Source organism: Buteo buteo, chromosome 8, assembly GCF_964188355.1.
Source record: "Buteo buteo chromosome 8, bButBut1.hap1.1, whole genome shotgun sequence".
NCBI classification, from domain to species: Eukaryota; Metazoa; Chordata; class Aves; order Accipitriformes; family Accipitridae; genus Buteo; species Buteo buteo.
Window position 1 is genome coordinate 3,036,425 of NC_134178.1, and position 63,220 is coordinate 3,099,644.

Consider the following 63,220-nt stretch of genomic DNA (forward strand, 5'->3'; position numbering starts at 1 on the left):
TGTGGGTGCACGAGGTAAATGGTATTCCGGCAATTACGAAGTGTTAAAAGCACTAGGAATCTCAAATTCCTGACAAGAAAAAATTGTGAGATGTATTTCAAGAAAAGCTTTATTTACATCGGTTGATACTGTACATATGTTTGCAAGTCATTCGAGAACTATTGTAAGAATTTAGTCATCGGTTACTGTTCTGTTTTATGTAATTTTTGCTGTATTACTACTTATTGCTTTTGCTGTATTTACTGTTCTGTTTTATATCGTTTTTGCTGTATTACTACTTATTGCTTTTGCTGTATTTACTGTTCTGGTTTTTTTTACTGTTCTGTTTTATATCGTTTTTGCTGCATTACTACTTTTCGCTTTTGCTGTATTTGCTGTTCTGTTTTATATTGTCTTTGCTGTATTACTACTTGTTGCTTTGTATTATTACTTAATTCTTTAATAAAACTACCCCTGGTGCTCCTGCCCTGTTACCCTGGCACTGGAAAGGTCGGGATAGTAAATTGGAACTCGTAACCATGACGCGTCACGCTAATCTAAATTTGGGCAAAATATTAATTGGAAACGTCAAAATTTTTACCGATTTGGACCACCTCACCGGATCTGACACAGGTGGACGGGCCACCTGTACTTAACTCTGAAAAGAAACGTACAGGATTCACGCGTGTTTGTGGAATACCCTGCCGCCTCCTCCTCCCCCGAGGAGCCCGCTCTCCCCCTCAGCCGGTCGCCTCACGCCGGGCCCCGCCCCTCCGCCGGCGGCGCCGCGCCTGCGCGTTAGAGCGCCCCGCCCGCTGGGAAAGGACGGCGGCGGCGGCGGCGGCGGGACGAGGCAGCTCCCGCCGCTCGCTCCTCCCTCCGCGGGCCGCTGTGCGCACGCGCCAGGCCATGGGCGGGAGGGAGGGAGGGAGGGAAGGCGGGCGGCGGCGGCGGGGCGGCTCCCTCCGCTCGCCCCTCCCGCCGGGCTGGGCCGGGCCGGGCCAGGCCGCGCCGCGCCGGGCTGCAGAGGGCGACGGGCGCCGGCTGGGCTCTGCGCTCCCCTGGCATGAGCGCGGGTGGCTGCGCCGCCGCCGCCCCAGCGCCCTAGTGCCGCTGCCGGGGAGGGAGAGAGGAGAGGAGCGGCGGCGGAGGAGGAGGAGAAGAAGAAGAAGAAGAAGAAGGGGGGGAGCCGGGCGGGCCGCGCCGCGCCATGCGGCTGTGCGGGGCGCTGCTGAAGAGCCCCATCCCCAAGCAGATCGAGTACTACTCCCGCTTCTCCCCCTCGCCCCTCTCCATCAAGCAGTTCCTCGACTTCGGTGAGCGGCGGGGCCGGGGGGTGGGGGTGGTGGAATGTCACGGCGGCTCTTGCTCGGCGCAGGAGCGGCGAGGGCCCACCCGGGGAGGGGGGTGAGCGGCGGCGGAGGCCGGCGCCTAGGCCGCGTCTCCTCACCCGGCACCTGGGCGGCGGGGCCTGGGGAACGCGGGGTGCGCAGTCACGGTGTGTGTGTGTGGGGGGGGGGGGGGGGTCCGGGAGGGCCGTGGGGGCCGTCGTGCGTGGGAGGCGGGCTCCTGTGGTGACAGCCGGCCGTAAACACCGCCGCTGCTCTGCCTCGGCGTCCTGAGGTGAGGTGCCAGGAGGCTGGAGAGGCAGGCTTGCCCCTCTGTCCTTGCGTTGTTCGCAGGCGTGGGGAAGGAGGGTTCTAAAAAAATCAGGGTTTCTGACCTGAAATTTTGCGAGATTAGCGACCGAAGCGGAGAGTAAGTCGCTGGCCTTGAATGCAAACGTTTTAGCGTGCCATGCAGAGACTGGTTTAAGTAAGCCTGAGGTGTAAACTCTGACAGGACTTGTGCAGGGCACCTGTTCGGGGAAGATTCATGCGCTTTAGCAAGCGTTGCTGATGGATAAATAGCATTTTTCTTTTCAGCAGTGCTGGACCGAAACCCAGGAATGACTCGTGTTGCTGTTAGAAAACTGACGTCTCGATCTAGATAACAATAAACTTCTCATATCTGTGTCAGAGGTTATTTGGCTCCTGCTCTCTGACACAAGGGTTGTTTAGATTTTATTGTCCTATGAATGTTCCTGGTAGAGTAAATACAAAGGCCGTGTGTAACACCGTAAAGCTTTATAGTGTTCCTTCATTGGACTTTTACGCTAAAGGTAAGGGGAGGCAAAAGTGAGCCAGTGGTGTTAAGCCAGAAAGTTATTAAAAGTGGAAACAATTGCACATTTTTGGCGATGGTGTTAGTGAAAGAATGCTGTGAGTATGAAGAGCCAGGGCTGGGCTTGCTACCACATGTCAGTGAGACAGGGTCTTCTGCCATTTTAAAAAAAATCACACCTTGTCCTGTGTCACACTAAAAGGAGAGCCTGGCTAGAACCCATGCTTTCCTTCTCTGGTCTCCGCTCATGTGCGTTTGTTTTTGCTTCCCCACCCCTTCCTTTGCTGCTGTGCCTCCCCTGCTCTGGCATTTGTGCTCCTTATGCCATGTCTTTCTGTACTGGCAAGAGCAATGGCCTAAAACTTAGAATATCTTTATTTTAGCCCTGGCACTAAACAAATCATTTCACCATTGTCTGTTTGAAAGCTGGGTTTGTAAATTGTTGCTGGGGAAGTATTAACATTCGTGAGGCTTTTCAGTTGTGGCTAGAGAAGTGTAAAGATTTCAGTTTTTGCTTTAATGACTTGGGTGTTCCAGCAAAACTTTGCTTTTTGGTAAGGATTTCTACCATTCTAAGTTGCCCCTGCATTACTACTTGCTTTTGGACATCTCTTGTGTGGCAGCCTTTTAATAATGCTACTTTTTTTTAACATTGTAGTATCTGTATTACTTTATGGTTTGAAAAGCGTCTCATGATACTCCAGGAAAAAGTAGTCTTACTTTATGATTTTAAGACTGGTTTATGTTAGTGGAAATGAACAGAGTAAGAACGGTATGTTACAGCCTGGCCAGCTCTGTTCTTTGGATGTATTCCAGTCTGTTGTCGCTGGATGTGTCTGTGGAATCTTGTGTGTGTGTAGGCTATGTATTTTAAGTGTATTCATGTCTTAAGACTGATAGGAAACTATATAGTCATTGACATTTAAAACCTTTGTAGAAAAAAATGCCTACAGTTTAGGCTTCTAAGGTCACCAGGAGTTTCTAAGATTAGTAGTCTTACGTCGCATCAGCCTTGCTAAAACTATCAGCTTGATGTTAAAAAGCCTTATGGGCCACTTAACATCTCCACTTACTTTCTCTTTAGTGCCTGTATTTACTTAAGAAACCTCGAGTTGGAAGATTACAGCAGTTTAATCAAATAGATTAAAAACAATGTACTTAACTTGTGTGATCCTAGGTGTTGACGGCTTTGGGTAGTTTCAAGTTCTGTTGGAGACTTCAGAGGCCTAGAGGAGAAATTGGCAACAAAACATAAGATGTTGGTGCAAGAGTTTTACCACTCGAGGCATGGAAGGCCTGGACAATATGCACTGTATCAGGGAGCTGTGTTACTTATGCCTGAATTGCCCAAAAAAGAATTTGCTGGTGGCACAGGACACGAGTATTCAAGAGAGCAAATATGCCAAGTGTAAGGAGCGTGATACTCGAGGTGCAGTTCAGTTGTGTTTACGCAGCCTGAATGTTTGATGGGAAGAAGACACTCTGTTCTGTGGTCAGCTCACAGAGGCTACCTAATGTCTCACTTTAAAAGGAATGGTGTTTGTGTTGAGCTATGTAAATGTAGTACTTGTGTTACAAGAACATGGCTAAATTTTCAACAAATGCTGAATAAGCCCAAAAGAAATGTGTGAATAACCCTCTCATGGCAGTCTGTGATTTTGTGGTCTGATGTATGTGTGTTTCTTGTATTAAAAAAAAAGGAATTTGCACTTACTGTAATTCAAATTTATTTGGAGAAGGATTTTTGACTTAATTTCTGACAATATTGAAACTACAATATGGTCTTTATGTCTTTTTTTTATTGGCTGCATTGGTTTAGGCTAAACTGCCTTCTAAATTTGTCTCTGCAAAATCCTGGTGAGCAGGGGGAGAGAAACTTAACATTTCTTGTGGGCTGAAGAGTCTCTTCAAACACAGTTGGTGGCAATGTATATTGACATATAGCTTAGACTTTTATAAGTGTAAGTGTGGGTTGTATGGAATACTGTTGTGTGCCTGGTAGGTCTGTGGAGTCTCTATTCCTTTCCAATGATAGAAATCAATGATGTTTATTTTAAAACCTTCTCAGGTAGCTTAAATCAGTTAATTAAACCATTCTAAAAGGCAGTTTGGTTGTTTAAGCTAACTCACTAGTACTAAAAACCTGTGAAACAGAACAGAAAGCAATACTTAAAGCAGTGATTCTCAGTTGGTTTTTATAGCTGAGTCCTGTGTGTGTCTACATACCATGTTCTGCCATATGTGATTTACTTGCTGTTGAGCTTGCAGCTATCTTTGTAGCTGCCGCAACTATGCAAGAGGTTACTGTGTCATGAGCTTGGGACCTCCATGTCACAAAGTATGAGTGCTCAGATTGTCTGTGCTGCTTTTTTCTTTATGTGCTTTCATTTTCTGTTTGCATACTCTTCTTGAATACTGTTCTTTCAGTTTCTTTCCTACAAAGTGCATTTCCCAAGGTTCTTGTGCAATCTTATTCCCTTGCAAAAGAATGACCTTCTGTAAGTGTGTTTTAATATAAACAAGTTTTGACCTTGTTTAATGCTAGCATGTCACTCCAGGTTTATCCAGGCATCCATAATTATTCTGGTCTGGAAAAAACCAAAACCAACCAACTGGATTCAGCTGTGTACTTCCAGACTAGTTACTCTGGAAGTTATTTTGGTAGATTTCCAAGTGTGGGCATTCCTAAATGACCTAGTTTGATGTAATTACTAAAATATCTTTTCTGAAATGAACTTGTAAGTAGAGATGTAGTTTAACATTCGGGTACATGAGTCTTTATGTTTTGGGGGCTAGACTGTTTGAGGAAAAAAAAAATGCCCATACTGGAGATCCATGTTGATATAGCATCTCAATTTGGATTTGCTTCAGAGTGTAAGGTGGGCCTTAGAGGATGACAGGTTAATCCAAAATACCAATAATCTGCATCAGCACCTACATACATGGGTAATCAGTTGGTCATGTATGTCTGGGGGAAGCAAATAACCCATCAGACAGGTAGGTCTATATGAGGAAAGTAGAGTTTCTGTGTCTAGGAGTGTCCTGGCATTTGAAAAAAACACACAAAGAGACTTGAGCTTGTTCTGCCTGCAGTACAACCTGGCTTGATAAGGGTCAGGTGTGAGCCAAAACCCTTACAGCTGTACTAATGCTGATCTGTGCCCGAGCTAGCAAGCTCCATGCAACTGCTTGGTTTGGGTCATGTTGGGGTACCTCAGCTGACAGTAAAGATATTAATGAAAGTTTCATGAAACAAATGGTTGTACTGAAAAGGTTACATATGAAATAATTAAGCACAAATGAAGACACAGGTGAAATATAAATTTTCTAATCCTTTGTTCATGCATGAAAGAGTCATTTGAAGTTATGCAAGTGCTATATTGTGAATGTATGCCAGTATACTATATTTGTGTAATACTCATTGCTACTGCTCAGCTGATGCAATGCCTGAGACTTTTTTGTGAGTCTGAGGTTTGTTTTGTGAAAAGCATGTGCTGTGTGCTTCTGGAGCTTGTTTACTACTAAAGGTATCTTGGCCAGTTGTACTTAGCTATATTCTAGCCCTTTCTGGTTTAAGTCTCATACCACATGTTTAGGATGAATTTTGTGCCTGTGGGGTTAAACTTTGCTTTTTTGTTAGCTCTTTGAACATATAGGTAAAACTTAACAAAATGGCACTTACCCTTCCTTATTTGTCATGTGTTGGTGTTCATGTACCACATAGTTACTAATGAGTTTGGACAAAAAAGTAATGTATATACTTAAGATAGAAGAAAGTGAATCATAGTGAATTCTTGTTGTGGAATGTAGCTTAGGAGATCCTGATTTTGTAGGTTATAATCAAAATATTTGTGGCAACTGCTACAGCTACTGGCATTGAAAAATATTGCAAAGGTTGTAATTTAGTAATTTTACTGTACTGTGAACAGCTGAGCATGCAGCAGATAATCACAGTGAGTGTATGCAGTTTGGGAACTGGTGTGTCCTGGGGCATATCTGGAGGAAAAGATGAGCAATGGATCCTCCCCATTTAAAATATAATTTTTGGTATGAAATTTAGTTTGTGGGGTACTTATCAAACTTACCTGTCTTGAGGAAGCTTGTAGGCCTCTTCCAAAACTGATATAAAGAGTAAACCAGGTATTGGCATTGCTGGTGATTGCTGTCAGTTGCACCTGCAGTATCAGATCAGGTTTCTGCAAGAGCGTTTCCTCTGCTTGTTGTCTTGTTGGCAGCAGGCATGCATCAGCTCTGGAACTGAAAATGTGCCATTGAAAAGGTAGCTAGCAGATACAATTTGAACAGCAAGATGTGGGGGTGGGAAAGTAGAGATCAAAAGCAGCCTTATGTCTCCAAACATAATTATTAATGTTCTGATGGAAGATGACTATTAGATTTTTTACACACAAAGGTACTAGAAGTTTTGTGGGTTTTGGTTTTTTTTTTACACAGTGTTAGTGGGGAGACTGTGCATCTAAGACACTGGCAAAGTTTAGGGCTAAAAGATACTATTAAATAATTACCTGGCATTTATTGCCTGCAGCTGTGTTTTTTCTACTGTCTGTGCATTGACCTTAAAACTTCACACTTGATTTAAATGCATCTTCAAAAAAAATTTCCTCTTATCATGAATGTTAACCATTGGTGTGCTAACCACTGAATCGGATCAGAAAGATGAGTGCTAGTCAGGCATTACTGTCTTTTATTTTCATCTGACTGGTTTCAGCTTCCAACCAGCAATTTTGTTACAGCTTTTGTTGGTAGGTTGGGATCCTTTGATGCCTGGAATTTTTTCACTATGAGGTATTTGTACATTGTGATGGAGTATTTTGTCTTGATTTTGTAAAGCTAAATACATTTGTTAAATGAGTTATTTCAAGCCTTATGAAAACACCATGGAATTATTTTTTTTGGCTTTTCCAGGATTTTCAATATTATTCTTCAAATATGTCTGTTAGAGCTTTAAATAGAATCCTGATAGGAGTTTTGCCTAACACTGGAATGGAATAATTTTATTGCTGTTTTGCTTTTACCTTGAAAGGCTGTCCTTTTGTCACAGTGAAAGCTGGGTGTGCAAGCTGGATTGTCTGTCTGCTTTTGTTCTTGAATTATTTTGGCGTTATTGTTTTTCTGTATTCAGTCCTTCATTCTCTAGATATGAGCATGGATGAAGTTTGCATATAATATAAAAAAGGGTTTTCTTTGAATGGGCTGTAGCACAGCAAGTAGCTGGAAACCTTTGTTTGATGCAACTGTTATAAATAACCTGTTACTATTTACAGCTCTGCCAGTCTCTGGCAGACAGTGATATTTCAATACTACATATAATATCGAAGGTTTTTGTAGGGCCTAATATTGATTGTTGTGAAGGCCTGGGAGAGTCATTGCAGTTAGATAACTTTGTTCAGCAGTCACTATTGAACTGTGATATGATAGAGGTATTTGTGCATGTGGGAGTACTATGTAATATTAGATCATGGTGCATTTCATTTACATAATTATCTGTATCAGTCACTTCTGGAGGCTGTTTCAGGGATTAAGTGTGCTTGTTTGATAGTCACCTTTTTTTTTCCCCAGAAAAAGTTTGTTTTCAAATTTTATACTGCTAGTTAAATCTTCGTTAGTGCAGTTCTGCAAAGTTCTCAAGAAAAATGTTAGCTTCTGAATTCAGTATTTTAGCATAGCTATAGTACAAATTCCAAACTGGATCACCAGGGCAGTGGATTTTTTTTTTGGCTCTCGCAAAGGTAAGCGTTGGAAATTCTGCCTTCAGTAGGTGATTTGACCGGCCACTTCTTGCCTTTAAGTATGGGCTAGTAGTCTGCAAGTGACCATCCTCCAACTGATGGAATTGATTGTGTTTTGTTTCCCTACAAAGCAGAAAATTTCTTGGTCTGTGTTCTGTTTGTCTTTGGACTGACTAAAGTTGCTGCTGCAGTCCTCTGCCAAAGGTGCTCAGAAAGGGAGGTGATGTTGCGCTGCGTACGTACATGTGTGCATACTTACGCACTTTTTTGCTGAAGCCGATATGGTGTTGAAGCAGATAGTTGAATGTCTTTTGGTGAAAGAAAGAGGACAAGAATGCCTAATCTGCATGAAGCAGTAAACAATCCTAGTTTTTTGTTTTTTTTTTTTTTTCTTTTTAACAAATAACAGAGATGATAGCGAATACAGCGTGACAAAAGTTGAGGGCTTGGCAAAACTACTTTCTGGAAGGACAAAAAGATATGATCTGTAGTTATTGAAGATCTAAGAATATTTGGGACACTTTTTTCTTCCAGAAATGGGTAGAAATTTTTGAAGTGCCTGCTTTAGACTAGATTTGGACTAATAAGGAGGTGCTTGAAGATCCAGACCTTAATTAAATTTTGATGAAAATGATCATGAATTGATAGCATTCCTTCCTGTTGGGAATGGGAGAAATGACAGCTAGTGATTTTAAAGTAGCATAACTTTTATAAGCTAAGGAAATCAGTAGAAAGGGTCTCTCCTAAGACATAAGGAATATAAGATGATCTGTCAATTTCAGAAAGAGAAATTCTGATGCAGGTAAAAGATATGAGAGCAGCAGAGCAGTGTTAGGAATTCCAGAAATACTGTTCATTAAAAAAGAATCATATGAAAACTGGAAGCAAGGACATGTGTATCGGGTTGCAGTACAAATAACAGCTGAGGTGAAAAGTCATGGGATAGAAAAACAGAGGGAAAAAGATGCTGAGATAATTTATAGTAATTGGGGAGATTGCTGAAGTGTAACGTTTACTTGACTGAAGTACTTAATGATGAAGACTGCTGAATTCATCTTTGCTTTGATCTTTAGAAAAAGATATATTGTATCTAGAAACTGAAAGGAAATCACAACTCTCCCCCCTGTCCCTGATACAAATTTTAGATAAGCTGAAATAAGTCTAGATCCTCTTGGCTTAGTGGGTGCCAGTAGAAGTAAGCCAATGCTGTGTTTTGTGGGTAGCTGAACACTTTCTTCTGCAAATGTGAGCGGCCTGGTGCAGCACAGCTGTTGCTTACAGACTTCATGGAAATAACCGATGGTGATGGCCCCAGGGTTGTGGAAATGGGAAAACACACTACTTGTCCTCTTCCTTTTCTTTGAAAGACAAGTACATTAGAATAAGTCAGGTGGACTGAAGTAGCTGAAAAAAAGATAGAGCTAATGCTGAAGTAATACATAGATAAGCACCAAGAGATAATAAGGTGGTAAAGAGACAATAAATTGTGTTGAGGCAGTCTGATTTCCCAGTTAATTTGATGTTTGCTAAGGCAGCAGCAGCAGATGCTATATCTGGGTTTTTATGAAGTTTCGGCACAGTACCACGTGAAATTCTTAATTAAAAAAAAAAAACCACAAAAAACCTATGGAATAACATTAAGATGAGATTGCTAACATAGATATGCAGCATTCTGGTGGGATGACCCCGTCCAGGAGCTGAGCACCCCCGCAGGTGCTTGCTGTTGGCTTGGGGGAGAGAATAGGAAGGGTAAAAGTGAGAAAACTTGTGGGTCGAGATAAAGACAGTTTAATAAGGAAGGAAAGCAGAAGAGAAACAAGTCATGCAAAGGGCAGTCACTTGCCACCTCCCGCGAGCAGACTGATGCCCAGCTGGTCTTGGTGTAATGGCTGTCTTGGGAGACAGAGCCACCCAGTTTTTCATTGCTGGGCATGACAGCATGTAATATGGAACATCCCGTTGTCCAGCTTAGGTCAGCTGTGCCGGCTCTGTCCCTTTCCAGCCTCTTACCCACCCCCAAACCCACTTGCTGGGGTAGGGACTGGATGCAGGAGAAAGAAAAAGCCTTCATCCTGTGCAAGTACTGTTCGGCAATAGCCAAAACACGGGTGTGCCATCAACACTTGGTCACAAATCCAAAGCACAGCACCTTGTGGGTTGCTGTGGGGAAAGCTGACCCCATCCCAGCCAGACTCAGTACACATTTATGAATAACACTTTGTATATACTCTTATGTTTCACTAGCAGTCATTGATCTTCACAGTACTGTTCTGTGGAGAGTGAGTAGTATTTCTCTAGTTCCCCATGGCCCAAACCAATATAATCTGTAATAGAATTAGGCATAGATTCAGGAATTGTTTTATCTAATTCCATAGTAACTATACTAAAGCAGCTCTTCTAGATGCCAGTTATCCTTACTGTATATTAGTAGTTTTTAAAAGCCACCTTTTCCCCAGAATTGCTAAAGATATTTTACAGGCTGCTACTTAGCCCTTTTAAAATATGTTTATGATTTTGTGTGAGTTCTTGGGGTGAGTTAAATGTAATTTTTCTTCTTGGGATAGTAGGTTGAAAGGATGGATTAGAGCACTGAACTGCGACTGTGAAATACACAATTCTTTTTCTGATGCTTTGTATGTAAGCAAGTAAGAGACTATTATTGACCCTTTTTTGCTCTGAAACTTTCTATGTAAATGTGATGTTCTCTTACGTGTTTCTTTGTCTTGTTATTTAAGTTATTTTCTTTGCCTGGGAAGAGGCTACTTTTGCTCTGTATGTATATACATAAAAAAACCTGGCACACTAGTTTGTAGTCACTGTAAAATAAGTAACACAGTATTATAAATACTTTAACCAACTTAATTCCTTAAAATAATACACTTGTGCAAATTTTTGTTGATTTTTTCAGAATTGGGTTTAAGACTGTGTAAACAGAGAAAGAGGCAAAGTTAAAGTTACAAAACTGCTTTTTGCTAAAATAAAAATTACATTTTAACTGCTACATCCTTCTTTATTGCTTTTCTTAAAGATTTTATAGGCTGGGTAAATACATTTGAACCCTGGTGACTAGCAGTGGCATAGAGGAGTCCTCATCTTTTTTGCAATGTGGTTTGTTAATCAGAAGCATTTTCTAGCAAGATGTTTAACAGTCTAATACATTTCACCTCACTGAGACTGAAGTGAAACTGGACCATATGGTATTTGCAGTATTTTTATGTAATTGGTATTAACTGTGTGAGTCTTTGTTCATAAATGTTAATTTTATTTATGCTGGAGATTTGGAATTTGGCATGTTGACAGGGACTAAAGGATAAAGCAGAGATTTGTATTCTTCTGGAACGGTTAGGGGGAATTATGGAAGTCTTCCACAGAGGTTAGGGAGGAAGTTGTCAAAGCTGTGAGAGCTTGGGGAGAGTGTTAAAAATTTAAAAAATCTAATTGTAACCTTCAGTGTGAAATAGATCTTCACCTTTTATGGGCAGAAAAGGTGATTATGAGCTCAAAGGAACAAAATTCAGTCTTTTCTGGTTAGTTTATTGTAACAGAATCTGATCAGAGACCATCAAATGGGGAATAAAGTTTCTTTGGCTTGGTGTTTCAAGCCTTATCTACATTTAAAAAAAAGTTTTAAATTTGTTTTAAAATTTTGAGTCTCACCAGAACAAAACACTAAATTTTTGTCCAGGATCTCCTTTTTGAAAGCTGTAGAGCCCTTTCACAGTGTAGGCCAGGGTTGATGTGCTGCACAGCATGTCACCTCTTTCCTGTTCTCGGACTCTTCCCTCCTTGGGTCTCAGGAGTATCAGTGGAAGAGGAGCTAGTGTAGTTTGAAGAGCCACTTTTGTTTTTTAGAGGCTCTTTCCCTTGGTTAGGGAGGGAGCCTTTGGGTTACATGGATCGCTCTAGGATCAGGAACCTGACCTGGGCCATGGTTTCTCCTAAGAACACTTTGGCTCTTTGCCTGCCATGTGCTGTGGGGAATGCCTGTGATATGGGCAAGATGAAGCTTAGCTGCTAAAATGATTCATCTGACTTTCAGCCTACTTGCGAGTTGCCCCAAGGAAAGACAACCTTGGGCCTATGTGTCTAAAAAACCAATACAGCCTGTGGGTAATGGAGCGCTGCTGCATCAGACTTCATAGATCCTTTTGATTACTGTGTTTTCTCTTGGCAAATGCTTTAAAATATTCAAAAAGTTACTTCATTAGAATTCAGTGGTAAGCAGTTTAACATTAGTTTTAGGTCAGGGAAGCTTATTTTAAAAATTCATGCTTTTATTTTAATCTGGGTTACTCTGTATAATACGTGGTACTGGTTTACAGCTTTTACAAGTGGTTGCCTGATAATCGATTCCGCTTGAGACATACCTCTTCCCTTGAGTCTTTTCTATGAAGGGAAGGCTGTGGCTTTAAGAGTTAAAATTAATGGTTGCAGTTTGACTAAGACTTTGATAGATACGCAGTGTGTTGTGCATCTGTTAATTGCTTCTGTTTATCTGTTCCAGTTCAGTAGTAAGTTAAGCTGCTTTGCCGGCACAGTTGGTTTCATTTGGAGGACCGTTTACTGAAACAGGCTTACTTGAGTTCACAAGTTATATATTGTAATTTATTATATTATTATTACTATGTTATTTATTATTACAACATTGTATAGCTAATTTAATAATAAATGTAGTGATTTTGTCCATGGTGAGCTGTCCAGTTGTGCTAATGACAGCTGTCTGACAGTTTGTCCTTAACCTGCATTTACATGAAAATGTGAACTGACTTTCTCTTGGCATTGGTGGTATTCATCTATACGGCTGTAGTAACTAATACACATAAGACATAAACAAGCTGACTCTTTCAGAGATTTTGGAAATAAGTGGAGGTAAGTATATTTTTTCTGTATACAAATTGAAGAGTAGTTATATTTGCTTAATTTCACACTTAAAATTAAAGTCTAGACCTTTGATTGTGAATGGGGTTTGGACTGGTCATTTAGACAACAGAACATAGGCTAATGCATTCTCATTAGTGAATGGTATCCTGAAATTTTCCTTTGGAATAGAAAGTAAGTGCTACAGTTGGCCTGGCAGTCAAAGAGTGCTTCAGTCTGTTGTTAGTTGAATTGCATAAATCAGAAATGGTTTATTAAGCTCAACTGTTTCTGTAGTTCAGCTCTGGTCATTTATCTGTATGCTGCCACATGACTGTTGGAAAGTTTAACTGGAAAGTCAACTAGCATGTGAGCTTGCTAGTTTGGATTGTACCTACTAATGAAATGGCACAGAGTGGAAATCAGTGGTCATACAGTGTTAACTAAGCTTTCATCTGTGAACATAAATAATTTAGACTGACAAGACTCAAGCACCTCTATCAGTGTGCTTTCCTTTAGACTGGAAAGGTGCAACTAGTAGTGGGAATTGGACTGAAGAACAGAAACAAGCTATGTGGGAAAGCTTACTTGCAGACTTAATTCCTCTGGCTTTAGCTGGTTTTCTGGCACTAGCTGTTTAACAAAACTTAATTGTTCAGACTTCATAAAAGTGATATGTTATTTTTAGATCTTACTGAACTATAATTTTCCTGTCCTTAATTCTTCAAGTTTCATTTTTGAAACTTCAGAGTTACTCCAGTTTCTTTAGTTACATAGAATCAATCTCTTAATGCTGCTTATATGTGCCAAGTGAAAGCATGTCCTTGAACCAGGCTACTTTAATGAAAAAATTATAGGTGTTGGTGGAAGTAGCCTTAGAGAGCAGTGATGGAGCTTGGGCTGAAGCTTAGGTCTGAGATGTCTAAAACCAGGCTGAATACCTAAGGTTAGTCTGGGCCAGATTCTTAAATTTGGCCATCTGCTGGCTACCTGTGTTGGAACAGCTGTACAGGCTGTGGTTGCTATCCTGTAACTCAACGTGGTAGGTCGGAAAAGGGAATCCAGTTTCAACCTGCAGCTTTCCCAAAGGCAGCCTGGGGTAGAGAGGGAGGGTGAGCAAGAGTCGGTGTCTCCAGCTATGTTGTGTGTGTTCTTTTTCCCTTTGCTTCGTCATCTTTGTTGGGTTTTACAAAGCCCTGTCTTTTACCAAACAAACAAACCCTGTATGTGTTTTGTGGGATTGGTATTTTTAGTGGTTGGTGAGATAAATACCTAGAGAGTATGCTGAAAATGTCTTTATTTCTATTGGGGAATAGGAATGCTTTTGGAGTTGGGGTTGTTTTGATTTTGTGGTGGGTTTTTTGTTTTGTTTTGTAGCCACATTTATTGGTGCTGTGCAAGCATGATTTCTTTGCCTTTTAATGTATAGTTCGTGCTCCAGAAATGGTGTATAATCAGTGGAATTCATCAAACCTTCTTTAGTTCTGTTTTCCTAGCTTCAGCAGCAAGTTATTAGTTTTAGCCTTTGCTCAGTCTGCTCTGATGGCTTGATGATCTTGTGTATTCATTCGAAGATTTCTCCATCCCTCTGCTTCACTTGTTTGTTTTGTTTGCCTGTACAGGAGCTAAAAAGTACTCTGGAAGCTCAAGAGAAGACAGTAGATACGATCACTCCTGCCTTCCTGTCTTCCTTCCATTATTTTGCCCTAGATAAAAGCAATAGTAGTAGTTTCACAGGGAGAGGAGGCAAATGGCTTCTGATCTTGTTTTTACGGACTCTGAATGGAGTCCCTCCTCTCAGACATACAACAGGTGGGACTTAGCTGCTTTTGAGTGTTAAAGTAGTGTGGTATCTACTGTCTCAGCTTGGTGTTAGATATGTAGTTAATGGAGAGAACTAGACCTCTGGGTGTGGTGAAAAGACTAACAAGAGCACTTAGTTTCTTCTTTTCCTGTCTCCTCTGACAGATAAGTGTTAATACTCAGAAACTGCTGATGCTTTTTTGATGTGACCCCGACAGTCCAGTACCTACTAGGGATGTAACAGCCATATTAGGTTTTCAAAGCAGGTGACTGTGATCATCAACTGTGAAGGACTACTACTGTAGTCTCTTCTCAAATGGGTATTTAATGAATGTGGGAATCTGGCAGCTGAACTGAGAGCATTTGATAATGTTCTGGAGGAACCGGAGTTCATGGTATCCTGCTGAGTTTCTGCCCTCTTCTGCAGCAAAATCAAGGTTTGTGTACAGCCTTCTGTATGGAACTAATCCTTTTGCAGAATTCAGACTTTTTAGTAAGCTGTAGAGGGTCCAAGGCTTCCGGGTGCTGTGGTTTCTTGGGCATTCTCTCCTTTCTAGTATTTCTAATCTCTCATACATGGCATTGGGAACTTCAAACTCTTGCTTGAGTTGATGTTTCTTTCATGGATATAGTGTAGCATGCGGGCAGATCCACAAATGAGGTGCTGATATTGGAAACCTATGCAGCTGCCAGTTTAAGGAAATAATTTTTTTAGCTGTTTTTCTTAAAAAATGAAAAACTTCCCTAACTTCTGACTTGCAGAAAATTTTCAGTATCTTGAAATCTCACTCCAAAACTTTTAATCTGCTTTAAAATATTTTAAAAAAAACAAACAAAATGCTTTAAAATCTTCTCAAATGCTTTGAGTATTTAAGTATAAAAAGCACAAGTTGAACTAACAACTTTGTGTTGTTACAAGTGCTTGAAATGTAAATTAAAGTATTTGACAGCTAAGCAGAAGTATATTGTATATCATTACTGAGTCTGTAGAAAGAAACTGCTATGCTACCTCAGCAGATCAGTCTTCACTTAAAGAAAATGAATATATATTTGTATTGAAACACTATTTAGGATGAAATGTTAACCTAGCCTTTATTCAAAGTCAGCAGGAATATAAAAGTTGAACAGAAATCCTTAGTTATAAAAGTTGTAATATTTTAATGAAAGCACATCCAATGTTCAGAGAAAGTTGAATCTAAAACTTTGAAAAAGTCTTCGGTGGTGGGTTAGCTTTTTTTAATTTGAACATACTCATTTTACTTAAAAAAAAAGTAGATGGAAAGCACTAGTAAAGAAGGCAAGACAAAAAAGAACCCTTAATCACTAATAGTTAAATAATGAGTAGCGGACTGTAAAAGTGAAGGCAAAGGCCTTGCTGTAGGTTTAATATCAGGGTGGGAATGCTGTATGGATAATTTTATTAGAAACTTTTCTGTCCCTAGCAGTGTAGGTTCTGTTTTGTCATTAGTTGAACAGTGAGGTCCCACTTCCCTGCCTTGGAGCTCAGAGTTTGTTGCTGGCCAGCAGGATGGCTGTTCTGAGGTGGACCCACAGCTTTTTCTTTATTCTTAAGTCTTGAATGCTTTTCCTATTTATATCCTGTCTCTGGTACAGTATTTAACCAGTAGTTGCACTGATGTCTGTAGGACTACTCAAGACAGTAAAATTACAAATAAAATATGTATGTGAAGCTTTTTCTTTATGCCAGTGATCCTCGCATCTTCTGACCAGACTCTTCTGCAGTATTCCTACAGTTGATTCAGTGACTTAAAGGTGAAAATTCACGACTCCTCAGAGTTAAAAATGGATGCTAATTTCATATAATTTAACAAGATGGCATAAAGCTGTATTTGCAATGCATTGCTTCAAGTACAAAAGCAGTGGGCCTTCTATTAGTAATTCATAACAAAAACTGTACTCCTAGTATATTATAATGCCACGCTAGTGTTATACTTCCATGTCATTACATTCTGCCTTGAAGTCTGCTGCTACTGTTGGGCTTCAGTGCACCATAATTAATCAACTCTCTGACACAACACCCCCTGTTTTTGAAAATTAAGCTAAATACAATCCTTGATGCCTAGTGCAGCGTAGTCTGCACTAGGGCATACTGCATTCTTTCTTCCATTTGAATTCATGCAAAGGTAAGTGGGTCATTGTTTTATACATATGTATTACTGAGTAACTGCTTGGGGGCTGCAGTGTAAATCAAGGAGAGATTATTCACAAGTTTCACTTTCACTTTAACCATGGGAGAGACTTCAAATTTTCTTGAACTGAAACTGATGGATTTAAACTGGCTTTAGCCTACGGTGCTTAAGACAAAAGCCTGATTCTGGGAATGTATATTGACCCAGCTGGAGTGATAATAAAATCAAGAAAGAATGCTGTATATTTTGAAAAAAAATGTAACAAATAAAGCAAAAATAAAGCCAACCTATTAAAAACCCTATACCTGACTATAGGCTAAACCTGCAAAAGTGGTGTTACAGCTTACTAGAATGCTGTTTCTGGAAAGATCTTTAGAACTTAGACTTACTTGTGTATGATAAATTATAGTCAGAAAATACCCAACTTAAAGACTCAGGTTTTATTTTTTGTAATTAGTAGGATGTTCCTCATTTTGATGAATGTAGTTGTGTGGGCATTGCTGCGACGAAGAGCAGCCACGGAGCAACTGTTAGGACACAGTATGCTTTTTCTTCAAAAGCTGGAGGATATCTAATCATTGCTCATTCTAGTGAATAGCCATCATCTCCTCCTGTGCATGCGCTGTTTCACAAACAGAAAACTGACCTTATTCTAAAAGCTGAAGCAACTCTGTGGAGGCTCAGATAAATTGCATGCAGCTAAGCAGCTGATACTCTGACTGCGTGCCTCAAACCAAAAAGATACACTGAAGTTACGGTGAAGCAAGCCTTCAAGTTAGCAGGCTTGGAACAGAACTTCCTTTCCTTTGCTGCACTGAGCATGCAAAGGGACCCCAAAGGGCTCTGTACCTAAAACATAGCTGTACATTAGAGCAAGGCAACTCCTTAAAAACAGACAGTTTAGAACTGCTGGGGTGAGACAGGTTAGAGATGTGCCCTTGCTCGTGGGACGAGAGGAGGTGGGTCTCTTCTGCCAGTCCTGCTTTCCAGTCTAGCAGCTTTTGTTGTCTGCCTTGCACAAACCCAGGGACTGTGTCCGTGAAGAGCCCCTGTGCCCCTTCCCAGACTCCCGCAGGCTGTGCGTCAACATTTCCTCATTGTCTGGACTGTTACTCATCCCTTTTGCTTATTATTGCCTAGAAAATAACTAAACTTGCTCTCACTCTTGGGAAGAAGCAGTCATCGCCTTGGTTCCTGAGGGTTTTTCCAGCCCAGAAGGTTTATGGTGAGCTAGTCAGAGTCTTTCCTGCTGTCCAGCCACAGTCTTCCTAAAGAACTACTATATACAATGACTTGTGAACAAACAAGTGTCTATCCTCTATTGTAGGTGAACTGGTATCTAACTTAATTGAAGGGTTGAACTCTGAAATCATTACTGTGCTTCACAGAAAACAATAATGTAATGTCTTGTTTCCTCTGTCTAATTTTGACAGGATGTGTGTATTTGTAATTGAAGATGTGAAAATGCAAGTAAGTAAAACAGGTCCAAATATTTGTTGGAAGAACAATAATAGAATTGCTGATACCAATAGAATTTAATGATCCACTGGTTGATGATACCTAAATGAGCAAGAAGAAAGGGAAACCCTAATCCTTCCTGCATATTTCCCCAAGCCTGTGTTACAGTTTGGGAACTAATCCATCAATGCATGTTACCTATGCAAAGAAGGTGAAAACTCTGCTGTTCAGCTGATTATAATGGGACTGTCTTAAAAAGTATCACCTTGATTGTGCTGGTTGCTTTGTACTTGAGTCTTTCAAACTGCAAATCTCAGTGATTGTGTGCCTAGCAGTGCTTTTAATGCTTTCTGGTTTGCTTGAACATAATTTATAGCGCTTGTATTATGTCTTCGCTCACAAGTTTTGCAGGCGGTTGTACTGGTTATTGTCACAAAAGACGTTTGCTGTCTTTCTAGAGAAAAGCAGAATACTGACTGTTCATTACAAGTAAAACATGGATTTTTTTTAAATTATTTTAATTTACCTGGACTCTTTAGAAATTAGTTATGGTGGGGAGTTCCCCCACCTGTGAAACGCTGCAAAATACCAAAAAGTATGTCAAGTCAGGTCTGATCTTCCATCTGAATTACTTGTGCAAGAGTCTTAACATCTTAAACTTTCAAATATTTGTAGTTAAAGTTTTACAGGTATCTCCAGTAACTAGTTAAGCTTAATGCTATTGGCCATATCAGTCTTCTGGTTTGTGTAGGGTGGCTCCAGAGAATTATCACTGTTCCAACTAGGTCCGCAGCAAAGCATTGTTATTTTGCTGGATCCCTTTTATTTGCTTGCTGACTGTTTTATGTTTTATCCATACTGTGCTGGATAAAACTCTATTTTAAAAGTGAAAGTCCAAGATAATCTCAGCTGCAGCTTTTCCAAATGGCAATGTGGTGATGAACGCTGCACTTTCCTTCCAGGTAGCTAGTGAGCATCTTGAAAGCTAGTCCTAGGAGGGATGATGACCTTTGGCTGGTCTTTCCAGGTGCTGCCGAAATGTTTAAGTACTTAGTAGGTTTGAAGACCTTGTGACATGAAACATCAGCCGGCTGTTGCCATTCTTTTTTGTCCCTTTGTTTTCACTCCTTACCCTCTGTTACGTGTGCAGCATGTACTTTTTAAAAGCTCACTTTAGTAGAAAAGTCATACTGATAAAAGCTAGTATTTTGAGGTCTTATTTCGAGCTAATATCAAGTCTTTGGTATTTGATGATTTTTTTGACAGGATAAGAGATTTTTATTTATAGGAGAGAGGATGAGATTATGTGAAATTAGGAAGAATGTCAGGAAAAAAGGAGTTAAGCTCTAGGAAGATAAAAGTATATAATATGTGTCTTGGGAGTGAGAAGGAAGTGAAGGTGGGTAGTGAAAGAAATTATTTTTAAACTGTTTTTATTTCCACGAGTGGATTTTTTTGTTTATTTTCTAGCACTGGGAAGTCTAAAATTTGATCTGCTGTAACAGACATCTGTTTTTTTCCTTCCTTCTAACAGGTCGTGACAATGCATGTGAGAAGACTTCCTATATGTTTCTGCGGAAAGAACTTCCTGTGCGACTAGCTAACACAATGAGAGAAGTCAATTTGTTGCCTGATAACTTACTTAACAGGCCTTCAGTTGGGCTAGTACAGAGTTGGTAAGTTTAAAAATATTGGATTGAAAAATAAGTGTAAAACACTATATTTGTTGCTTTACTTGCAACTCAGCTTGAATTGTCTTGAAGTGAAGTCTGTTTTCTCCCTTGAATTGTTTATAATGCATGTTTCTTGTCAAATGAAGTTTCATTTTCTTCTGTCTCATATTAAGTAAATACTCTAATATGGATCTTGGAGATAAGAATTTGTAAGTTAGTCTTCTAAGTTAGTAAAAGCATACTGTTGTCTCCCAGATAATTAGAATCAGTCAATAACTTCTAAGAGCAAGCTTTTAAAATATTCCTTACTGTATTGCACACATGAGTTCTTGAAATAGCTGTTCTTTTACCGTATTCTTCCTTTGTCAAAAAAATGGAAAGAAAATTTAAACCATCTGTTCTTTTTATTCCTATATCTTTAAAATCATAACCTGGTATTCAGTGGAAGTTACAGAACAGGTCAGAAATCTGGTGTTGTCCAGTAAGTAACATTCTCCATTGTAATAACTAGTGTAAATCCGAAGTGCTTCAAAGTCCTGTCATCTTTTCCACATTAATTATTTCTAGCCTACTTATGTGTTTAGTGAGATTTGGAGATTACTGCCTTGTATGTATTGAGCTCTAAAAAATTGTTGTTCGTGGGGTATTTATTGTCTCTCTATCTGCAAATACTTGACACAAAGGATTGATGTAAAAATATCTTTGCAGTATACAACAGACTTCCCTTTGTGAGTAACAGCTTGTCTAACTAAACAGCGACTAACGTTGTAGGCTTCTGTTAAGTTCAGTCATAGCCCTTGAGCCAAGAAAATTCCACGTTGACTGTACACTGACTGCTGGGTTTGGTCTCGTATTTGTCAAGCTTCAGACTTAGAAAATATAAATTAGGGTGTGTGATGCTGCGTACTTTGGTTTAAATATGTTTGTTTATGAAAGGTAACACTAGCTGTCTTGATGACCATTTCAAACATAGTGATTAAGTGCTTCAAATAAATGTAAATGCCGTGGAGCCACCCAGTAACAATCACTTTGTGGTTAAGTCGCAGCTTGTAAGGTTTAAAGGCTTATATCATCTGTCTGATGTTACTGGAAGCTGTTACGCCAAATATGAAAGTGGATAATATGCAAGCCTTTTAGGCTTTTCTGATCTAGAGGACTTGTGAAGCTGTCTTTAGTGAAAAGTGGACAGATAGGTGAATGAAGTGCCTCTACAGCATAATTCTTTTAGTCCAAATATATGTTCTGTGGCATATGCTTCTGCCCTGCAAATAGTGTTGAGCAACATCTGGATCACTTCTGGCAAAGGAACTGAATGGGTGTTTAGAGTGGATGCCCACTTCAGAATTTTTTCTTAGAGGTTTGAGGACTCATGGGATGACTTTTATGACTGCAATAGATACTACTGATTTGAGAGGGGGAAAAAAAAAATCACTCTCAAGCATCTTAGAATATATAGTGACTGTAAGACACTTGTCCGAGTCATGTATTTTATATGATAATGTGATTTGCACTATCACACCTATAGACTGATAGTTTTCTGTTAAATGTGCCAAAATATCAGACTGTACTGTGATGAAGTTCAAGTGGACATCCAACCCAGAGATGGAAGTGTGAAATCAAAACGTTTGTTGTAGTGTTCTTCTAACTTTGATCCTCAGTTAACTAACAGTTTTTGTGGCAAGGAGTATCTTCACTGCAACTATGCAAGAATATTTTTGTGATCTTAAGTCAAAAGTAACAAAAGTAACTGTAGCGTGTTGTTTTTCTGATTATAGATATGGACTTTGAAAAGTTTATTTCTTATATTTCTGTTTAGAGGTTTTTATTGCTTGTTTAAACATTTGCCTGTAGATCATAAGTCCTAGTGATATACTGGTGCTAAACCTTGGGCAAAATTTACTGTATCAGTAAAAGACCAAAACAGAACAGTTTTATTAACTTCAGTGGGAATGACCTTGAGTATTATGCAGCTATGCTGATAGCAGATTTTGAAGCATAGTTATAAATCTGAAGTTTAGGCATATCTAGAAAGAGATTCCTGAATTTTATGCAGTAGAATAAATAAATGTAAATTTAGCTATTCAGCTGTTTTGTAAACTTGTAAAATGAAGAAACCTCTTCTTGATGCACTTGTTTGATACCTCCATAAGGAATTTTTTTCAGATCAAATTTCATGATCCTTTATTTTTACTATGCCATAGGTTGAGGAAACTTGACAATTTATTAACATGCAAACAAAAAAACTGATGTACATTTGCCACAAGTGAGCAAAGAAGTAATTCAATGCATTATTCACCTTAATCTGTTTATTTGCTAATTGTCAGTAATTTATGTAGCCACCAGCATAATGATTTTACGCTACCACTGTGCACTAGAAGCCTATGTTTTTATGTGCTTTTGGTGAGACTCCAGATTAGCTGGAGCTTTAAAATTTGAGTTCCCAGTCTATTCCTTAATGTCAGCATGCCAAAATATACAAAAAGCTCCTAATCTTTAAAGTAGGTTTTATTAAACTTTTAAATTAGATTAAGGTGGCTCTGTAAACAGCTGGAACTTAAGTTTGGTGGAGTAAGAAAACAAATTAACCCTGCCTACTGTATAGCATGGATCCTTTCCCGTCAGCCCTCTGTCCAGCCAGGCAGTGACGTTCTGTATTGCACAAATTTCCTAGTCCCTTAAGGTCCCTGGGAAAGCAACCTCATCTTGTCACTTCTGAGAATATGTTCCCTGCTGCAGGCAAGTGCTGTTCTCTTCTCGGTTCTCTAATCCATCTTTATGGTCATGCTGTAGGCATTTTGCTTGCCGTACCACGCTCCTTGACTGCACTGTACTGCCTAACAGATTTTACAACTGATTGCTTGATTGCTCTCAGGAAAGGTGCATTTTTTTTTCTCCTTCTCCATGTTCCTTAGTCTGATGTGTGCAATGAGGATAGGCAAGACAGCTGTCCTTCCTTTGTGCTACTCAGCTGTGCTTTTCTGAATAGAGCTGGCGTTACCCACAGAGTCAACTATGAACAAAAAAAGTGTTGCATTTCAGTCTGTGCAGGTAAAACATTACCTCTGTTCCAGTTCGAGTTTGTAACTTAGTTTATGCGTATGTTTTGCATGGAGTAGCAAGGGAAAGAATAAATTGAATCAAAACAACAACACAGTTAATATGTTCTGGCTGTGAACACCAGTGATTCCAAATAACAGACAGATCAACAGCCAGTGTGCTAAGGATCAGCAACTTACTTTCAGTTTTTCAAAATTAATGGGCAACTTCCTAGTTCCAAAGAAGTGGGCCTTTTTTAGGCCAGCTTTAAGAGGGCATTCTAGCTAAAGTGCACTGCAGGTAGGATATTGAATGCATGGCAGAATTACATAATAAAGGATATCATCACTAATTTGATGTGATATGGGAAAATGGTTACAATAAAACCTTGTAATGGATGAGGTCAGAGGTTGTAAAGTATCTAAAGGGAGTGTGAGGTTTACACAATATGCTACTCAGTCATATCTAAAATTCACATTTTGATTAACCCTCACCAAATTTGTCATCTTCAGTACTTTTGTCTGGAAAAGGCTATAAATTTCCATTTATTTCCTTGGAAAGAGCCATTAGAGAAATCAGTACAGTTTGGGGATTAATAATTGTTTTTGTCTATTTTTTGCGTTCAGACTATGCTAACAAGATTGTGTTACCATGGAGATATGTTTTATCTTTTCAGTGCTTTAGTGTTAGTGAGATTCTAAGGGAAAATCTTAGTGAAATACACACAGGGAAAAAGCAAATCTTAGTGAAATACACATAGGGAAAAAGCAAAGGTATTTTTGCATGAATTAAAAAAAAAAAAAGAAAATCTGGAGTTGACATTATGGGCATTTACAGTGGTTTCATGTATGAAATATGCCATTCCAGAATTATTACATTTGACAGACTAACAAGAATTCAATCTACCTGGCAGTAATTAACAAAGGAACAAGGCTAAAGGGGGCTTGAAACCAAAGAGTCTGCCCAATGAATTGTACTCTATTGTGACAAAAAAGTAAACACAGGAAAGACAACAGATTTGAAGGGCATAGGCTTTGATTTCTGCTTTTGATGACTCACCAAAGATAGCAAAATATAATTGACATTTTCTTTTTTTCATCTGTGGGTTTTTTTTTTGTAGATTTGTGTCCTGTATAGTTGCATTCATTTACTAATAGAATAGCAAGTCATCCATTATTCTGGTACTTTTCTCCTTTATTCTAGCTGGCTGGTAATTGTGTGTGAAGTGTGTTTGAAACACCACAAGGTCTTGCTTTTCAGTGCTTAATAAATCCTGTAGTTACCACTATCATTTATCCATATCTGCACTCACAGTTCAAATGAAAAGAAAATTCAAGGAAATAGATGAATTTTATGAAAGGACAATGACCTTTTTTACACACAGTAGCTATTACAGGAGTGAACTGCATTGCTGACTGCTCACTGTTAGGCAGATTGTAATGGTGGTGGTGGTGAAGACAATGTTGCGAATTATTTATTACAGCTAACCAGAGTTAAAAATTTCCTTTTAAACAACCTTTTACTTAATTTCTTTAATTTTGAGCTGTTTGGGAGGGAGCGGGGCAGGGATGAATTTTGTGTAAAAGCTGGAAATTACAACTGGATAAAAGAAAAATGTACACCATTTGCATCTCTGAGTTTATTTAGAGACTTGGGATAATATACAGGGTATTACAACATCCCAGGTTGGGTGACGTATAGTGGTAGGCATTGGACAGTGGGTTAGATTTGTTTGTAAGATTACTTTTTTCTAGCTTTATTTAGTCAAGGGATTGGAAGAAGTAGTAAAAGTGAGGGAAGAAATTTGAGTAGTAGAACTCTAGTAGAACTGTTGATCCTTCAACACAGGGGTAGCAATGTTTGATTATTCCAGCGTACGAATCTCAATACAGCATAGCAGTAATGGTAGACAGCAAATCAAACTCACACAGCACAAAAATCAGGTATCGGCTTCCTTCAGTACCAGAAATACTCACTGCTGTTTTAGCCTCAGCACCAGCACAGGGTTGCTGATGTTTGTTTGAGATTTCTGGTAGGAGGTCTGTAGTAAAAAGCACCTGCTGTGTTGCTTCTCAAGTGTGGTGGTTGTCCTGGATCTTCAGAAACAGGAGTTGCATAATATCATATGATGACAAGTGGGGGTGAGCAGCTTTCTAATAACCTCTTCTGACTGACTTTGCCACAAGAGAAGCTGTCACTTCTTTCATGACACAGATTTACTGAAGCATCTTTCATATGGGAAGAAGCTGAGAATCTCCTTAGAGATACACAGCAAGCTGTCTGGACTGTTCAGCCTGAAGAAAAGGCTTGAGTGGGTGGGGGTACAATATGAGGAGATGTGGGAGTGTGTGAAGGTGCATACTCTTCTGGAGTACTGTGGTGGGACCAGCTTGGTGCAGTCTTGCTAGCATGGCTTTTGGGGAGTGTTCCCTGGAGCTTTATTTTGGAAGGAATTTTGGATTGCTCTGAGGAATGTGAGAGCAGACTAACATCTGTACAAAGTGGATGACCAGGAAATCGAGATCCAGGGATGAACTAAGTTACGTGAAATTACAGACCTGCTTGATTTATATAGCAGTTCTCCTGAATTGTGGACTGTAGGGTCATAACCAATACTTTTAAACTCAATATATTTGCTTGCTTTCTGTTTGTTGCAGAATCCCACTTTATTTTAGCCTTTGCAGATAACTGTGTACTATGCTTCCATTGTTTCAGATGAGGTTGTAGTCTTAAGATTAAAAAAAATTCAAAAGTAATCTAGGTTTAAGTATTTTAATTCCTCCTTTATAATTTTTGCTTATTTCAGGTACATGCAGAGTTTCCTTGAGCTTTTAGAATATGAAAATAAAAGTCCTGAGGATCCGCATGTTCTGGATGAGTGAGTAATTTGTTCTCTTGTGATGGTTCATTTTAAAATCATCTGTCTCAAAAAACCAAGTGTTTTTGTACTATAGGATAAGAGTGATCTTATTTGTAAGGTAGAATTTGTGCTGCAAAGGCCAAAATTGTAAGCTGGAGCAGAATATAGGTATCCAAGTGCTTTTGAACAATATATTCTGCATTTATACAGTCTGATAGTTTAAGAAATGGCCTGAAATGCTTCCTCCAAGGCTATATCGAGAAGACAACATGCCTGTGAGAATATACTTGTGTATCAAACACTTGTGATTAAAATGTCATTTTAGTATACATTGAGCTTAGTACTGTGTTGTATATAATGTGTATTAATTTATTTTATTAATTTACTAATTTATTAAATAATTAATACTTTGAATATTTTGAAAACTTTCACTGTGTCAGTCATTGTTTTTATCTAAAGCTTTTTTAATGGACTTCAATTATTGGTGTTCACCTACCTAATTGAATATTATTACTTATGTTTTGAAAAGAAAGGAAAGCTTAGCCAATGTTCTTTATCAACAAAATCATGTTAACATTGTCATTACAATGTTTCCTTGAAATCTGTATGCATGAAACAGGAAAAAAACCCCCACATGTAAGTGAGAACAACAGGTTCAACACATGTATCAGACTTAAAACCAAACCAAAACACCCCCCAACACTAAGGTCTGTGGTTATCCTGTACTGTATAGCAGTCAACTTTGTTTCAGGAGACTCCTCCTTGCAGGTTTTTTGTTCCATTGATTGGTTTTCTTAGGGTAGCTTGTCTTTTAAACTTGAATTTCTTTTTAAGCTCTGGAAATCTTGCCTGAGCAAGTACTGCTTTATAGGAAGTGTTTCATAAAACATCTTGCAGTCCAACAAATGCTCTGTTTGTGCAAGATGTGGCCTGTGCAAAAATGGTGTTTTGTCTTCAGTTAGTTTCAGATACATTAACTGCTATGTCAGGTTAAATAAGGGGTTTATTAGGTAATGCCTTTTAGATGTTATGCTCTTTTGGTTTTGAGCATGTTATCTGAGGTCTTTACACTTTATTTTTTAAGTATCGAGCAGTACGTGGCAGGATAAACTGAAGTGCATGACTACCAAATTCCCTGTGTGGCAGAACTTGTAGAAGAAGCCGTAAGGGTTACAGACTGACTGAGTGAATTGTAGTGCTATTGAAAGTAACTATTTTCTCAGTGCGAGTCCTAAGCTGGAATGCTGTATTCAGTTCTGGGTACTACCTATTAAGAAATTAAAACACACATGGACAGTATTGATGTGAAAGGAAAGAATTAGAGACTTGGATAGTTCTACCTCTGAATAATGTTGAAGGCGTTTGTTTAGACTGGCAAACAAGAGATTGAAGTGTGAGACACTGGAAGTCTGAGTGTGCCAAAAAAAAAAGTCACTGTAATAAAGGATGGTTGGTTCCTTTAAGTGAAGAAGTGGAGAATTTTAAAACGGCTGATTTTTTTATTGAAGTTGAGACTGTACACATGGCAAAAAGTACAAATTCTAATATTAGTGAGAACAGACTGAAAAAGACCATTTCAGAAGGCTGTACAGCATCCCATTTTAAAAGCTTTTAAGAATAGATTAGATAGCTTTCAGTGTTGTTCTAGGCATGCTTATTCTGTAGTGGATAAATTAGATGAGCTTTTTGACTACCTCTAGCTGTTACATTTTGTGATTCTGTATTTACAGCCCATTTGTTGCTGGGACAAGAATTTCTGTTTGTGACTAGTTTAGCAGTAAGTTTTCCTACTGCTTGACTTATAAGAACATTTTGAGTGGGATTAAGTTACCAAAACTTAGGTGTCTGTTGCCTTTTGAGATGGTGTGAGCTGTCCTAGACGTGTAAGCAAGCCTGGCAAGTGTTAACACAGGTCCTATTAAGCCTATAATGTCGGGGATGTGCAGGTGGAGACAAGGTGGTTGTATAGTTTCTGGTACTATCTTATATGTTCTGTATTTAGGTAACTGAATTTCAGCTTTTTATGAACTTCAGAGGTTCATGGTAGATCACTATATATATTTTTTAAAAGATTGATGAACAGTTCTCTTGGAGATCTGTTTTTAGAGTCTGTTCATAATTATCAAATGAATTATCTGATTCTGCCATATATCTAACACACATTCTTGATATTGTTTCATGACAATTGGAAATATTGTTTGAGATGCTCTATATTAGTAGGATATACCAGATATTTGATGATGAACCAAATATTTACTCATTCAGTATAACTGTTAAAAAAATCTTTGAAATCTTGTAATTATTGTGTTATATGTAATGAAGTACATATAATAAGGATGTTGGGAATTTTTTTGCTACCTGCTGAGGTGAAGTCCAGCTAAGGACTTTGACAGTATGAGTCATCTTTTATACTGAGTTTGGCCTGTGAAAAGAGATGAAAGATGTGTTATATGATTAAAGAGCAAATGTATTCTTCTTGACAGCATTGGATAGGCTACCTAAGATGAGAAAGTCAGATTTACTTTCCTGCACTTTGCATGTCCTCTGTTCTTGGCTTTCTGAAGGCTATGCCATTTAACTGGATATTGAGCTGTAATTAGCTATTATTTTAATATTCTTTGCAAACTATGTCTTTCAAAAATACTCTTTAACTATATCATATTTGTCTTCTAATAGCCCACAGATAAGTCTAACAAACTTCTCAATCCCTGTACCAGTATTCCATGTTGCTGCTGTCTAGTCCTATCCTACTTTTATGCATTGTGGTCACAGGAGAAATATTGGGAACTCTAGTAGTTAGTGAACTACTTTTCAGTGGGAAGAAATCCCATATCTGAGTTCATTTATGTTTACATGAGTTTTCTATTCTTCTGTAATTGCATGTATAATTTAATATATAATTTGAGCCATTATCTGGGACACTGTGGGTAGTGCCTTTAGGGATGCATGAATAGGAATAGTACTTTTCTTCAACCAGATTGGTTTGCTCAGAGAGGGACATGTGGAAGTTCCCTCTATAAGGTATGCCCAGTCCTTTGAAGGAGAGCCCCTCTTGTCCTAGAAGTATCTGTGGTGTATCTCTTTGAGTACCTTGCATGTAGTAGCATATGAAGAGGGGTTGGAGCATGCTTCATCTTGGTTCCTCTCAGCTGTCTTGTTCGTGCATTGAGTGTGCTGTAGAAGCATGCATATTAATATTACATATTATATACTTGGTCTTACAGGAGACCCAGTCTTGCATCCTTTGGTCATTGTAGTGCCCATCCTTATTAGTGCTCTGTGTGGTATCAGGTGACTTACATGTTTCATGATGGCCCCCATCTCTTCTTCCTTTAGCTTAATTAGTATCACAAAATGTGAGACTTGCCTGGATGGAGAAGTACTTCTACCCCAGTACCACCCCACCAGCTTTTGTTTGGAGCTGAATGTGGTGTCCACCTCAAGCACCCAAAACCCATGAAGACTTACAGAGCAGCTGATTTTTGGAAATTGAATGACTGCCTTGGTGGTCTTTTTGTCAGCTGAGGCAGACTTCAGTTTCTGTTATGGCTAATCAAGGTAACTAGTGCATGAGAGAAGGGGAGCTAAACTGATCTTTCAAAGAGGTTCAGTATCCACAGATGTGCTGTATCACTGTTGGCAGTAGTTCTTCAATTAATGCTTTTTAAAATGTTGGAATGATTTGATCAGTTGAACATAAAACTGTCCCCTGACTATTTGTGTTGTATCTCTGCTTGTCTGGGGAGCCTGCTCTGGTATTCTCAGAATTTGGGCTCTCTTTCTGAGTAAACCATTTTATGTATTAGTGTTACAGGATTATAGATGTTATCCATGTACTAGCACAGCTGTCTATGAAGCCATGCAGTGAAGTGAATTGGGAAATTGATCTAGTGAAAAAATAGCCCACTTTCAGCCCTGTGGTCCCTAAACTGTTACACTGCATGGCCTACAAAGACAGCAGTGCCTACACAATAGAGAGGGTGAGTGGTTGGGAGTAAGTGCAGAGACTAAACTAAAGCTGATGTTTTTCAGAATGGGCCAATTTATCTCTGCTCTTAGTGTATGAATTTGAGGACTGATGTATGTTCATGAGTGTTACCTTCTTATGAATGTTGGACAAAATCCTTTAAAGGGATTTTTTGTCTCAGCATTTCCATGATGAAGAGGTTCAGAGTTGCTTCAGTTCCTTTATTATGTTCTGTTGGTTAGTAGGCCTTATGAAGACTTAATACATCGCCACATTACTGTCTGTCAGTAGTATAGGCATACGCCAAAAGGTCAGGTTACTTTTGCATTTTTGATAACACAAATATCTTTCCTCAAGCTGCAGAGTGGTTGGGTGGAAGTCTTTCCATAGCTCTGTCAAACAGTATGATAGCAGGAGCGTTAAGATAAGGTGTCCACGCTTAGTAGAAGGTGTAAGCTGGCAGAAGTGTTGGAAGTTTCCCATGGTGTCAATATGCATCCGGATAAACACACAGAGGCAGAAGTTGTTTTTCAAAGATTGAAGGGTTTGTAAAATGTGCTGTTCATGTGTACTTTCAAAGAACACTTATTCCACCTGCTATACCTGTGAGTTTCTTTGCTGATTTTTCTTTGTGGTGCTCTTTTGGGAGGGTATGTGGGGGAGTGTCCTGGAACTGAGAGTAACTGCAGTAGTAAGTTGCCGTGTCTAGAGATAACACGCACACAAGAAGCTTGGTGAACAAGAACTTCTTTCTGCAGATTAAAATAGTGATTGTTAGCAATTTGAAATAAGTAAATATTGTATTTTATTAAGAAGATGCCACTTTGTTGTTTGCAAGTAATGTGAAATGCTACTTCAGTTAGTTTTGCACTTCAACAGCAGCTACACATTCTAGTAGAGAAATCTTTCAGAGTGTGAACTTGCACCTGTCTTTCTGGTGATTCTTAGCTACCAGCTAGCACCTCTTTAAAAAAGAGCAGCCAATCAAAAAACCCCCACTGCATGTCTGTTCCATTTAAAAGGATTTTTTAGCTTCAGTCTACTCGTCACTTTCTTGTCTTTAATCTTTCAGATAGTATTATCCATAAAAGAGACATAGTGAAAACACCCTTTGTCTCTATATTTACCTTCTTATGACTTCTTTTCTTGCACTGTGATGATAGATCAAAACAGAATAATATATACAGTCATTAGGGAGTTAAATAACTTGTGTTGTGACATTCATTAATTGCTTTGCATAAGCCTATAGGCTTAATTTAACAGCAATGGTAAGACCTTAAATAGTCTTTTGTTAATACACAGAAGCTTGCTTGACTAAAATAGTTTCATATTAATAATTTTTATCATCTGTCAAACCAACTGTGTTGTCCGAAAAGCGGATTCATTATTGGCTCATTGCACACCAGGTAATCATACACTCAGGAGAGACATTATTTATTTCATATTTGTGCAAAGATGGGTGCTAGGTGGTAGTTCCACAAAGCTGGCACACCCTGCAGTTAAGCAAGCAAGCAATTTATGCAGTTTTAGATTCACCTACTTAGTTTCCAAAGTCCTTCTGCCAAGTCGTTATTGGTAGTCGCTTATCTGCCACCTTTCTACTGGGCTAAGGTTTTCTCCACTTCAAATTAAAAGTGCAGTGTTGTTTTATTCCACAGCGCATGCTCAAGGGGAGGGGGGAGGATGTGTAAGTTGTTTAGGTCTTGAATTGAGTTGGTGGTCACCATCTCCCCTGCTGCCTTTACTTTTCTCCTAGTTCATGTTTCTTTGGCAATCAGCCGGTGCCTTCTGGAGCAGGATGCTTCCTTTTGATCAGGCTTTAGTTCCTTTTTCAAGGGTATAGTTGGCAAAGCCTGCATCATTCATACAAAGTAAAGGGGCCTACAGAGTGAAACTATTGAGTAATGGTCCTCCTTAAAGGACAATGCATCATGCTTAACCCTAAATTAAGCAGTATCACCACAGTTACGCCATAACTCAAACATATGACTACAACTGCATTATTTATTCATTGTGGTTTTGAAAATATGATACACTGAATTTTGAAAAAACAATCATTGGTAAATAAAATTTTCAGAGCTATTCTGGAGTATTTCCCACCTGCCCCCCAAATAATCCTATAAGCATATTAAAAATTCCTTGATACAGTCTCCCACAGTTAGAGTACCGTAAAAGCTTTGTGTCTTTCAGGGGTGTGTGGGGTGGTAAGATTAAGGAAATGTGTTTTGATTTCTGCCCTGCTGCTTTGAAATGTGTCTATACATTTTATGTGTTTGGTCCTTTAAAAGTATCTGCTTGACTCAGTTATCTTTGAAGATGGAGCGGGAGGTTTGTTGTATCACTGCAGTAATGAAGAATTCCTTTATTGTGTGTATTTGCACACGAAGCTTCAGCTATGGTTTGCTGGTCTGTAGCAGATAAACCTCCTAGCCCTTTGTTTGCCCTTTGGCATGCTCTGTGCATTTAAGCACTTTGGTAGTGGGATGTCAGTGAACAGTTTGCCCTTGTGGAGCACGTAGGCATCATGTATATATTGTGGATAGTGGAGGTATTTAAAAACAAATAGCAAGGCTGTCAGCAAACAGCAGTTAGTAGAGAGTGTTGTCAGTTATCTTTCAGATGTGATTGTAAGCGTTGCTTCTCAGCTCTGTTTTTAGCTAGTGTCTTGTTGCTCTGAAACAGAGAAGCAGCATGAGTACAGCCAGGCACTAGTCTTGTCTCAAACTAACATCAGATCTCAGTGGCTACAGCTCACACAGAATCAAGACTTAATAAACATAAAAAGAGTCTACAAACCTTTTAAGCATTAAAACATTTTAAGCTGTCCAGTCAGCAAGGTTGGTAAGTAAGAGAACAGTCATTCTGTACTGTGATAATATTTAGAGTGGGGAATTAGGCAGCTAAAACTTCCCCTTTTCTATGCAACAAAATAGTGTTGAAAGACTACTGAACTGTTAACACACAGGCAAAAAACTGGTGGTTAGACTGAGGGTGATGAAAAAAAAACTACTAAAAATGAATCCTACATTCCTTTGGAGCTGGCAGTGTAGAATGGGAGAAATAATTTTAGAAGTGTATCACTTGTTAAGAATGGTAATGATTGTCTTGGCTAAGTGGTTATGAAAAGGAAGGAAGTATCTGCTTTAAATATGGTGACTAATTGGTAGTCTTAATTGGTAGTCTTTTTTACTTTTAGTGGTCTTAATGTTCTTTCCCCTGCTCATTGCAGGGGGATTGGAGTAGATGACCTTTAAAAGTCCCTTCCAACCCAAACTATTCTAGAATTCCTTCCTCAGCTAGTATATATTCTACTTTTGATAAAAATCATTAATACATTTCTTTTCAGTGTTCATTATAAACCTACTGAGAATGTTTTGCTGTTGATGTTGTTTTAAAAAGGATCAGTAGAATTGCAGATATAGCTGAACAAGTCTCCCAGCTGTGCTTTCTTTTGAAAGCTGCGTTTCGCTGTGTGCTTTCTTTTAAACAAGATCATGTAATCATTGTGGTGTTAATATTCATTTAATATTAGAGAATGTAGCAGAGTTGAGTAGTACTAATTTTCCATGGCTAGGCTTTAGAAAGTTATTAATAATTAATATTTCAAGTATGTATTTCAAGTTTGCATGTCGGGGAAAAAAAACAACGATGAGCACTTTGAAGATCATAGGTGTTGAACTGCCTTGGCAGGAGAAGCAGAATTCCTCCAAGGTGTTTCAAAGTTAAGTGCTTGTTAACAGGTGCTTGTTAAAAGCAATGGAAATGATATCCTAAAACTTCTGAGCTAGCACAGAGAAGAGCCTGTCAGAGCACCGTTGTATGCGCTCTGCCATCCAGCGGTGTAAAAGGAAACTGAAGAGAAGTCACACTGATGATAATTACCTATTCTGATAATCAAACTTCCCAGAATAGATACCAGGTAAACGAAACGCATTCAAAGTTACACTGCACGGGTTGAGGTGTTGGGAAGAAGGTATGAAGTGTAAAAACTCTCAGGAAATTATGAAGGGCAGTCAGGTTGTTTTTCCTGAGTTTCCTTTCCAATCTCCCAGCTACTGTCGGTTGCAGAGAATGAGAGTTACCATGGTGCATATGACTGCAGTAAAATAAAATCTTTTGTTCTCTGTTACCAGTGAAGAGAGATTTAATTTAAAGGAAAGTTTCAGGGAGGAATAACTTAATTTGAGGCCCTAAATATTTCACAGATCTTGTGAGAAGTTGACCAAATATTTCTCTTTAATTGGTTTATTTAGGTACTGCTATATTTTCATCTTCTACCTCTGATAATTTTTTTGTTGACTAGGAGGGATGGTAAACAGATAAAATGGTTATGCTGTGGGGAGTTGAAAACAAGTGAGAGATTGAATTTAATTATAGTTTTAACAATCTGTTTCTAATTTTGTTTCCTCTAGCTTTTTAGATGTTTTAATTAAAGTCAGGAACAGACACAATGATGTGGTTCCAACCATGGCGCAAGGGGTGATTGAATACAAGGAAAAATATGGCTTTGATCCATTTGTTAGCAGTAACATCCAGTATTTCCTAGATAGATTCTACACCAACCGCATCTCTTTCCGTATGCTTATTAACCAACACAGTAAGTAATTGCTTTTTTTCATTGTGAAGAACTCATTAGTTATTGCTTGTAAACCTGAAGCCATAGCTTTGCTTTGTTTTTTTTTCATACTCATGACTAATTCTTAATATTCTGTCCTAATTACGGTAAAAGATATACTGCCAACTGGTTGATTTGGTACTTTGCAGTTATCAGAAATTAATCCAAAACACCAGTATGCTTTCTTTTAGAATTGTCAGGCTTTGTCAGTGTGGCTGTCGCTTTTTAATCTTGTTGGCAGAGGCAGCTTGCATAGTGATACATGAAGTATTTTTAGATAGTAGTAGAGTAGTTGTGTCTTTCTGCTCACAAATCTCTCAACATTGTTTGTTGTGCTGACATTTATTTCATAATGAAATGCAAGGATACCATAAATTTTGAGTAGGTTATGCACTATATGTATTCTTATTGTTTTTTTCAGCAAGTTATCTAGACTTTCTTGCCTTCTGAAGAGGTTGAGTATTTCTAACTTAAGTTTTAAATTATATACCTTATCTCCCTCTACTTCCTATTCCCTATTTATGAATAAATGTTAGAATTAGTCATCCTTTGTCATTAGGTTCTGTTTCATTTGTTTTTACTAACAAACTTACTTTTTTATATTCATATTACAGAGTGAAAGGAGTTACTTGCACAGCTCCTATTAACCCGTATGTGCAACTATGCAGAAAGTGATCTGTATAAAGTTAAGGACAGTCTTGTGATCTCTTGTAGTGTATCTTGTGCCTTTTAGCTCTAGAGCTTCATTCTCTGCCCAGTATTCTGCTTTTTATGAGCTCTTAGAATTTGTAGTACGCTACAGATAATGCAGATGCTAGAGTACTGTATTGTAAGGTATTTTACTACAAGTTGTGTGTCTTTCCAGTAACCTTTTATGTGACTAACAAATGCCTTGTGTGTGTACAAATAACTAATGTAGCAAAGCATACAAAATGAGATAAATGTGCAGCTTATTCTTTACTTGCACCTGGGCACGCAAATGACAGATGTAAAACCAAGTTAAGTTAAAAGGCTCTCACGAAATACTTATAGTGACAAGTAAAAATGTTGTCCTAATAGAGTTCTTGGGCTGAGTGCTAGCATAATTTGCAGTAGTTCTAAAATATTAAACTTATTTCATTGAACTGAAACGGCTTTTCCTATGGACACTCTTATTGAACTGGTTGAAATTTAAAACTGCTTATAGATGCTTAAAGTTTAGTTAACCTTGTGCAATTCCGCTATGTGAAGCAATGTTAATGATCCATCCATGATGGCAAATACTAATCTTGAAGCACTGATGAAAAAGACAGTTGGAAAGCAGAATGCAGAAACAGGGTTTTATGTAGGTTGCATTTCTGTTTCATATGTTATTGACAGACTGTTTCCTACAATGCAGTTCTGCAAGGAGCAGTCTGCCAGTGTATTCGCTCACCATGACTGGAATAGGAAAAGCTTTCAGATCTTGTCTTTTGCTCACCTCATACTGCATCTGTTTTATATTAGAGCTGACTAACTTGCTAAAATAGCAGAAAATCACTTCTGCAAAAAAGCGTGAAACCTTTCTACTTTGAGAGCTAAACTCTTGGTGAAGGATCTGGTGAGTGCCAGACCCTTGTGCAAAGGAGGGAGTGGGGAGCATACTGCTGAGAGTCAGGGAGAAAGTCGAGTGAGAGACCTCTGTGCCAGCTGTGAAACTGCAGCTTAGGTGAGTGTAAAAGGCGTGCTTAATGCTGTGTTACAGTTCTTCAGTCCTTTTTACTGTAACATTTTCACTGTTGTGAGTGCTTCTGTTCTGACATAATGCTATGAATGAAGCATTTTACATTTTAGTTTTATCTGATTTTCGATAGTCCACTTTGAAATGTAGGTTTTCACCTTAATCCTCCCACATCACTATTTCTGTTTTAACTAGCCTTAGCTATAAAAAATGAAAAAGGAGAAAAAGAAAAAAAAAAAGAGAAGGGAGGCAAGTAGTCTTCCTAAACAAGGATCCTGGCAATTTGCTAGAGTATCTTTTTACTAAATGATGCACTAGCCAGTAAGTTTCAAATACCATCAAATTTAAACTTTCTAGGCTGCTTCAAGTGTAATAGATAATTTACTGCCATTTCTTTTTCCTTTCAGCACTTCTTTTTGGTGGAGATATTAATCCTGCTCATCCCAAACATATTGGAAGTATTGATCCTAACTGTAATGTGGCAGAGGTGGTTAAAGGTAAGATGAAGTTAATATTTTTGTTGATTTAAAAAACCACACAACTTAGAATACGCATAAATATGTTATTGAGATACAAGAGACTGAAGGTGATTTTAATTCATTTAATAAAATAAAAAAAGAAGAAACGGAAGTTCAGCATTTGCTCACAATAAAGCCATGGGCTTATTGAGACTTTCTAATGTCTCCATTATTAAGCATGGAGAAACTGTTAACAGAACTAAGAAAACAATTGAATTTTTTAATAACTTTAATCTGTCCTTTTAAGATCAGATTAAGTATCTAAACGTTTTGTTAAACTTTAGATGTTTTCTTCCCTAAATACTAGAAGCAGGTTCTCATGTACTGCTTTTTTTATCTGATGCTGGTCCTAAAGAAAAATGAGAGTAAGCGAAATTTTCCGATTTGTTTAGTTAGGCCTTTCAGTAAAATGTGCTCAGTAGTACAGATGTTCCAGTGAAACTCCCCATTACTACGTGCATCTGACCGTATCACAGCCTGTTCTCTCTTATACAGAAAGTGTGTATGTGGTGGTTGTACCTGAATGATCTGGCACAGTCGCATTAGAAATCCTGTTTGCTTAATGTTTGGAATGTTCATATGCTTTCAGAATGTTAGTAAGTAGGCATGAGGCTATGCTGTCTGCTTAAGAACTTGTTTATTAAAGATTCATGCTCTGGGTGTATGTATTTACAAATACAGGTCTTGCTGTAGGAGTGAAATCCACCCTCTGTCCTTCACTGCCCTTCACTGCTGTTTGTGCAGCTGTAAGAGGGAAAGAATATGTTTCTCCCCTTCACTTTCTATCAGCCTTCTGTGAAGTAAGAGGGAAACCTTTCTCATGTCAGACTTTGACCTGCACGAGAGCTTGCTTTGTAATGTAGATGCTTTTTACTGTTATGAAGGCTTCTTGGCTTCTAGTTCTTTTTGGCTCTAAGGTGGCCTCTTTTCAGCAGCTTTCTTTTCTTTTGATTAATCTTATTCCCCTTTGACCTTAGCATTGTATATGTTAGTTGTGTTGTTTATTTAGATATTCCTTCCAATAGCAAGGTTTGAATCTATTTTGATCATCAAATTCATAGTTGCTGCCTTGGACAGAGGAGTACATAGTGTCAGAAGGTGCTCAGTCCAGTTTTCAAGCCAGTAGCTAAAGAAGAAATATCTGAAGAAATAATCACTAACAAGCGGAGGGCATTGTAAACAGTATCCAGTGTTGTCTTTCAAAGAAACAAAATGTCCTTAAAGACAGATGCTGTCTGAAGTCAAGGTGATTGAGGCCACTTCCTTGTAGAATTAGTAGAGGGATTAATTTACATTCTGTATCCTGTGCTAGCTCCAAAATATTCTGGTTCACAGGCAGCATTCTGAGCAATTTGTCAAAGCTGAGATGTTGATTTTGGCACTGTATGTGGCAGCTACAAGCTCTGTATGCCCTTCCAACATTGAAGAAGTGATTTAAACAACCACTTCTTACTTCAAGCTCCACCAAGTATTGTGTCTGTAACTGGCTGAGATGGGGGTCTGTATCTCACTGACTGTCCTATAATAAGATTTTTGAGTTGACAGCAAATCCAAGCTTGTTCCTGGAGCTGGGATTTTAGACTTACTGATAGATCCCAGCCACAACATGAAGCGTTCTTTGAACTTTGCAGTCTCTTTTACAGTCTTAAGACTCTGCCAAAGAGTTGGCTTTTAGAGGAGGGTAAAATGTAAGACTGCACTCACTCTCACATGGTTTTGCTAGGGCCTGGATATTTCACTGGATCGTGAAGTGATAGTGCCTTCCGTTCATCTGAAGGGTGGTAAGATATTTACTTCTTAAAAATGGATGAGAGTTCTACATTAAGTTTAGGGAGGCTAAATGGATTTATTCAGAGCTTCTTTGTTCTCTCAAGGTTTGTATAGTGGCTGCGTCTGCTCCACATCCGTGTATTGAGAGGGCTTTTGGTTTATTCCCACACAGTTATTGATTTGCTTTTTAGAGGCCTTGAAGTTTTTCTCCACAATAAGAATCCAACTCCTGCCCCCTGGATCCATATCTAATTTTCACTTTGATGTGGAAACACAGGAGTATGATAACGTATTCCTTTCTCCATGTAGATGGCCTTATGGTCATAGTAGCTATATTGCTATCTTCAGCTTTTGATGGCTGAGTCAAGATTGTGGCTGTGCTTCTTATGCCACTTTTTTCTAAAGCACAGGATTACTCCCAAGGCCATCAGAAGTTCTGAGATTATTTTAGAATATTGTGTAAGTGTAGGTATCCTGCATCTTTTTTTCCTGAATTATGTGTATCCCAGCTGAGGTTCTCTGTACAGCTTGGATATTAAATGGGATTTTGATCTTTTTACTAGGACACCTTTTATTGTGTTAATGACAGGACCCTTTTAGAAAGTCTTTGGAGCTGACCATCTTGACGTAAGATTCTTACTGGATAGCTGATTCTGTGAGATGTTCCTGGGACTTGATCAAGAACACTTCCAGTGTTGATTAGTTCCATTTTACTAGACCTCAAGTACCATTTGTGTCAGCCTTGTGTGATATGTCTAGCCTTGTGGATGTTGAACAACTGATAAAAACTTTTTTCAGATAACAGAGCACGTTATAGATTATTTCTGTAGACATCTCGAAGGAGGACAATTGCAGGTAACCAGCCCTTTCTGAGGACTAGTACTTTTACTTTTTGTGCTTGTCACGTAGCTCTGAGTCTTGGCAGTGACCGTTTTCTTTTGTAGTGTCACTTTGGACAGGAGGAAGAAGGTACGTGCAGAGTGAGGTCAAATGCAATTGTTATGATATCTTAGCAAATTGCTCTCTGTCTGCAGATCTGTCCATCTGTTTATGTGCTTGCTTTTAGCCCACACTTATTACAGGGAAGCCACTTTCGTTCAGGTACCTTAAGCAATGTAGTTAGAACATCTTTGAGTTTGTGGTTTCTCTTCAAGCTAACACTTGCTGCTTGTTTCTAAAATAATTTTGCAAGTGAGGTACCAGTGAATATTTAGAACCACTAAGAAATCTTTCAAACACAAGATGACTTAAACTTTCTTGCTGTATTTTGACAGTGCATAAAGCCTGATTTAGATTATGGGGAGGCTTTTTTTTGGTTCAGTGAGAAAGAATGAAGAATCTTAAAGATTCCAGCTTTGCCCCTGAAAGACCTTGAAAATCAAGTATTGTAAACAGTATTGTGTTTGGAAAAACTTAATTTATGGTTGCAATGTCATCCTTTTTTGAGATGGAAAGAACAAGCATTAAATTGTGATCAAGACTTGACAAATAAGTAGATATTATGGTCAGCCTAAGATTATACCCTTCTGGTTTTCAAGCCCTGAATAAAGATGAAAAATAGCTTTGTCTCTAGTAATCTGCTTTTGTTTGTAGAGCTTCAAATAGAATTTGCCTTTTCTTGACAAATAGGCTATGAGCACACAGAGAAAAGGGAATTAGAATGGATACCAGTTTCACACTTGTAAACTAGTTATGAAAATGAGTGTTCTGCTTGTAGTCTTTCACATACAGGGTGAACTTTGCTAGTCGTCTCTAGATGATTTTGATAAATCCGTGTTCTGTTCTGTTGTTTTGTAGATGCCTATGAAACAGCTAAGATGTTATGTGAACAGTACTATCTGGTGGCACCGGATCTGGAAGTTGAAGAATTCAATGGTAATTGTGAAATTAATTTAAGTGATATATGTAAGAAAGCATTTCTAATATCTGTGACTTCTAGTTTTGTTAATTATTTGTAAGTTATAATTTGAGCTCTGCAGTTCTGTATGCAGAGTTACTTTTCTGATGTAGACAGACATGGGCACCTGAATGAGAGTTTATCATCATGACCTCTTTGCTTCTTGATGCTGAATGCAGAGTGCTATCTGCTGAATTTGCTATCACTTTAGGAAAATAAAGTGGTCAAGAACCCTTATAACTGGGAAGGAGACACACCTGCCTTCTAACTAATCTTTTAATAGAGCTGAAATTTGTTTCATTTTGAAGTATGCTTATAAATTCCACTGTCAGTCTCTGCACCGGTGGTGAGGTCTTCTGTGTAAGATGGTGAAATTAGGAATTTTTCTTCATAGTCTTGCTTTAAGTCCTATGATAACTTCTCACACGAAAATCTGTTTCAAGTTAATTGAAAGATGAAAATTGGATGCTACAAAACTGATGAGAGAGTCCTTGTCAGTGTATTGACTGATTTTTTTTCCATCATTTCTACTGAAAAAAGGTAGATTATTTTAAGTTAAAAATATAGATTTTCTTGACTGATCCTCTCAAATTCTGGACAGCTGTCCAAACACAAGACTAAGATGTTTCTAAACTTCAGCAGAAGAATTGCAAAAGTCTCAGAATAGGTAACACTCAAAATGGAGAGTGTGATATAGGGGAACATATAAGTTGCTCAAAGTACTATTTAATATTGTAGAAATACTTCTCTACACAAAGTGATATTGTCAACACTGATGCATTACTACCAGCCCCCCCTCTGAAAACTAAGGGACCCAACCTTCCCCCCTCCAAGATGGAGTGATTTTGGAGCTAAGAGTACTGCAGCAGAGGAATCAATGCAAAATCAATTTGAAGGCCTAAGTAAAAAGATCCAACAGTAGAGAAAACCAGGACAACGGTGAACAAACAATTCAGTTATGATTTGGAATAAGAAAACTGGGATATTGTTTGAAGTATATTTTGAAAGTTTTTATGAATAATTTACATTTTATAGGTTTTAATTAAGGTAAAATGTAGTTGGTTTTAGAATATTTAAACAGTGAATTTCTTAAAGAATCTTGTTGTGCAGCAAATATTATGCTTAAATATTGTCCCACTTAAGTGGGAAAGTTCTCTTAGTTAACATACATTGTCAGTATGAAACCAACCACTGCTTAGTGAAGTTTCATATCTAAACAAAGTCTGCTGACATAGATGTCTGAAAATCATCATTAGAATGTTTTACTTCAGGTGATAGCAGTAACTGAAATTTATGTTTTTACTTCATGGAACTAATCTTGCACTTGGAAAATTAGAACATGCTTACATGCTTGTCTTTGCCTACAGTTTCATGTTATTCCTGTCAATAGAAATGCTACAAAATGCTGTTTTGAAAAAATATTTGTCTTTATTTTTATTTTTTCAGCTAAAGCTCCAAACAAGCCTATTCAAGTAGTCTATGTACCTTCTCATTTGTTTCATATGTTATTTGAATTATTCAAGGTGGGTTGCACTTGTTAATATTTGGAAGGGTTTTGTGAACTTACATTAGTGTTGAAATTGAGATTCTTTTCAGTTACAGCTCTTAAATGTTATTTCAATTTTCCTTTCTTAAGCTTATTCTTAAACAAGGGTTTGAAACTGTTAAAAGCTAGGCTTACAGCGCTCTCAAGCCCTTGTGTACTTAAAAAAAATTTCTGTGTTTTCCTACTTCTCTTTTTGTGTTTTTGCAGCTGGTGAACTTAAAACACTCATGATAGTCTATTTTTGCAATGATATATTCATTACCTTGCAATTTTCATAAGCTTGCTTCTTTATTGCATATTTGAGGACTGGTTAGGATCAGTGTCTTTTGTTTATTGTGAAAACAGCCCATAGGTTTTTGAGTAGTGTAAATGACATGCTTTGTTTTGTTTTTATTTGTTTTCTGAATAATTGAAACAAAAGTGAAAATGAAAGTGAGAGCTTTTGTATGTGTTTGAGTAAGATAGGTGGTCTCTAGGTGGTGCAATTGAACACTAGAAATTCAGGGGAAGAAAGCATTTGGTCAGAGAGAAACTTTTCCAAAATAATGGTATTTTGGGTTTGATTTGTGACACTTGTCAAGTATGTTCATTTAAATCTTCCCCCAATTTTGCCATTTGTAACATTAATTCTAGGGTAGAACAAGTGAGAATTTGTATGCTACTTGTAGGTATGTTTTGGTACAAGTCATGAAATGGTATGAAACTACTAAGTTGTATCTTAAGTAATGGGAACCTGTGACGGACTGGCAGTGGAAACTCTGTTAATAGATATGGTAAAGTCAGATTGATATATGGTAACTTAACAACTGTGACCCACACTGAGAAAATCAAAGCTTATTCTCTGTGGTGAACATCACTATTGCTGTTCTGCAAAGTGGAGGTTAAGGATATTGTCACCCCTTATATATAATTACATGATTTCACACAGGAAAAAAAAAATCTTACTCTATGTTCTCTGACTCTATAACAAATAGATAAAACTATGTATAATGGAGTTCTGATGAAAAAGTTTAACTGGACAGTTCATTGACTTGAAAGCACTTCTTGAATTTGTTTTAAATATGGCCTTTTCTGTCTTGTATAGAAATGTAGCACAGAGTATCCAGATTCAACAACATAAATGCAAGTTCTAAGTTGTCACAAAAAGCCTATATGGTAAAGTTAGAATCAAAGACACTGTTTTTTCCTTTATCTTCAGAATTCAATGAGAGCTACAGTGGAATTGCATGAAGGTAAGAGAGAAGGCTATCCATCGATCAAAACCTTAGTCACTTTGGGGAAAGAAGATCTGTCTATTAAGGTAAATGCCTGAAAATAATATGCAGCTTACAAACCTGCTAGGTTTAGAATAGTATGACTTGTAATTTGAAAAGGCAAATTACTGTATCACTTCTGACACTTGCTTCAGATTCATTAGAATAGAATATTTTCAGTTGGAAGGGACCTACAGTGATCATCTAGTCCAACTGCCTGACCACTTCAGGGCTGACCAGAAGTTAAAGCATGTTGTTAAGGGCACTGTCCAAATGCTTCTTAAACACTGACAGGCTTGGGGTGCTGACCACAGCTCCAGGAAGCCTGTTCCGGTGTTTGACCACCCGCTTGGTAAAGAAATGCTTCCTCATGTCCAGTCTGAACCTCCCCTGGTGCAGCTTTGAACCATTCCCTCGCATCCTATCACGGGATCCCAGGGAGAAGAGCTCAGCACCTCCCTCTCCACATCCCCTCCTCAGGAAGCTGCAGAGAGCCATGAGGTCAACCCTCAGCCTCCTTTTTTCCAAACTAAACAAACCCAAAGCCCTTGGCTGCTCCTTTAACATTTCTAAAGTTGTTTAGGTAATGCTGCTTGAGTTTTGCAGGGTTTTTTTTTCAGAACGTAATGTTTAAAACTCTTTTCATTCCTTAGATAAGTGATCAAGGTGGAGGTGTACCTTTAAGAAAAATAGACAGATTGTTTAACTACATGTACTCAACAGCACCCAGGCCTAGCTTGGAGCCCTCAAGAGCTGTGCCTTTGGTAAGCGATTGCAATATATATTTAAATGTCCCTTTGCACTACTCTGGTTGTGCGCTTCTCTCACTGCATCTACTGGATCAGGTTTTCCACTGAAGAATTGTTTATCATTAGCAACTCTATGCAGGTAAAACATGTCAGGAAAAAATGGATTCTGTTATCATCATTTAGTCTTTGGAATAGAAAATTGCTTTTTTTTGTCTTGACATTATATTCTTAGAAACAACCATTTCTGCATAAGCACAATATTTTCATGGGTTAATGGACAGGATTTTTAGTGCTGTATTACTGAGAAGGTGGATAACCTAATGAATTCCTCTTTGGTGTGTAAATTACTGTTTATCTAAGTTTCCTATAATAAAAGTAAAGGTGAGCCAAGCTGTCAGAATTACAGAACTTGAGAAGCACCTCCTGGTAATGCACAAGCTTATACTGAACTTTGAAAATTATTTTTATATAAGTTATGGACTGTAAAAAAAACATTAAAAAAAAATAAATTCCCAAACCTCCATGTCATAGGAACACTTTGGGTATGTTCCTGTTCAGTTGGAAATATCTCATGTGATACTCCCTTGTGAGATATATTGGGGTCAGATTTCAAACAAACAAAATTGCCCCATAGTTTCTTCTAAGCAGGGAATTACTTCAGTGTTGAATTCTTTTAGCAAGCATGATTTTTAAAATTATTATTAAAATGAAATTATTTTTAATTTATTTCATTAAGTTACATATTGGCTTATTGTGATAAAAATTATATGGCTACTGTTCCATTTGACTCGCTTTCAATAAGTGGATTAATACTGATGCTGTATTCTTGCCTCTTCCATCTTTGTTCTCTATTGCTTCTGATGCAACCCTTTATCTTCAACCATGTCAAGAAAAAGTTGATTCTTTGAGAAATTTCCTTTCCTTATTTAGGAACGCTCATCTAGCATGTTCTTAAGGGATTATTTTTTTTCTGCTGATACTTCTGTGCTTGAAGCGCCTTCAGGCAGCTAATAAAATGTGGTGCAGAGTATGTGACTATTTTTGGTATAAAATAATTAACAGTGAACTGGGGGTAAGACCAGTTCAGAGTGGTTCAGAGCTAATAAAAAAATTGATGCCACTGTGGTAGGTGTGAAACCCAGTTCCATATCTGCATTGATTTGATATTAATCCTTCACAGCTCCTACCTCTACAACACATCTTAGTAATATGTTTCGAACTTTTGCTTTTCCATAGAAAATCTTCTTGAACGGGATGAGTGATAGGGAACAGGCCTTAATTCAAATATAAACTTTTTTCTTTGTCAAGAATGGTAGAATCTTTCTTGATTCATAATCTGCCTTTGTTCTGTCTCACTTTTGATCAGCAATTTACTATATCAGCCTACAAGGATTTCCTGAAACTTGTTCCCACTATAAACTTATACCTTGATTACCAGTTGTATTCACTATTAAAATGTCTCTTCCTTTGTGGCTCTCTGATTGTAAAATGTGTTCATCTTAGGATTGACACTATTTTTTCCCCATGCATCCTTAGCAATGTATTCCTGTGTATATTTCCTCATCTTCAAGACTGCTTACTTTGATACTTTGATTCTGTGGCATTTATACTTGGTGTTCGTCTACTGTATTCCATTTTCAGGACTCGTTTTTCTCTTTGGTCTGTACGTCAGCTAGGGATTGGCTACCACCACAGTTTTGTAAGGAGTATGATCCACCCTGTGAAAACAAAACAGCAACAGTTATAATACTGGAGAGCTGAATTTGATCAGAATCCACAGAGCTAGCTTCATTAGGTTGCCAAGTTCTTTCTATGTAAGTGGAATTTCAGGGCTGGTAAAAAGTAAGTTTGAAAAGAATAAGTTACAGGCTGGAGCTTGGGAGACTCTGCAGGAGTCTATACCCTCATGAGCAAGAAAACTATGCTCTGGATTAGAACTGCTTAAAAAGTTTTTACCAATGGATAATAAAGAGCTACCTACCTGACCACCCTGTGATCCATCCTCTAAATTAGACAAAAATTATGCATGCTTTAGACACTTATATGTGTGTGCAGAAAGAAACAAGTCAAGAACTGGGAGTCTGTGGCATATCTTTCTAGTAAGAGGAAAAAGGACTTAGCAGTGCAGCTTGACATGTTCTGTATTATGGCCCAGATTCTGTTACAAAAACAATTATGCTATACTTTGTCAGTCTAGAAACAAAAATCCTTCAGCAGTAAGGTTCCTCATAAATCCTCTTCAAAGTCCATACAGAAGGAGATTTTCTTTATTGCGTACTGCTGAAGACCAAACTACTTAAGAATTGCTCCAGAAGGTAGGCAGGTCTGTCTGTGCTTGTCATTCTTGACCTAGATAATATTCTAAACTAAATTGCAGTGCAGTGTAAATAGACATATTCTTCTGTTCTAACACTCCCTCCCCTTGTTATATGATCCCCTGTCTCGTTTATGAAATATTCATTGCCTTTGGGAGGGGAAGAGAGGGATCTTTTTGTTGATTGGTGAAATTCTTTCTCAGTGTCATTGCAAATGTTGTTTAAAAACTGCTGAGAAACCTTGTTACCATGGCAGCATTCAGATTCTAGCAGGTCTTGTGTGCATCTGTACTGCTATACACATAGCGGAAATGTTAGAAACACATGGTGATGTTTAATGATAATTAGGTTTTCTCAGAGAATGTAATAATTCTCTCTGGCAGCATTTGTTTATCATGGGAGAAATGTGGCTTAAATCAGGTTTAATTAAACCTGTAGATACTGGTAACACAAATTTAATAATTTCCTATCTGTATAATGCATACTGTAATATTTAATGAGAAATTGGCTCTAAAAAGCTTTTCCTCCTCACAGCAGATGTGCCACCATTGACTATATTTTGTCCTCTAGGTCAAGCACAGACCTATGTAGAGATCACTTCTTGTTAATTGTCTTTTGCAAAATAAACCTTTTGTAAGGTCTTGCATTAACAAGGTACTCATGTGGGATCTGTTGTCTTCATATTTCTTATAAGTTATCTGTTTTGGAAAATACCCTGGAGACAATGTAGAGAAGAGACTGACAGGAAATTTTTGGAAGAAGAGAGTACAAAATAATTATGTGGGCTAGCACAGAGCATAAAAATATTTTCCTGGAAGGAGCAGGAGGCAAACACAAGATGGGCATGGGTTTTAAGGAGGTTTAATTCTGGAGAGAGGGAAGTATAATGTGTTTCCAGGATTGCTTGATACTGGCCTTTACTTGAGCTGTTCCTGGGGGTATGTACTATCTACGATTTGCCTTTCAGTTGCTGTGCTTTTTAATTTCTGTAATGTATTTGTTGTCTGGTCCCCAGAAAATATGCAAGTCAGCTTTTGGAATTTTTTTTAGTTCTTTCTAAGACAGTCAAATAACTTCCTGTTTTTTAGAGGTTAAGAAAGAAATGCATCTAGTTTCAAGACCAGCTGTTTGAAAGTGATGCATGTGTCTCTAATGGGAGTCTTTGAGAACTATGTTTTTAAAGCATACTGTTGTTGGAAAAAGTGCAGCTAAGCAACTGTTTTAACTGTGGAAATGGACACTAGTAACTATGACAAGCAGTGCAAGTAGCAAACGGCATCTTTTGGCATTTCTGTTTCTCATTTTGCTCAGAAGAACTGAGTGAGCACCTCTACCCAATTTAAGATCACTAAATTTAGGCTTCTGCAAAAAAAAGGCGAAGAGGTCAAAAGATACTGTACAGATAGTAGATGACAACAAGACAATTTGTGATGGATACTATAGTGTAGCATTCGCTACATATCAAGGTGCCACGCTTAGATCACTGGTCGGCCCGGACCAGGGAAAGAGACAGATAACACACACAGTGTGAGCGCCAACTTCCCGCTTTTATTGCGCAGTTAATTCCTTTTATACTAACAAGGGGAGGTGGGGTTACAGGTACATCACAAAGCTGCGACTAACCCTCTAACTTTCCGTGACAACGCGAGATCTTCCGAACGCCAACCCCTACACTATAGTACAAAGTTCTTCAATGTTCACCCCTTCCTCAAGGGATTTCCTATAGAGTGATACCCCACATTTAGCTGTGTGTAATGCTTGCAAGTCCTTCTTCTTAGCCTTTTCTTTTTTGTATCATTCTGGGGCTTTGTTTTTAAGATTCAGGGCATGATTCTGTTATCTGTCAGATCGTGTTTGTAGAAATATAGTGGAATGGATTTATTGGTTTTCTGAAAACTTTAGGTGTCTAATTCTTTTAAGCCACCCTTATGGAAAAGTTGTATTACCCCATTGCCTTGTATATCCTTCTTTGCAAATGCTTGTATGTCTGGAATCCTTCCTTTATTGCTCTGGGTAGCCCTGGAAAATTCAGGGCGAGTGTGGGTGACTAATCAACCACTGTGATTCTCAGCACATACCCAGTCATCTGAAAGAGTTGATGTGTAGACCAAAATCTTACTCCTTGGCTGGAGTGAGAGAGGCTCAGGTTTTTTACAGCTGCTTCTGACAAGAGTGGGTTGGAAAAGGTGCCAGGTGTTGACCTTGTTGCAGCTGTGGTTATGAATATTAGCGTTGTAAATTTAAAATCTAAAATTTGTACCTGTCAGTTCTATTATGCTTTGAAAATTGTGTGGTCTGTATGGGGTCTCAGTCCTCATTAGATCATTCGGTGCTGTGGAATCCTGATCTTTTGTTAGGTGGGTAAACAGCAGCGAGTATTATTTGCCTTGTATTGCTTTGTATGTAGTCTTCTGATTTCCGTTGCCGTTTGGCATCAGAAATCACTTAATAGTGCGACCTAGATGAAGTAAACAGTTGTCTCTGGCTTCCTTGTGTAGTCTCCTAAGTGTGGAGACATTTGGGAATAATAATCCCAGGCTTGGGGTAGAAAAATATGCTGCCAAAAATTTGATTTTTACCAAAGAATGGAATATCATAGGAATGGTAATCATAGTGAGGAAGCAGTAGAGAGTATCGGTTTGCTTTGATGATTGGAGGCAGCACGTACTGTATGTTACACCTACCTGCCTCTTGAGAAAATGTGAAATGGACAAGGTAGTCCTAACAAAGGCCTCTGATATTTTTTCCTTTTCTGTACTTAAACTAAAAAATTATGCCAAGGAAAAAAGGAGATTACTCAAAAGGCTGAATACCAACTTATAGTGTAGGCTGAGTAATAAAAGAAAGCTTGAAAAGTAATTTGATACAAATCTAATATTTTAGTATCTTCTGTTTTATAAACAATTGCAGTGATCTGTTGCATTTTCTTAACTTTCCATCATGTTTTTCCTTTTGTTTTCTTGTCTTTGTAGGCTGGGTTTGGCTATGGCTTGCCAATTTCTCGTCTGTACGCTAGGTACTTTCAAGGTGACCTTAAACTCTACTCAATGGAAGGCGTTGGTTCAGATGCTGTAATTTATTTGAAGGTATGAATTTGACCCTTTTACAAGCTAGTAAAGCAGTGCAATTTGTTTATAGCAGGCTGAATAAGTGAACTTTCTCTCTTTTCACTCTTCAACTTGTTTTCAAATTTGTAATTGCTATCTTCATTATATTTTATCTAAATCAGTTACACAGAATCCTAAAAACCGAGGTAATAAATATTATCCCAGTACTAATACTGGTTAGTTTGGTTTGATTCCTGCCCCCCACCCCCAGTCCCCCTTGTTGGATCTTTGTATTTTGTTAATTTGTCATAAGTGCTGAACTTCCAAAAAAACTGTGTGATGAGAGATGATTTTGATTAATACTCTGATTCTAAAAGTTTTGACCACAGTAAAACTGAGAAGACTATTGAGTAACTCCTGACTAGTACCTGTTTTTTTCTATGCAGCTCTTGACCTTTGTGTAATAGACTGTATTGATCCTGTTGTCACTTTTGGGGGAGATCCCAGGCTACTCAGGGGCTTAAGGTTGAAACTAACTGCTTGAATTTCATCAGGAAATGTAAAAGAATACAGCATATAGCTCATGTGCAGGTTGTTGACTTAGCGTTGTCACTGTGCCTAGCTGTATGTAGCAAGTGAGTTGTGGAATCCTCTGCTAACTTTAGTTTCTGATGGGTTTAATTCTGTGCATGTATGTGTGGAGGAAAAAGGTATGGTCTTTCTCAGAGGAAAAAGGCATGCTAATGGACTGAACTAGATCAGTCCTCACAGATCAGTGTGCTGACAGAGTCAGAGTTTGCTGGAGAAGTGAAACGTTTAAGTAAAGTAGCTGTCTGCCCCCTCTCCCTAAAATGTTTTTGACCAAAACTTATTTTTCATGCTATCTTTGTAGACACCACTGTCTGGAAAGAAGGGAAATATCTTAGAGTGTTATTATTTTATTTTAACTTTTACTATGACTAGAGTGATCAGTCACAGCTAAAGTATTTTCAAAGTACTGTTGTGACGTGTAACACTTGGATAATTGAGACACTTGTTCGATACAGAATTTGTAACTGTAGAACTCCCCAGAGAATCATCTCGCTCTTGGTATCTCTAATGATAGCTTACCATTGCTTTTGTTTTTCCTTAGGCCCTTTCAAGTGAATCATTTGAAAGACTTCCTGTTTTTAATAAGTCAGCATGGCGACACTACAAGACCACACCTGAAGCAGATGACTGGAGCAATCCTAGCAGTGAACCGAGGGATGCTTCTAAATATAAAGCTAATCGATAATTTGCCACCTTTTGTCTCTGTTGGAGGTGACCTCTGCATTCAGTATAAAGTCTCTGCTTTGTTCCAAAATCCTTCAAACCACAATAGCTAATTACTTCCAAACAAAGACCTAATCAGGGCATTGAAAAATACTAAGAACAAAGTGATGATTGGGACTTAAAGGAAGGCACTAAGCACATTTGGTATGTGAATCCTGTCTACTTCACCAGAATATGCTTGGTTGCTTCAGTCATGCATTGACAAAAGGGATTGCACTGTGATTGCACTTAAGAATACAACGTTGTACAAAAAGATACTATTTGAAATGGCCAATTCTTATTCCAATATAAGGATTGTCAAGATGTGCAGAATCCCTTTAAATGGTGAATAGTATCTTGCACAGCAATATGGTATAAGAAAAATTCTGATGTAGTTAAACATACGCTTTGAAAATCCACTCTTGGCTGCATTTTATATCACACAGTGTCACCTGTTACAGAAAATCCCTTTGAGCTCTTCAGATCTTATATCTAATGAGCTTACAAATGCATAGGTCTAAAAAGGGTTGGGCAGCTTTAAACTGATGCTTTCCCCGAATTCCCAAATCCATTTGTCAAGTGCATACAAAAATTATGTTATAAGACCTTGGGACTTCCACTTTTTGGTATGCACCTTAATGATTTTTTTGACACGCAAACACAGAAATGCATTTCTATACATTTTTCCTTGTTTTGAGGAAAGATCATAAGTAGTTAGATCATTTCCCCATACAAGAAATTCTGTCAGTACAGGGGCAGGGGGGTAATTCAATTTCATGTTTATTGCCTATCATTTTGGGGGGGGCTGGGAAGGGGAGAGAAATGCTGAAAGGCCAGACAGCCAGTCATACAAATGAATTTGCCTTAAGAGTGTTGGTTGCTTGGAACCTGATTAGTTTAAAACCTGTAAATAGTTTGCAAAGTTATTTATATATTCAATGTCTGACTATAGTCTGGTAATTTCAATTTGTAGTGTATATAAAGATGTTGTACACCAGCTTTTGGAAAGTGTCATTGGTCTAAATACACGAAACTGGAAATACTGTAGAAATGGGAGGGACAAAATGTAGCTGGTACCTGATTTATGAAAAAAAAAAATCGAAGAGAAAAAACCTAAGTATTTTCCCCTTAAATTTATTGTAAGGGTTATTGCTGACTACTAGGAAACTGTTCTTCACCAAGTCTTTGCCAATTACTGTTTCTGATACTATAGCCTTTAGAAAAATTTGTGAAACTTGGAAGTTCTAGAGATATCCTAGCCGTGGGAATGAAGTAGATGAGTCGTAAGCAACTCTGATGCACCCGCAGTTTCTTTTAAGTGTTTTGATATTTTTTGAAAGATGTTGCAGGTTTTAGCATGGAATAATGAAACTTGTTTACTAGAATTGTGGGGGAACTGTCCCTTTTGTCCTCCCAGTGTTTATTTTTATAAAGAATTGATCTATTAGCTAAAGAGGGAAATGCTGAGAAATTCCTAGGTATTTAAAAAAAAAATATCTGCGTTTGACTTAACGATAGTACTTTGCACTTACATAGCACACTTCATCAAAGGATTACAAAGTGCTTTGAGCAATAAACTTCATATAGCCCCATTTCTGACGAGTCAGAGTCCTTACCTTGCAAACCCTTACTCTTAATCTGTTGCAGTCAATTCAAGAATTTGTACGTGAGTAGTTCACGAGTTTGCAGGGCTTGAGGTTCTGTGGGCTTCGCCACACGGTACAGATAAGTCACGCTGGAGGGCCAGGTTGTTTTAACGCTCTCGTACACGTCCCTGCGGAGTGCTGCCGTCCTGCTCAGAGGTGGAGGTACCAGGATGGCTGCCGAAGGCTGCCCGACTGGTTAGCTGGTAAGCGCTGCCCTTCTGAGCCCTCTCTGCCAGCAGGTAGGAGGAGGGAGCATGGTGGCGGGGCTGTCCTCTTCCGTTCCCAAACCAGACTGGTTTGACCCTGGCTGGGGGATCTCTACACGGCACGGTGAGGGTGTAGTGCCTGTGGCCTCCAGAGCAATAATTTCCCACGACTGCAGGCACTGCTGCAGAGAAGGCAAATTGCTATTTAAGTGATACAGCTATGCTGCTGGGGTGAAATCAGAGTAATAGTTGTGACTTCCAACTGGTGTTTCAGTCAATCTACTAAAATTTAGTCACTTAACTTTTGCCCTCACCCGTACTTCTTACTGTTTTTCAAATTCATTTCAAGTTGTACATGTTTTCTAGTAATCACAGAGGAGGGCTTGCTTAAAAATAGAAATTTGTGGTGAAACTAATATTTTCCCCGTTGCCTGTAGTCAGTTTTTCCTAGAACGTTACCTAAATCATTCCAAGGAATAAGATAGTTTGTGTAAGAAGCTGAGTTTCAGCTTTTGTTAGAAGTCGTATTTTGAAGTAGTAAATCCTGACCTAGTGCTTCTTTTTGGCTGTCTCCTTATATGTGAAGAGGAGAGGGAACAGAAAGAAAAGAAAGGAAGCAGGCATATTGAACTTTTTTTTTCTTGAAGTGAATATAAACCGTGGAAGCCAATGAAGGAAAGCTGAAGATACTGTGGAGGATGTTATGGTGTATTAGTCATTTCACTTCTTTACTCACAAAAACAACTGGCTGGCTTTCAGGACTGAAGTGCTCTAGTACTTGAAAACTGAAGTCCCCTTAAAGGGCACCTATTTCCAAGAACCCTGAGCCTGTACAAACAGCTCAAAGCAGGAGGGCAGAGCACAAGGAATGCATTTTCTTTCCATTTCCCAATGCCTGTTTGTGGGCATTACAGTGAATATGAGCAAGAAGCAACTTTTCTCCTCCAACCTTGTCTAGGCAGTCTGTGCTTTAGTGGAGATCCCAGGTATGCCATAAATTGTTTTTCATCTGTCTTCATGCCGTGTTTCTGCATAGGGGTATTAGTCTGAAAACTGTCTTAGGAAGCAGCAGCAGCAGACTTCTGATTAGAAGAGAGTTTTTCAATGGGTATGCCTGAAAAATGCGGGTGGATGGGTTTTTAACATGGCTAGTTCAGCTACAGATACTGATGATCTTTTTTCAGTTACTTCTACCTTTGACTGGAGTCTGCTGTAACTATTAGTTTCAGTATCTTGGGGCTGTTAATTCCAAACTTTCTGATGATATAAAAGTATATTTCTTTTATGGATTTCAGATGTATGGCCTGCTAACATTGCAACCTGCTTGTCTTGAGTTACAGGACACATAAATAGAAAAAAATGTTTTCAGTGAAAATGCTGCGTATCTGTTGTATTTAGTGACCAACAGAAACAAACTGAGCAAGAGATGTTTGCTCGTCGATTCTTCCTGAGAAATTACAAACAACTTCTGTATGTCGTAGTGTAACAGTTTAACTTTTTTGTCCATTTTGCGTTTTTGTGGTGTGAACGTAATCTATTAATCCCCTGCCTAGTTTAATATTAATAGATACTGAAGTCTCTCCAATTCATATACCTATTTGTGCTCCCTGCTTTTCTAGGCTTTGTTTTGAGGCTAACAAGGGGTTTTTCAGAGTCAGCACTTGAAAAATATTCAGAAGATACTGAAATGCTTCTTTTACAACTCAAATGCACAGTCTTCGCCTCTGTACTTGACTGTGGTGACCTAGGATAGTACTGAGAAAGTCTTTGTCCTGCTGCAGTTTGTGCTAGCTCTTGGGTAGTGTTTAAAGCAGGTTCCCTGACACATGCTTTAAGAAAATAGATATTAATTGTAGTGTTCTTGGAAAACTCAAGCTACTTTTTGGCTATGTAAACTACACTTGCTGCTCCAGCTGGATAGCATGCTCTTCTTCGTCCTCAGTGGCATGTAGAATTTGCTTTGAAACAGCTGTTCACTTTCTCCAAACAGTGAGCAGGAGTGATCTTTCAGTGTAGTGTGATCTATTCACTTCCACCCAAACTTAGTATTTAGGGTGAAATATTGACCTCGTTGACATGGAAGACACTCCCCCCACCCCTGCTTTAATAAACACTTCTAGATCTTTGTGTTAGGTGCTGCAAAGTGGTCTTGACTGATATAAGTAATTTTGTAGAAAACAGCCTAAATGTTTATTGTTAGTATTTATCTCTTGAGGATAACCCTGTCTGATTGTGTGGTGTTCAGTTTCCTTGCATATTTCCTCAGCTGCCATATAGATGCTCTGGTTTCTAATAGCTCTTAATCTCTTCTTCCTGATATACTCACCTGCCTATGAATTAATAGATATAAATGTGGTTTTGCAGAACTTAAGAAAATGTGATGGCACATGACAGAATGATGTATTACTGAGTTCAAAGGTGAGTTTATTCACAAATGAGGAGCATCCTAATAAATTGTGTAGCAACTTCAGGGCTGAATCTTGCAAATAGTTGCACAGGTAGACAGGGTATGAGAGTAATCTCACTTTAATCTGTTCTCAGGATCAACACTTAATTTGAAACAATGAAGATTGGTGTAACTGAAGTGGCTTTCTAATTAAAAATAAATAAGAAAACTTAAAGTTCACCTGCTTTAGTTGCAGTATTATGTTGCCTTAAAAGATCTCAGAAATTGGCATAGAGAACTTGTTTCTTAAATCTAGAGGGGTTTTTTATGTCGTATCAGTAGGACTGATGTGTTTGTGATTAATTCTGACGTTGTCAGACTAGTATTAATTGCTTTATTAAAATTATTCCTTTGACTTGAGTACTGCCGAGAGGTGCCAGATTGACACTCCTTTGAAATTCATACCCTTTGTAGATCGTATCAGGCAGCGGCAGGGCGCGTTTCCAAGTGGCACGCTCTCAGCTCCTCAGCGAGCTCTGTCCTTATGCGAGGGACCTGCTGGCTGTTCCACGCTTGCCATCGCTGATGAACTGTTAGCAGTGTGCTAAACTTTGTGCTGGGTTTCATGATGTGAGTTTCTGGTGTGAGTGGAAATCAAGTCAATTTGCTCCCACCGTCGGTTTTGGGACAGAACTCTTACTGCTGAGCTGGCCTGGCATCCAAGAGGGAAAGGGGTCTCGTGTTGCCTTTCCTCTGAGCTGGCATCCTTTGAACTAACTGAACCTATAGTGGAGGATTGGGAAGCTAATTTTTCATGAGGTTACTTGGTGATGTTTTGAGTCTTCTGTAACTTGTGTTGGAATTGTTTCTAGTCCAATACCCATGTATATAATTTGTGTATACTCATTTTCCTTTTTTCCCTGTTGCTGACAAATAAAAATATGTAAAAACCATGTGATGACATTTCCAAGGGACTGATTCGGTTTCACACACTGTGGAGCTTAGTTTGTGATTTGGCAGCCCAAGGTCAACTTCACACATGCCTACAGAAGGACACCCCCAGCGAGCTGCAGTTGGGAGCTCAGAATAATTTTATAGAAGTGTTTCTTGCCTGTTTTGTCACAAAGCAGTTTGAAATCTATGGATGCACACATTTGAGTGTTTCCATGTCCGTTTCCCTCCCCCCGCCCTGAGATTTATTGTTAAAATCTCAAGCATAATTTATTTTTTTGTGAAGTTGGTTCTAGAGCTATATATAAATGCAATTGCTTCCCTGTTGTATTACTCTGAATTTTCAGGTACGTTTAATCTGATCTGGTTTGTATCAGATTTCCAGGTAGATTTTAAGACTTGAAAACCTTTAAAAGTCTTTCATAAATATGTTTTATTCCTTTCAGATGTGAGTCTTTATGAAGTGCTTATTTTCACAAGAAACTCTAGTTTTCATTCTGAAGTTACCTTTCAGTGATTCTTGTGGCACAAGACTTGATTTGTTTTCAAAAAGATAAAATCACGTGCTAACATAACTGAAATTCACAATTCTTGATTTTGCTGTTACGCTAAGGACCTGAAACCAAAATATTTCCAAAGACAGCAGTTGTGTAGAAAATAAAATTGTACTTGAGTGGAAAAATTGAAATGTAAGAATTTTTTTGCTGATTATAAATCTGAAGATGGCTCTTTCTGCAAAATAATGGAGCTGCAAAAGCATTTGTGGGAGACGGGTTTCTTGAAAAACTAGTTACTACAGATATTACTCCAGGTCCATCACCTCTGCAAATATTATTTCTATGTTATTGCTTGCTGTATATAGATAAGCTCCCTGGGTTCTATAGGTTTGTAGCTTGAGGCAGGTTGGGGGGGAGCAAGGGGGTGCAGGTGGGAATGTGTACCCTAAAGTATTTTGGGATAAAACTTAATTTTCTCTTTTGTAGTCTGAGAAAATTGGGTTAACTCTTGGTTTACTCTCTCTTTTTAACTAGTATTCATGGCTCCTTTCTCAGAACATCGAGGTAAGAAAAGTTCAGGCCTCTTATCTAGAAACTGCTGTTTCTGAATAACTGTCTAAAATAGAAAGTCTCTGGCAAGAACCCCAAATTCTCTTTTTTCACTTTCATAGCGGAATCCAGAAACAGTTAGTTTAAGAGCATTAAGTTGAAACAATTATAAATTAAACTTATTTGGTGACTGGGAGCTTGGCCATTTGAAATTATGAAGTAGTATTTTAAAAAATGAGCTTTGTTTCATGTTCTTCAAATTCCTGGTATTGCAGGAACGCACAGGTTTATAAGCAGAAAAGGTGTTAGCATTGGCAAAACATTGAGCTGAATTACAGAGTTTTGGTCCCATCTGTATGCTCTATACGTTTTAAACTTTGCTAAAATTTAGCTAGACTACTGTGGTTTCGCTTACCATTTTGTTCTAGAAGTGTATGGGGTTTTTTCCTTTGGTTTTATAGCCCTTACTGTTGACCAAGACTTAATTTATTGATTTAATAATTCATTGGTTTAATATATCAATGCAAGGAACAGAAGGGAGTATTTAACCCCTTGAATCATCATTGTTACTGTGGTAGCAGCAGCTCGGCCGGTCTGCAGAACTACGGGGTTTAGAGGGACCAAATCCAGTGAGATGCTGAAGGTGGGCAGCGAGCTACTGACTTTGGCCGTGCTGACGCTTCCTCTGAAGTGAGTAGAGATGAAGCCTACAGTTTTAGCCACTTCCTAATATTTCTGTGGAGTGTGATGTTTCCCTTAATGTTCAATATTATTAAGGATTGCCTCCAATTCATTCTTGCTGCTTGGAGTTTTTGATTTCCTGATATGGAAGCAGCAGAAGGTCCTGCAGTGGTTTAGAACCAAAAGCGAGTTATTGGGAGTTTCTGAAACGCTTTTTCTGGGTACGTCGGCATGGTTTGTCACCACACGTTGTTTTCTTTGAAGCGTATGAGCACCTTTGGGGTTTGTTTTTTCTGCTACATAAATCTCCCTAAAGCTAAAGTTTCTTTGGTTATTCTTGACATCTGAAATATCTGTTATAAAATAACACCCAAGGCTTCTACCTTGAAATTTCTTCAGCTTTCCATAAAGTTTTATGTGTTCATAACTTATTCAAGAAAATGAAAAAACAGAAGTTTCTTATCAAGCAATTCCAGAGCAGGAAAATGCCTGGAGACCCAGCTTGCTTGACTCAACTTTCTTGTTAAGTAATAAATGAGGCTCCAGATGGTCAGAATTTTGCTAGAACTGAGATAATTTCCTTTCAAATGAAGAATTTATTTTAAAACTTCAGATGAGAAGAAATCTGTGTGTTGTACTTTCTCGCTGCTTACCATTTGCCATGATAGGATATTCACAGGAGCTGAGTAGTTAATTAAGTAGCTCAAAATTGCAAAATCTGTTGGCATGTACCGCATAATATTTGACAGTAGCTGTCTGTAGAATATGAAGCAACTAGTTGCAGCAGCAATATAATGAAGATTTATGGCTCTAGGACACAGGCTTATGTGGGAGAACAACTTGTAATGAGGGATCAGTTTCCCATTATACAATTCATGCCTTTTTTAGACTGCCATGGACTCATTCAGTACTTAAATTTGTTACTTTCAGTGGAAAGAGAAGTCTTGCAGAAGGCAGTTTTTAAATGAAGTCAGACATACGAAACGTGTCAGGCATGCCTAATAGGAAAAATGAAACCCTCTTTTTGTCAGATTAGTTTATGTTCATCATCTAACTCAGAGGCTGTTTTTACTTTAAGCTTTTGCACCATCTCCTCTAGCAGTAAAAGTAAAATTGAGTGTAGTAAATAATGCCTGCTGTATTTTGTCTAAGAGCATCAGTCATTCACAAGACTTGTTACAGCAATCTGAAAACCCTTCTCCATCTAGTGACTTGGATAATTTTTTATGTCTTTGGTCCAAACTGTCCCCCTTTGTGTCTCCTAGTCCAAAGGCAACAAGCATGTCGCTTTGCTGCTACTAGTGTGCAACTAGGAGATGTGAGTTGGAAGTTTTAAGATGATTTTCCTTCTTGATCTGCCACTGTGGATTCTTTTCTTGGAAGTCCTAAATGAGCAGGCGCCTGTAAGTAAGCTGATTTAAAAGGCTTTTTTCAGAAGAAAGCTTCAGTTCTGCCAGTTTTCAAGGTCGCATGTTGCCTGTGTTTTGGTATTAGAAAGCTTTCAAAGGACAGCTTTGTTAAAATTTTCTTGTGGTTATGGAAACCGATGTCAGTTGTTAAAACGTAGGAGCCATCCTAGCAGACTTGAGGTTGTCAGTGATGCACGTGGCTTCCCCTGCACTTTCTGTGAACACCTCCCTTGCCTGTTTTGCTTTGCTCTGATGTTAATAAATTTCTTAGGCATAAGAACACTTGAAACAATCCTTGGGGCTATGGAGGACCAACACTTAAGCATGGTTTGGTTTGCATTCAGGTAAAGGAACATGGGGTTTTGTGCCTGCGAGTCATGGCTGTGTGGTGGTTTCTGTCTCTCTAGACATCACTGGTCTAAAGGTTAAGTTTTACAAACACCAGGGAAGCAATATTCCTTCTGTCCTTATTTTCAGATATGGGTGTCCATTGTCAGTGTGATGCAGTATGCTTGAAAACTGCCTGCACCACGTAAAATGGCCAGGTCCTGTACATTATAATGTATGAGTTTACCACCTTTACAAAATATTTCGCAAATAGCCCTTTGTGATGGATGAGGAGGTTGCAGTTATGCTTTGTTCCGGTATTTTTAAATACATTTTGTCTTGCTGTTATTCTGTGCACTTAATGATGGAGAATGCTGGCTTGCTAAACATTGTGTTTTGCAGCAAGAGAGCTGAAGTTTCTAGATTTTGAATGACATAGGAAAGTATTTTATCAAGGTGCTTGAAACACAACTGTCAGTGTTCAAATACATAATCAATCTCTAACTTTCTCAGTAAAGAGTTGAACAGTTGGGTAAAACATGCAAAAAGATCACCTTGGGTACTTCCCTGAAGATATAATTTCATTAATTTAGCAGGTGAAGTCAATTCTGTGGATGGCACAGTAGTACCACCATTCTTTGCATAATGACTAACTGCGTTTTAATAAGCTTCTATGTAGTTTATGTTCTTAATGACAAATTGACTTGAATTCCCAGAAACTGGAAGTCGAAAGGTGTCAGAATCGAGGTGCTTGACCTCATGGCATTATTTTTTCATGCATTTCTCTAAAGGATACAGACTGTGAGCTTGCTGGTGTTTTCTGATGGTTCTGTGTTCTCTGTGTGTCTATGATACACATATGTGCTGGGGGGGGGTTGAATAGAAGGTACTTGGGGGTGGTGTGGTGGATAAAATTAAAACACCCAAGGCAGAATTTCCCCTTAAATTTGTTTTGCCTGTTTTCAGATTATATTTTGCCGTACTCCGCTGTACAGAGCAGGCTCTTGTGTTTGTGTGAAAGGCAAACCTGCCTTACCCAGCTTATGAACTTGCAGTTCACTGTTTCTCACTGAAGGAAGGATTGATGCTCTTGGAGAGGATATCTGAAAAGGGATGGAGATACCAAGTGTGAAAGAACTGTTTGAACTGAAGAAAGGTACTGGCCCAGCCATAAACTGGCCATGAATAACTGCTGGGGCAAGGGGAATTCAAGCCTCTTATTTGAGGAACTGGTTTTAACACGGGAGCTGCTGCATGTGGCTGGGAGATACGGCAGAGCGACTTGTCATAGGAAGAGCCTCAGCTGTTGCTGGAGTCTCGGTCCCATGTTCCCCAGTTAGCATGGCGAAGATGCATTTCTAAAGGCTTTTAGCTATTTTTATTTCGTTCTGCATCTGTCTCCTCTCCCTCAGGTGGAGCTGGGAGGCAGTGGCCTTGATTTCCATTTGGATTAGAAATGCTAATGCAGCTCTTCCTTGCACACACCAGGAAAGGGCCTTCCCTTCAGAAAGAGAAGGGCAGAAAATATCTGTGTGCGCGTGCTTGGGGAACATGCATTGTATTTTGAAGGGGGGGGGGGGGGAATCTCTCCAAAATAAGATCAGAATAGGAGTTCTTAAGACAGCCTGCTGCCTGAAAGGGTCTCCAGCAAGAGGCAAAGCCCTAGGTCTGATTTCAGCTCTGTTTTAGGAGGTTGGAGGTTGTCTGCACCAGGTGTGAGTGAAACTGCTGCTTAATTATGTGCTATTGTATAGGACTTTTCCCATGGTGGTTTATTATTACACTTTTTTTTTTACAAGCAAATTGATGTAGTGTCAAACCTTTTTTTCCTGCTGAGCTGAGTTGATAGGCCTGGTGTTGATGCAGGGCACCTTCTTGCTCCCGAGGGGGTTTGCTGAAACCAGAATCTCATCTGACCTCGGGCTGGTCTGACCACGGGGACGCGGCGCTGGGGACCCACCAGACGGCTTCCGTTGGCAGAAGTCATTCTTCCCGAGACTTTAGAGTGGAAAAGCAAGGCATCGGGGTTGAGGAAGCAACATCGCGTGCCAAGGGGAATTCAAACAGCTTCACCTTGTTTTAGTGAAGGCTTTGGTGTGGGGAAGGAGGTCAAGGATCTGGCACTGATGCTGGACTCAAGCTGTTTTACAGTGGTCTCATAGTCACCCTTGTAGCCAATGTCTGTGGCCACTAGCTGAGCAAGGCGTGAAGCCTGTCCTGCCTCCAGGCCAAAATCACCTCTTGCCTTTTCAGGGGCAGAGAAGGTGGAAGTGAATAGCATAATTTCCAGAGGGATGACTTGCAGACGTAAAAGGGAAAGCGATGCGGATAAGGAGAGCACCAGCATTCGGGAGAAAGCAGAATGGGCAATGCTAGGGATTTATTACAGCCGTATCCTTGATAAATGGTCCCAGCTCTGAGCCGGTCCTCTTAGGAAGTCAGGATTCCTCTGCAGTTTTCCTGTAGCTTTATTTGAAATGCCTGTTTCCTGCTGTTAACTTTGTCCAGCTTCCAGCTGTCAGTACTTCTTTGTGCTATTCTAAATATTTTCTTTCTCTTGAGAATTACATCCCTACAGTATTTGGGAATAATTTTTAATATACACACAAAATTATAATCTCTTTTTTTTTAATGTGTGACTTATCTTTCTTGAGCCTTTTGAGCTCAATCATCCCTGTGAGCAAGCTTACACAATGTTATATTTCATGCCTAACTGATGGAAGAATTTAAGGAAATACTGTAGATGTCTCACAAGCGCTGGCACAAGAACTCTGCCTTGTACCTGCAGAAAATCATCTCTGCTTCTTCAGTCATATTTCAAACGTTCTACCTGTTGTATATGAGCTCACATCAATTCACAGCAGGGACTCTCCGACCACCTCCAGTCATGCTCCTCGCTAGTGTTTCCAGGGTTCCTACAGTGCAATGAAATACCAGTTACAATATTGAAAATGCTTTGCAGTTCGTACCGCTGGATTTAAAGTTTGTTCCAAATCTAACATGGTGCTTGTTTGCAGTACAGAGGGAGAAGCTGCCACAGGGTGCTGCAACTCTTGCTTTGTGTCACCTTGCCTGGGAAGGCCCGACTCGGTGATGGCTTGCGTTATCCCTGGATTTCGATCGGGTCCACGTGAACAAGGGTCCCTGTCATCCCTTCCCAGAGCGCTGTTGGCAGCACAGGCGTACGCCTGCGTGGAACTGGCACCCAAACGGCAGTGAGATGGTGGGGCAGGTGTCGGTAGGAGCCGGTCCCTCTCCGTGGGGCTGCGGAGGTGGCTCGGTGGCAGAAGAGAAGCGGGACTGCAGCCGGGCCGACTTTCCCCACTCCTGGGAGCATACGAGGATGTCTTGTCTGTCTCCCGAGTGATGCAAGGCACTGCTCAAAACAGCCCCAAATCCATCTTGAGTAATAAAGCTTGTATTAGACCAGGGAGCGTTTTGGTGTAGACTCTGTGCTTTTAGTTTCTCTGCCGCACTGAACGACTTTGAAATTTGCTTATTCTGTGATTAAAAATATCTTAACTGGGAAGTTCTAAGCCCCCGTCTGCTGGTTCAGCTTCTCCCTGCCTGAGGCAGGACTGTTCAGTAAACAAACAATCTTTCCTACAGCTGCTGCAGTAACAACTTCTTTCTTACAGAAAGAACAAAAGGGGAAGAGCAAAGCGGGAACATTCAGGCATCAGACTGACTTAGCTGGAGGAAGAGTCAAATCGAAAGGCCAGTGTCAGGATTTGCCCCTGTGGCTCAGGTTTGCTGCTGCAGTTTCCCATAAATCTGGCACAGCTGCTCACCGCCTTGGCGCACACAAGAGCATCGTAGCTGCTGCTGGGGATGGTTTTCAGAAGCAAAACCGGGGTGGCTGCGAAAGCACTGCCTCTTTCTTCCACTTAGAAGTAAGAATTAAAATAGCGGCTCCGGATCCCACTGCGCTGGGTCGGAGGGTGAGGGAGGTCTTGGACGTGCTGGTGCCTCAGAGGCATCCCCACCTTTACCTTGCAGCCAGAAAAATGCGGGTGAAGGCGAGGAGAGAGGTGATCCGTCAGGGCGGAGAGCAGCAGTGCCAACTCAAGCAGCAGGATTGGGGGCAGGTTTTGGCAAAGCTGCTCTGCTGGCGTTTGAGGGGGGTGTAAAGCCCTGGGGTACAAAGGGTGGGGATAACGAGCACTGTGCTAT

The 63,220-nt window shown here is 39.0% G+C and overlaps 1 protein-coding gene across 2 annotated transcripts; it reads left to right on the forward strand.

The window, feature by feature from the left end:
• The first annotated feature begins 968 nt into the window (after positions 1-968).
• Positions 969-51,989, forward strand: PDK3 (pyruvate dehydrogenase kinase 3). 2 transcript variants are annotated; one of them, XM_075033494.1, is made up of 11 exons: positions 969-1,295; positions 19,692-19,833; positions 25,673-25,744; positions 34,106-34,290; positions 36,415-36,504; positions 40,093-40,170; positions 41,639-41,715; positions 42,937-43,038; positions 43,645-43,755; positions 49,028-49,141; positions 50,235-51,989. In XM_075033494.1, the coding sequence occupies exons 1-11, from the start codon at positions 1,190-1,192 to the stop codon at positions 50,376-50,378; spliced, it is 1,221 nt and encodes a 406-aa protein (XP_074889595.1). In that variant the 5' UTR covers positions 969-1,189; the 3' UTR covers positions 50,379-51,989. The 2 variants fall into 2 exon arrangements, with proteins under 2 accessions (XP_074889595.1, XP_074889596.1); XM_075033495.1 differs by lacking the exon at positions 969-1,295 and adding an exon at positions 18,151-18,169.
• The last annotated feature ends 11,231 nt before the right edge of the window (positions 51,990-63,220 follow it).

What these genes read in the sequence shown, in the direction of transcription:
- PDK3 (XM_075033494.1), top strand. Translation starts at nt 1,190, where the DNA reads ATGCGGCTGTGCGGGGCGCTGCTGAAGAGCCCCATCCCCAAGCAGATC. An exon ending in TGTGGCAGAGGTGGTTAAAG is followed by an intron (nt 36,505 to 40,092) that starts GTAAGATGAAGT and finishes GTTGTTTTGTAG; the next exon opens with ATGCCTATGAAACAGCTAAG. An exon ending in ATGCTGTAATTTATTTGAAG is followed by an intron (nt 49,142 to 50,234) that starts GTATGAATTTGA and finishes GTTTTTCCTTAG; the next exon opens with GCCCTTTCAAGTGAATCATT.